A 72,089-nucleotide genomic window follows, 5' to 3' on the forward strand; every position below is an offset into this window, starting at 1 on the left:
TTTTGGGGACATGTATGGATTGCAGACAGGAAAGTCCAGTACCTGTACCCTCTCTATCTACAACAGGGGTGTCCAAACTGATTTTTCAGTTCAGAGTTCAGAGGGAAGTGTGCAATTCAGGTTTTTTTCAGGAATCAGTTGCCGTAATAACACTATGAAAAGAAACATCAATTTGAAAATTCTTAGTTTACACAACGCTGTCAAAGATAGATAAACATAGTAACTCAAGTAAAATGGTGTGTAAATGATAGTAATTTATTTGTTTTATTACAGAGTCTGTGGCCTGTGACACACTGTATATTTCTCCTTCTGGCCCCCAACCAGAAAAGTTTGGACGCCCCTGATCTAGTACAGCCATGCCTTTATAATGTGTGGAGCATGAGGCTTTACATTGTCCTTCTGAAAAATGCACAAATGTGCCTGGAAAAGAGGCTCTTCACTGACACAAACCCATACCATGACAGACCCAGGATTTCAGGTTTGTAGCTGATAACAATCTGGATGGTCCTATTTGTCTTTGGTCCAGAGCAAACTGCTCAAATTTGTAAAAATTGTAAAAAGGTCTGAAAAATTGCTTTGCCTTTTACGCCCAGAGAAGATGACACTGCTTCTGGACATGGTTAACATAAAGTTTTTGTTAGCAAAATAAAGATTTTAAAAGTTTGCCATCAATGTGGTTCTATCAGCTATTGTTGAATGATGATTCTTGATGCGGTACTGGCTAAAGGACCGGAGAACCAGGGTGTTCAACTTATTCTTGTTCCCTGGGCCTTCTTGCACTGAAATGAAATTTTTCATGCTGGCCTACTGTTTTCTGCAAAAAAAGTAATATCTTGTGTAGTTTTCTTTTTGTTTACAGAATCACACTGTAGCACACCTGCCACCCAGGGAGGAAGGAGGATGCTAGAGGCAGGGTTGGAGAAAGCAGCAGACACTTCTTTTATTATAGAACACACAAACACAGACCAAACACAACCTACTGAGTTTCCAGCCTTTCTGGCTTTGTCTTACAAGCTTTTAAGCTCCACACAGCCCCAGACTTTTCGGTGCTCTGTTCCTCTTCGGTCTGTTGTCATCTCTCTTTTTTCTCCTGTCTTTGCTCCACTTTTCGGGACCCCTTGCTGACTCTCACTGATCAGCACCAGCTGATCTTAATCAGTATGGGCCTCCTGGAGAGAGCTGGAAAGATAGATAGTGAAAGGAGGAGGGAAGGAAGGAAAGAGAGAGAGAGAGATATCATGCCGCCTCCAACTCACCTCTGCCATTTTGCAGCCCATCTGCTTGGAATACGAGGCAGCCTTGGTTGCACGCTCTGCGTAATCAGTGGTATGGCCCAGGAGGCAGAGCTCAGTGACATATTCAACCAGTTTGTGTTGTTGTGTTCATGGTTTCACATGTTTCTGCTCATCATAATGCTGTGTTATCTGTCTGCCAAGCATGGTGAAGGTAATATCATGGCCTAAGCTTGCACGGTGGCTTCTGGAATCGGCTTCTGGAACTACAGAAAAGAGAACGAAGCTACAAACACCTCATGCATCAGGTTTCATCATGGGGCAAGTCCAACAACACAGGATTTTACTGGGAAAAAACATGATCTAAACTCAATGTAATTTTGGGCATTTTAAGGGTGTACTCATACTAGGCAATCCGTGCCATGCCTGGGCATGGTTATCTCCCAAAGCACGACTTATTGAACTAGTTTGATCATTCCAAATCGTGCCTAGGCACTTGAAGAGTTGGGCTAGAGCACGGTTTACTTGGACTCAGGCATGACACAGATGCAGTGTAAGCGAGATCGGTCCCCAAGCAAATAAAAGATGATGTCAGTGATACGGTGTTGTGCCGAATTCAGTACCCCACCAGGAATCGCACCCCCTCTCGGGAGCCTGCGCTATGTTGTTATGTATGCAACCGTGACTAACATAACTGACTTTTCTATGGCTTTCATCAAGAAGACGCGCTCCTGAGAGAGGGTGCTCACTGAGCAGTGAGTGAGGTAGGTGTGCTCGGGCACGGATTGTTTAAACGCATTGTGAGTGCAGGCCAGCGCGGGAGTGGGAGGATTCAACTCCATGCTTAAAGTAAGTGCATCCTGATGTATCTAGATGTGAATCTCAGCAAATAAATTGTCACGTATTAAAGGAGGCATGCGTGTATCCTCACATTACTAGTCATAGGTTGAGTTCATACAAATGGGAATCATGTATTTTTCTTCTCAATTGCGGAGAAAATGGGCTAAAGTTAGAAATACATTGTTAAAATGAAAAAAAAGAGAGGTAAAAAAGTAAATTAAGCAATATGAAAATATATTGCTACAGCAATTATTAAAAGGACTAGACTGAGAATGATTACTGTGTTCAATTCGTCTCTAAGAAAGGTCAATAAAGGTCAATATAGCAAAACTGTGGGCAAATGAAGTTCTCACCACCGTTTAATTATCATCACACCGCAGTCCAAATGCATCATCTGGAGTCTTAACCCCAGCTGGGTGAGGTGAAGTCCATGGCACACTGTTGATTTCCGTAATCAAAGGCTGCTTATTTCCCTGAAGGGGCATTTATTAGCCGGCGCTCACTGTGGGCCTGTTCGTTCTCATACATACTGGCGGGAGATGAAAATGGCACGATAACTTTTACTGCTAAAAATAATTCAGTAAATCTCCAGGACACTGGCCCCGGATGATTTGAATCAGGGGAGACTGGCTCGGTTTTGCACTTTAAGGATCTATCAAGCTGTCCTTATAAAGCAGGCCCACAGCCCACACTGTCTCATTGGAGAGACAATTACAATTCATTTCTATGATTGACCACCATGATCGTTCAGATGCGGCCAGCTGTTAATCTATTCCATTCCCCGCAGGCTGCAGTGCTTTTCTGCAGGGAGGCCTGACGTCTTTGTCGTTCCTTGAATATCTTCAAGCCCTGCTCTATACATTTTCCTTTCATATAGTCATGACTTCGGTGCTGCAGTGAACTTTGGAGGTGCTAAGGAGGGGCTAAGTTTGCACGCTGGGAAACTTTACTTGTATATTGTATGTATTATTTATTTCAATAAAAAAGCCACTTTTATCACCCTTCTGATAAGTCTGATATTGATTTTTTTATTAATTTATTTTGTAACGTTTTTTTTTTTTTGTACATGAAATCCCCTTTTAATATTGTGTAGCTTTCTATACCAAAATGAGTCACATGTTTTCAAGGCTATAGACCTTTATCAATATTACTAAAGAGCCTGTTTTGCTTACTGTGCCCCTCTGCTCTGATCGTGATTGACTGTCCTCTACTGTTTATAAGATTATAGTCATTTTGGTAATGTTATTTTTTCGGCCCACTCATTACGAAATACTTATAAAATCTAAAAAAAAAAAAATGTTAATATAAACGCACTAATAGTTAATAATTAACAGAGTAAAGAAAAATAATCTGTGTATGTGTGATGTCAAGGGAAAACTTATCTAACCCATGAAGTCCTTATGTGATGTTTCCTAAAATAATAGCTACTTTTTTATAATTTGGCAGGAAACACAAAAAATATGACAGTTGTTATGGGTAATTAAAAATGAGCAATGGTTTATGGGGATAGTTTGTCTTACAATGAAGCAGTAGAACCAACCAGAAACAATCCTAATTTAACATTTTGAATATATTAATTAAGACAAAAAAAAAACAAAAATAGTTAACATTTTTACATTTTAAGGAACAATCAGTAATAAATGTGAGATGTATGTGAGATGTCTACAAGAGTCCAAACATTGGATTGAGTTTTCTGGCCCTCCTGCTCATCCCCAGATGCAAGGCTCAAGTGGGTTGCCAGTTTGACACACAGTGGCAAGCGACAGCGAGTCTTACTCTGTAGCTGATCAGTGAATATATATACGTTGCAATGTCCAAAATGCCCGTCTCTAGTACTCTAGCAGTGATAATGGCCCAGCTATGATTAGCAACCTTATAGAAGCTAAGTTACCTGTCCAGCTGAAAAATAGTCAGCTCACCCGTTTCCATGGCTGCAGTGAACTGAATGCCTGCTGTGGTGTTCTATACCTGGCAAACCAGAGTGTGGAAATGGGACTGGGGGAATGGGGAAGGTTGAGCACATTTGGAGGCCATAACCCAAACAGATTTATGTGATGTATGACATAGATCAAATAAGAAAATACTGGCTGAAGCTCTGCTAACAAGAGCTGGCAGTGCTTGAACTCGCATATTTCTTAAATATCGGATGATGCAGAAATGATAATCATTAATGTTCCTTTAAAAGCCACAAATTGTAGATAATTTTAGCTATCTTTATGGAGACAAAACAATGTAGACTAAAAAAACTCAATAAATCTCAACAACAAGACTAAACTATGCAATATTTATAGCCCATAGCCCTATATTAATAAGAAGTAAACTGTATATTGTAGTAAAATTTCATCATTTACAAATCAAGGAATCCTAGAAATTAGTTCAGTGAAGATAACTGGTCTCTTGGAAGGCTATTAAAATTCACATTTTATTTTGATATTGGTCTGATATATTAGCTTAGGTCACACTCTTGACATAGATCACTATCCTAAAGGGGTAGAATCAAATGATCTGATAAAAGTGAGTGTAGATCATTTTACCACCATGTTTTTTTTATTTATTTATTTTTTTGCCATAAAATGCACGTGACAGTAAAAAAAAAAAAAGTTATATTACAAAGACAAAACGTGCTGACTTGGTCAACGATTGCCCAATCACACATTTTGGTAAAGGAGATTTTAATAAATAATTTATGATAATAGCAGTGGAGTTAACAGGTTGACTTATTAATAAATACACATGCCAGCCTATATATATATATATATATATATATATATATATATATATATATATATATATATATATATATATATATATTCCTTTAAATCTTTTTCCTGCTGTAATAAAACTGTGGGGTATTACTCCAGTGGATAGAAGGAGACCAGAAAGCCCTTTAATTCATTGTTATTGGCTATTTTCATAAATTCCTACCATCCGCACTAATTGAATGGGGATCAGGGCGCTATGGTTTTCAAATCATTTTATATGCTTTTCATAACATGTTAGAGCAGAGCAGTAAATTTGAACAGACACAATTAAAATGTAATTTCTGCCGAGGCCATTGGGTAAAGTGGATAGCGTGCCCGGCTGTGATCGGGGTTAATAAGGTATGATAGGCATTGCAAACACCTTAGCTGGTGCTTTATTGCAGGCCTATTATGTAGAAGATATCTCATCTGTCTCTGACTCCTTTTCAGGGCTGCACTGCAAAAAAAAGAGCAATTGATGTGTCTTGCTGGTGCACAGCTAGCGCCCATAATTCATCTTTTCCCATATTTTATTTAATATGTGTATAATCGTGGACCACTTTATTAGAACATTTATTTTGTAGAGATAGTGGCACATTTAATCAATGGTCAATTTCTGACTATCATGGCTGGGTATGTTTTAGGGTAGCGGACTCTCAACTTAGCAGTGACACATGTTTAAAAATCATAAATAACGAGATAATAAAAGCTTAGCATGTAATGCTAATTTACTCAATTTTACTGTCAGCATTCTATTATAACATAGACTATGCTACAGTAAAACAATAAAGGAAATTTAAATCTGGCTAAAACGTAAAAAAAAAAAAAAAAAAAAAAAAAAAAACACCACACCAATTTTTGAACAAGGTGGTGGTAATGGAACAGTTTTTCTAAACTTTTGACCAGTGGGAGAGCTCATTTGAATGCTACATATATTTCATAGAGTGTATAACTTTCTGGGGTGTGAATCATGTGTCTTGAATCTAATATCAAGTTAATACAGAAGTCAGATATAAATTGGTTACTGCTGTGTGGGAATTGAACAAAGGCTTCAATTGGATCTAAAAATCTGCCTTTAGGATTGTAACTATTGGTTTTACCAAGAATGTACTATATCATGCTTGTGACAACAGCATTTCATATACATGAGTAATGAATATTGTCAGTAAAGAGTCTTTGAAAATATAGAGGAAGAAAGGAAGACTATATAGGAAACTATATAAAACAATAGATAGATAGATGCATGTGTATGCCAATACACATGGTGGTCTGGGAGCGTGGTGTGTTCAGACAAACGGAAAACACAGGTGCGCCACTGACTGATTAGAACCCTGACAACATTTAAACTTTCATTGCTATCTTGTCAACAGAGTTGTGCCACATGCTCTCAGCATGCATATTCCCCCACTCATTACACACACAAGGATGCACAGCCGTGAAAACACCCAGCTTTTACATCAACAATAAACACAATACAACAGAAAGTAACATTGCTGTTCCTGTAAATGATCTGCTCACACACTTCACAGCATGAACATGTAGGTCAGTTTGTCAGAAGCTTTACTGTCCTGCACCATTAAAATACCAATCCAGCGCACCTGGGTCTTAAATGGATTTGTAATGCTGATTGGTTTAATTCATGTTACACCCAAAACACACCCATGATTAATTAAAATAATTATTAGATAGAATTTTGAGCGTTTCAAGTTGCTCAAAAGCCGTTTTTTGCATTCTCACGATACCAAACACACACTGACCTGCCCTAAATCAAGCAGCACAGTGACCGGTTGACGGCTCACCTACAGATCGATAAAATAGGGCCCAGAGTCTTTTGTTACATAGAGGTGTAGGCAGGACAGTAAAGCTGGAATTGATAGACGTGACAATGCCCAGGAATGTTCGGCCCACCCTGTCATCTTGGGATAACCAAGAAAGTTTAGGAAAGTTACCTTTAAGAACAGTGACATCACAACCTTCACACTGTACAAATCAAAACAAATCTCTGAAACATAACTAGGTCATCATGAACAATTCAAAACACCTTCAACCATATTTGATCAAATGACAATTTTAGCTTAATCTGTCCACCCTGTCATTGTCCACCCTGTCATTGTCCACCCTGTCACTGTCCATCCTGTCACTGTCCACCCTGTCATTGTCCATCCTGTCACTGTCCATCTTGTCACTGTTCACCCTGTCATTGTCCAACCTGTCGTTGTCCACCCTGCCTTTGTTCACCCTCTCACTGTCCACCCTCTTATTGTCCACACTGTCACTGGCCACCTTGTCACTGTCCACCCTGTCACTTTCCATCCTGCCATTGTTCATCCTGTTGTAGTCCACCCTGTCAGTGTCCACCATCTCTTGTCCATCCTGTCACTGTCCACCCTGTCATTGTCCACCCTGCCGTTGTTCATCCTCTCACTGTCCACCATCTCATTGTCCACCCTGTCACTGGCCACCTTGTCACTGTCCACCCTATCATTGTCCACCCTGTCACTTTCCATCCTGTCATTGTTCATCCTGTTGTTGTCCACCCTGTCAGTATCCACCGTCTCATTGTCCACCCTGTCACTGTACACCTTGTCATTGTCCCCCCTGTCATTGTTGTGTAGCTTGCCAAGACAGGATGGACAAATGCATGACAAGAAAGTTATTTTGTGTAGATTGAAGCATTCGAAATATGAATAGTAAAAATAATTACAGTAATTATCTTAAGTAATTCCCTAAATATTTTAAACATTTTTAAACATTTAGCTACTGTTCTTGATGAGCCAGAGGAGCAGGAAAAAAAAAAAAAAAACATCAGAAAAAGGTTGAAGGTCATTACAGTGTTACAGCCAAACCGCCTCCCTTGTAACAGACGCATTATCACCGCAATATAAACGGAGGGTCAGAAAAAACATTATGCAAATCAGTTGTCAAATGACATCACTGCTGGAACATAAACATGTTCCTCCACAAGGTCATTTATCTCTCTCTGAGGAGCGAGTGGGGTTTTAACAGGTGCAGACTGCAGACAAGTTAACCTCACAGGCTCCTGTCTTAGTAGGCCTGCTATATCACTTGCAGTATTATCACATGCAATCTAATTTAGAGCGGCTCTGGAGGGGGCGGTGCACTTCTATCTAATATAGCTAAATGCAGCAGCTTACTCAAGTGGAAAGTGGGACCAGGACAGCGTACATGCATGTGCAAACACCCTGACACATACACATATCTGCATTACACCATGCATAAGCAGCAAGTAAGCAGCAGCTACATACCAATAAAAACTGGGACATCTGCAGTAATAGTGTGTATCCTGTCTATCTATCTATCTATCTATCTATCTATCTATCTATCTATCTATCTATCTATCTATCTATCTATCTATCTATCTATCTATCTATCTATCTATCTATCTATCTATCTATCTATCTATCTATCTATCTATCTATCTATCTATCTATCTATCACAACTGCTATTTTGATGCAGACCAAACTGAAACACCTGAAGGTCCACACAGTACAATGTAGATCTGAAAGCACTCAAAAATAATATTCTGTATATTCTGTAATCAGAGTTACACATTATAAAGGTTCTTACATATAAAAGCATGTGGGACATATGCATGATTCCCCATCATAACATTGTATATCTTGTATATTGTGTGTCTGTATGTGTGTGTTCGCTGGCGTGTATGATAGCGTACTGTTCCCTAATTGATATGCCGAGCACTAGCCTGGAAAACAAAGGCTGTCCTCTCCGCTGCCCTCCCCTCTCCCTGGGCATTTATTGCATTTAACATTGAATAAGCATTCAAATAACGTCGACAGAGGAGGCCGCACCCATAAACCACCATCTGTGCCGCCTTCCCCGTCTTTTCATTTGGCTCGAATAAATGACGGCAAGTGACACAATAAAGAAAAAGTGCGAGTGCGGCACAAATCAGGTCAGCTGTGATCTGTGACCAATTAGCGTACACACGAACGCTGCAGCTGCAAGCTGCCGTGATATTAAAGCTATTTCTTTCTTCACTCGTGCCGCGAGTCGAAGTCAGTCAAGGTTTGCGCTGTTGGAGGAAGAGTTGGAGTTTTGTTCACTTCTCCAACCGTTTTTTTTTTTTTTTTTTGGTAGTTTAGTCTGTGCGTTTATATTCACACACTGATCTTTGATCCCCTTGTGCTTGCTCAGTGACTCGTATTATTAACCTGGACTTAAATAAATACAATTCGTACATGTACCCTTCCTATTCACCTGCTTGGCCTGATCTTGCATCATTAGAGTCCAGAAGACAATGTGGCTGAATTGCAAAAAAGTGTTGAAAAGGTTCCTATTTCACAGTCTTTCTATGAAAAGTCAATAATTTTACTCTACAGTGAATAATGCAGCTTTAAAATACATTTGGAACAAGATGAATAAAATCTGGTTTCTGGCAAAAAGCAAACAAAAACATGCGAAAGTTGTTCTGGCCAGTACACTCACCATTTAATCTATTAAAAACTCCAGTAACACTTTATTTGGATGGTCTATTATCGATCCCTCATAGATGCTCAACTAACATTCAACTGAATCTCTAATAAATGGAACTCTGATTCAGCTGAAAGTAAATGATTTGGTATAAAATCTAAGCTTAACCCTTCTCCTACGGGTCAAAAATGATCCGCCCTACAAAAGCCCCAATATAAAGCAGCCTCATTGATTTTTTAATCCTCCAAAATTTGTTTCTCCAGGATGATTTTTTGAATGGCTGTGTGATGAACAGGAGAAAGGTGGATGGAATGAAGTGTGCTGGATATGGGCAGCTGAACACACTGTTGGCCCTGGAGTCATCCTTGACGCTGTGTGCATTATAGAGAGCTTGTGTTACACCTTTATACTTTTTTTCTGGTGTTTAAATGGTTTTATATTTCATGGGTCAAAAATGACCCATAAGACAATCGTTGTGTCCTAGTGGTGAACAGCCCACATGGAAACATAAACAAAAACAAAGTATCACTCTTTCTAATTATGGGGTGCCTTTAAGAAAAGTCATAAAATTTCAAGTTGGAATAAGATAGTTTAAGGTATTTTTTCTACAGCTAAACATGGTAGTGGCTCACTTTTGACCCGCAAAACAACACAAGGGTTAACCTTAACCATGAATCAACCTTAAACAACCTTAATCAACCTTAAACCGTAAACCTTAAACCATTAATAACCTTAACCATGAATCAACCTTAAACCGTAAACCTTAAACCATTAACAACCTTAACCATGAATCAACCTTAAACCGTAAACCTTAAACCATTAACAACCTTAACCATGAATCAACCTTAAACAACCTTAAACCGTAAACCTTAAACCATTAACATCCTTAACCATGAATCAACCTTAAACAACCTTAAACAACCTTAAACCGTAAACCTTAAACCATTAACAACCTTAACCATGACTTAACCTTAAACACCATTTTATGAGCTCCAACTACCTACCTCAACCAACAGTTTGTTTAATCTCAAATAAATAAATACATTATGTAAAACTGCATATTCCCTAATATTACTCACTCTGAGCTCTGAGTTGAGGTCAATATTTGTGGTCTATTTACACATTCAAATGGGATCTATAATTTGAAAAAATAATATTAGTCCATTGCCATTAGCAGCTTCTTTTCTGTTGGCTCCAAAAGTAAAGAATCATATACATATTTGTATTTGTATGTCCTCTGGTCTTTCCAGGCTTGCCAAGGAAAACGTATATGTAGATCATCAGGTTTGTAAAAAGTCATCACACCAACAGTTATCATAGTGTCACAAATGATGGCCTGGCAGGGCAGGCAGACAGGGCAAGGAGAAGTGGAGGCGAACGTAAACGCAGGTAATCTTACTTATATTATAACAATAGATATTAACAAATAACCAAAGAAACAAACCAATAACAAACAAGAGACGAGGAGATTAAACTAAGAACTAAAACAGTACTGAATAATACAAAAATAAGACAAGGAAATAAACAAGAATGAACAAAGGGGTATAACACGGACACAGGATTGACAAAACGACAGGGAAAGGTAACATACTTGATTGAGATTAATCCCCTGTGCGAAATTTGGAGTGTCTAAACTGTGTTTTGTAGTAACTGTGTGCACAGTGGAGCTGGGGGAAATGCTGCTCACACCTCAATTACAAAGAGTAAAAATGAAAAAAAAAAATAAAAATAATTACAGCTCAATAAACATAATTTAAAAATAGTGTATACAGGAGATTAGTATAATGTTTAACAGTTGCATTTTCTGACTGCAGAAATGGGTTTTCATCTATTTTTTTCATTATCGAGTTTTTTATTTGAGCATTTCGCAAACAGGATTTTAAGAAAAATTAAAACTGACCTTACACTGACCATAGAGTAACTTCGCAACATTTTGGAAATGCAGGCATTTTGCATATTAAAACTAAAATACATTTGTTTTCAGGTTCAATCGACTATATTTTTTAAACATTGCAAACAGTACATTTCAAATTATACCATCATAGCAATTTGGGGTAATGGGAAATTAGAAAAAAAGGTTGTTTATAGACTAGAATCCAGATCCCTTTATAATTAGAAAATCAAATGATTACCCAATGATACCACTGAAGTCTTAAAGAGTACTTAGAATAAAAGTATTCATTATGTAGGAGTGTATGAAAATTGCTTATTTGGATGGATATAGACCAGAGTTTGGTGTCCTATAAAATGTGAAAATCAAAGGGTTATTATATCAAACCACTAAATTCATAAAGATCTCATTGTCATGTATTTAATGTATATGTTTCAATTGAGCCACCAAGCATCTGTGCCTACAGCTCCCAAATGGCTAGCACTGGCACTGTGCATATATGGATGCAGCAGAAATATACTGTATATAGGGCAGGGGATATAGAGAGATATTTCTCCAAGATTTTTAAGACTTTTGAGGCATATCTCTATAGTATGATCTATAGGATCAAAGGCTGTACTGAGATCAAGGAGCATAAGAACTGCGATGCAGCGCCTGCTGAGTGACAGAAGTGGATCATCGACGACGAGTTTCAGTGCTAAGACTGGTTGCAAATCCTGAATAAAAACCCTCATAAACACGATTGTTTGATTTACAGATGCCGAGACATTACATTTTCTAGGATCTTGGTGATGAAGGGGACATTTCATTTGATCTTGACCTGTGTGGCGAGTGACGTGATCTCACAAAGATAAAGATCAAGCATTCTGATAATGGGTTGCTAGTCTCAGAGATTTGGGTGCGTGTCCAAGCCTGAGGGATAAGTTGACTATAGAACGCAGTGGTTCAATGACATTAGATAATGACATATAATGGCATTTAATCAGAGACATTTAAATAACTGTGCTGGCACTGGATCAAGTACACATGAAGATGAGTTTGATAAGCCAATTAACCCAAGTAGGTCACTTTCATTGATTGGGTTAAGGCACTCTTGCTGCACATGAGAGCTTGTGGGGCATGAATTTTGCAACAAAGTTTGGATTTTTAACCAAATACTTTATTATATTATTTAAAAAGGTAATAACATCATTATTGCTGAAGTAAGTAGAAATGTAGGTTTTAACCATGTTATTGATTTTGCAAACCCCTTGTTCTAATGACTCTCAGGTGTATTTAATCTTCCTAATAGAGACTTTTATGCCCACTTGAGTCCATGCTGTCTAGTGCATGCTGTCATTAAAGCAATAGTGGGACACCACTAAAATACTAAAAAATATTTACAGTCCCTTCCAAAAGTGAGGTCAATCCATTTATCTCTGTCATGATGACCAACTTAGTTTGGTTGCATTTCCCTTTAAATCGAGATAAATTTGAGACAAAAGCTCCACATTTCAGCTTTCATTTCAATGTATTTACATCTGTATCAGATACCACCCATTTTTAATGTGAGTAAAAGTATTGGAATATGTGGCTTTCGGGTGTGTTTTGTTTCCCAGGTGTGTCCTGATACATTGATTATTTAAACAATATATTCAAATTTGAGTTTTGCCTATGTTGATTGTGCTTTTGTAAATATTGGCCATAGCCAGAACAACTGTTTGGAATGTCCTGAAGAAGAAAGTCGTCACTGGTGTACTAAATAACAGGTGAAGAACAGGTAGACCAAGGAAAACCACAGCAGTTAATGACCTTAAAAACATTGTGAGTTCTGTAAAGAAAACTCTAAAACAACTGTTGGCTTCTTCTGGGATGGGTTAATTATTCTTCATTGATGCAAAGTAACCTAAGAAGTCTTTAGAAACATTTTGTCTGTCAATTGAAAGGAAAATTCAAACAAACTGAATTGGCCATCATGCAACAAGATACAAACCCAAAACACATTGCCAGGAAGAGCATCACAAAAGAGGAATGCAGAAGTTTATTTGGGTCAGTGGGTGACAGACTTGATGCAATTATTGCATCAAGGAACTAAATATTAAGTCTTATTCACGTTAACATTTTTTCTGTTTGTCTGTTTCAATACTTTTGCTCACAAGAAAAAATATGTGGGTTAAAATAATAGCTGCTATTTTCAAAACTGTATATCAGACCCAGATGTAAATACCTGAAAATAAAACCTGAAATATTGATATTTAGAAAAAAAAAATCTATATATTAGATATTTAGAAAAAAAAAATCTATATATTAGATATTTAGAAAAAGAAAAATTGTTGGTCTCATTGTTCCAAGACTTTGAAGGGAACATTCTTGTTCAAAAATGAAATATTCTACTTTTCAACCAAATTATTCAGCTGACAATTTACAATATACAAAGAGTGTGCATTGAATTAGAAACTAATGTAAATTAGAAGCTTTTTCACTTGTGTTCTCAGACTTTTGGGCCCCATTATGTGTGTTTCTGCCAATTACGCTTGATCAGCATGGCAGCATGTGTAGCTTGACGTTTTTCATCAAAAGAATCAAAAGAAGATGGTGGTGGTGAATGTTTCTGATTGAGATAAAGGACTCAGATGATTAGCTGCAAATGTAGCTTAAGGACTCCTCTTCCTTTCAAGTATCTGTTTGACTCCCCATGCCCTCCGTGCATCTCAGGGATGCGCTGCGTTACATTATAGAAATGTCAGCTGCAACATCAACAAAGATATAAACAATGAGATTTGAGTAAATGCCATCATTTACACCTCAGGCCATTTGAAAAAAAGTGATTTGACAGAAATTGCTGTTATGTCTTGAGAATAATAATAATGAAAAAGCATTTGTCCCCTGGTTAAATTATTAGTTTTGTTCTGTATTCTGTATACGTATTCTATTTTTTTCCCCTCTCTTTTTACCTCCTGGACATGCATGCATTTTTTTTTCTTTTTTTTTGAGAATAAGGGGGTTGCGTGAGGAGTGCTAAAAGATTAAAAATGTTCCACTTGTGACAGGTAGGACTATGAATCATGCAGCATATTTCCTTTGAAAGAATGGAATCATGTATTTATAGAAGCAATTCTCAGCACCTGCCGAACCGGAGAGGATCTTATTTGCAATTTAGCGGCAGGGTTGCATTTGTTTTGGATTGCCTCTATAAAGAGTGTGTTTACTTCGGAATTTTGATGCGACTTAAATAGGTGAACCCGCAGAGGTTGCCATGGGTAACGTCATGTAACAGGGCTGTCTGTCTGTGTGATGCTCTGAAAAAAAAAAAAGAAAAAGAAAAAAACAGGTCAGGAAATAATGCAAAGCCTAAACTCCTACGCTACCCCCTGCCTTCATGCTACACACTAACCCACCACCAAAACCTGGAATGACATTCAAAAAAATTATAAATAAATATTTCTAAATTGTCTTTGAATACTCTCTTAAAAGTACAGTCACATTTTTTTTCTTTGCAGTGATAGTCACAGTCATAGGAACAGTGACTCTTTAACTGGTCCATTGAGACACCCATAAGGTGTGGACTGTACTTCTATCTTTTCTAACTCATAACACAAAGGGAAAGGGAAAAATGTGGACTTCTTTTAAGCTTTTAAGGTCTTCTGCCATAGAGGGACCACTTGTGGTTCTTCAATTAACCTTTTAAAATTGAAAAAAGGCCTATGGTTAGAGTTTCATATCTGTAAAAGTCTTTCCCAAGAAGCATATTCAGCATAACCCAATAACCATGTACTGTATGAACCATGATGTTTAAGGGCATTTTCAAATCTAAAGTTGGTTTGCTTTGCTTCGATTACATTGAGGAGTTTCTAAATGTATCAATTTTCCTCTGGGTTTGGTTTGTTTTCACACAGGGAGAAATCCAAGCACACCAAAGGGTTTCACAACAAATCATGTGAGAAATGAGGTTGTCTTTGCTTATTGGTCAAAGTCCTCTGGGGCAGGGTAAGAAATAAACACAGGAAAACATCCTGTGTTCTGGGCTAGTAGAGATAGCGATGCACTTTAACATGGAGCAGCAGCAGATATGGCATTTGATTAAAGTTGTAGTAATTATCTGGGTATTATACAACAGTTAGTACTGACCTCACAATCTTATCTGGTTGAGAATTGTTCTAACCGTGCTGATATTTGTGATAACAGCACAGCATTCTTCCACTAATTCTGTATCACTCACAGATGCGTTGCCGAGTAACGGCATATATACACACAAGACATCTTTGAATCAATACCTCCCGCAGCAGCACCAGCAGCAGCATTAGCTTAGCACAGGCTAGTGCCCAGCCACGGCACACTCGCCCACTGTGCTGGCTCATCTTTTGGGAGAAAAAAGATAGAAAATCCATCAGTCACCTCGGCTGTAGACTGGTAACCAGCCAGGCTAGGCTAAGCTAAGCTAAAGCAAGCTACGCTAACCTAACCATAGTCCTGCAGGTGCAGCTAACCAACACCACCCAGCACACACTCAGAAATGCTCACAAACCCAGCTTTCACATGGAGACGACTTAAGCTAACTTTTGTGGTGTTAGCCTGTATAAACCATACGCCATTTTGTAGCTACAGTTCTGATACAGTTTGCTTGTTGTGGAACTACTTTTTGGTGGGAGGAACAGTCCATATTAGGGCATATCCTTCATCAATATTTTGAGGGTCTTTTATTTTTTTATTCATTTAGTAAAAAAAAATGTATTAAAACAAACAGAACACTTGGGGTTGTGTGTTATCACGAACAACATCGTGGCTGTGATGATCTATGGCACTTGCCTTCGGCTCATTTCTAGGACCAAATCGCAGCCGTGATGTTATTTAAGATTAAACACTCCCTCTCACGTTCTATTGCTTAAATATACCAGGTTACACCCAGCTATAGGAGTTTCCGTCAATATATCTTTTTTTTTCAGACTCCCATATGCTATCATCGTTTTAGTCAAAGCCAACATTCTCATGTGGGGCTCACATGGGTGAACGTGGTATGGGTGGGTCCCAGGTGAGTGGGTTTATATGTGTATTGTTTGGCTTCCCAAATGGGCCCCATCTTTACAGCCCACCTTAAATCTCACATAGGTTCCATATAGGTCCAGATCAAACCAATGTTTAACTCTTTATGGTCCCATCACTGACCCTGATGGTGTCCATCACTTATAGTACATCTACAGTGGCGTGAAAAAGTGTTTGCCCCTTTTTTTCGCTGATAATTTTCCAATTATCAAACAATCTTTCATATCAGACAAGATAAGATAACCTGAGCAAATATAAAAAGCAGTTTTTGTAAATGATAATTTATCAATCAAGCTTAACTGATATCTGACAATGAATCTTTCACATCTTTGTGGAGGTATTTTTAGTTCCATTGTCCTGCTGCAGAACTCAAGTATGCCTGAGCTTGTGGTCACAAAAAGAGGGCAGGACATTCTCCATCAGGATGTTCTGGTAAACAGCAGAATTACTGGTTTCATCTATTACAGTTTAAGTTGTCCAGGCCCTGAAGCAGCAAAGCAGCTCCAGACCATCACACTACCACCACCACGTTTTTATGTTCAGTATTATGTACCTTTTCTGAAATGATGTGTTATTTTTACGCCAGAAGTTACGGGACACACACCTTCCAAAAAGATCCTCTTTTGTCACGTCAGTCCAAAGAATATTTACCCAAAGTCCTGGAGATCAGCAAGATAGATGTTTTTTTTGGCAAATATGAGACAGGCTGTTTTTTTCTTTTTGGTTCAGCAGAGTTTTTCGCCTTGGAACTTTCCCATGGAGAACATTTTTAACCAGTCACTTTCTAATTTGTGAATCTTTAACTCTGACATTAACTGAGGCAAGTAAGACCTGCAGTTCTTTAGATGTTATTCTGGGTTCTTTTGGGACCTCCTGGATGAGTTGTCCATGCCCTTTTGTAGTAATTTTGGTCAACCGGCCCCTCCTGGGAAGTTTTACTAGTGTTTACTATATTTTCTCTTTATTTGTGAATAATCAGGCCTGGTTGTGGTTAGTGAATTAAACTCAGCTTTCCAAAAATGTGATTAATTAAACAATTTTTCACAAAGGGGTGGAATGGTATGGATATTTATTTCCCCATAGTAAATGAAATCATAATTTAAAAAGTGTTTTTAATCCATTTTATCTGTCTGATATATTTGTATTTGTCTGATATTAAAGTTTGCTTAATCATTTAAAAACAAAAAAAAAAAAACAAAAAAAAGTGGCAAATACTTTTTACACCACTATATACAATATGAGGAACCAACATGGAACCCATGGCAGAAACATTCTGGTTCTCACGTGGACATTTTACCTGGGGTTTAGACCTAAACTGTATTTTTGTTAATTGCATTTAATACCATTAATAATCCTAGAAAATACATGCAATCACACACAATCTCCCACCTTGTTGGTGAGCAGTTACAGACTGTATTCCATCTGTTGTCATTCACAATTTGCATGGCAGCAGATGGGCTGTAGTCACGAACTGTACAACAGAGAATGGGAAGCATATATATCACAACATATGTGCATCAACAAATAGGCATTTTATTGTGTCCATCCTGGGTTTCCATTGTTTAAACGAGTCTGTTACTAACACATTTGTTGTTAGCTAAAATTGAACACATGTCTTGACACCTCTGTAGAAAAAAATGTCAGTGACAAATTATGCTAGACAACTATCCTGGAAATCAAACAATATGTACATATGTAACATGTTTCCTGATGTTTAACAGCCATTTGTAAATGTGCCTGATGGAATCTATTCCTTCATTATTTTGGTGAAGAACCAATAAAAATGATTTAATACACTAACAAAACACGGCAGATGCCATACCATCCATTATGTGATGGTGTAGGGTGTGGGTGTGATGAACAACATCCCATGAGCAGCTTATAAAAAGAGAGAGAGAAAAAAACAGTCACTAGATTTTGGTACTTAATGAAGAATACAGAACACAGTGTAGTCACAGCTTCATTCCTGCTGCCTTTGTTTAGCTTTTAGCAAAAAGTCAATTCATTTAGGTGAAGTAATTTGAATTTAGGTAAACTTTGTGGCGTACATTGACTTTAGGTTTGGTTAAGTAAAGTTTAGTTTAGGTTAAGGTTGATGGATAGTAGGTTCAATATAGGTTGAGTAGGATGTACTAGAATAGGTTTAGCTTTAGGTTGAAGGCTAGTAGATGGAATTTTGGTTTAGGTTGAAGAGTAGAATAATACGTTTTGGTTTAGGTTAGGTTAGGTTTGAGGTGAAGTTTAAGTTTAAGCTTAGTTTGAAGGGTAGTAGGTTGAGTTTTGATTTAAGTTAAGGGGTACTATGTTAGGATTATGCTGAGGTGTACCTTAAGAATAGGTTTAGAGTAGATATAGTTTGAAGGGAAGTTAATTGAATTTAGGTTTATTTGGAAGGGTAGTAGGTTAGGTTTTTGTTTGGGTTAAGAGGTATTAGGTTAGGTTTAGTTTGAGGAGTAGGTTAAGGATAGGTTTACATTAAGTTTTAGGTTACGTTTAGGTTTAGGTGAGGTGTGGGTAAAGTTTAGGTTTACACTGAGATTTAGGTCACGTTTAGGGTTAGGTTGGGGTGTGGGTTATGTTCAGGTTTACATTGAGGTTTAGCTTAAGGTTAGGTTATGTTTAGGGTTAGATTAGTTGTGTCGTTTAAGTTTCCATTTACATTGAGGTTTAGGTGGCATTTAGGGTTAGTTGAGGTGTGGGTTAAGTTTAGATATAGGTGAGGTTTATGTTAAGTTTAGGTAAGATTAGGGTTTAGGTTTAGGTGAGGAGTGGGTTAAGTTTAGGTTTACTTTGAGGTACAGGTAAAGTTTAGGTTTACATTGAGGTACATGTTAAGTTTAGGTTTACATTAAGGTACAGGTTAAGTTTAGGTTTACATTGAGATTTAGGTTAAGTTTGGGGTTAGATGATGTGCAGGCTAATTTAGATTTACACTGAGGTGCAGATTAAGTTTAGGTTTACATTAAGGTACAGGTTATGTTGACATTAAGGTGAAGGTTAAGTTTAGGGTTAGGTGAGGAATGGGTTAAGTTGAGGTTTACATTGAGGTACAGGTTAAATTTAGGTTTAAATTGAGGTTTAGGGTTAGGTGAGGTGTGGGTTAAGTTTAGGTTTAGATTGAGGTTTAAGTTACGTTTAGGGTTAGGTTGGGGTGTGGGTTATGTTTAGGTTTACATTGAGGTACAGGTTAAGTTTAAATTTACTTTGAGATTTAGGTTAAGTTTAGGGTTAGGTGACGTGTGGGTTAAATTTAGGTTTACATTGAGTTTCAGGTTAATTTTACTGTAAGGTGAGGTGTGGGTTATGTTTAGGTTTACACTGAAGTTTAGATTAAGTTTAGGTTAGGCGTTGGTTACATTTAGGTTTAAGTGAGGTTAGGGTTATTTTTAGCTTTAGGTGAGGTGTAGGTTCAGGTAATAAACTGATTGGTTTTAATTATCCTCTTCTCATATTATTTCATGTCTGCTTGTCTGGGTTGCATCAGTAAGTTTTGAATATATGCACAGGAGTTTAACTATATTTAGGACAGACTCTATGAATCCTGACATGTTGCATATGTATAGACTTCTCTTGAGACCAGGCTGGAAATGGTGTGGGGTAACGTGTGTGAGGAGATGAACAATCAAACTGCCTGAGAATAATGTGTGGGAAGCAGTTCATGCACACTAGGTTCAAAAAGCTGGATGAATATATGACACCTACTTAACACAATGACAACTGACGTGAATATTACATAAACATTTATTGATGCTAATTTCAAAATGCATTCAATGTCATATTTTTTTTTGTTATAATGGAAGTGGCATCAAATTTGATGGGAAATCACAATTCAGTGAATACGTTTTGCTCTAGGAAACTTCTAGGAAAGAAACTCAGAGTTTTCTGTTGTTCAAAACAAAAAGTTTGTTTCTGAAAAAGCCCACGTCTAGTTGAAGTTGAGGACATCTTTAGAGTCGTCTCCACTGAGTGTAGCTCAGCTGCATGAGCTGAACGGAACTCGAACCCGGCCGTGAACCCGGCCCCCGTGGGCCCCGCCGTCTCTCTCTTTGTTCAAACATGCATTTCAAGACGACATTGCAGGCAGGTATGGCATTGATCTCTTCATCAGCTTTGAAGGACGAGCCACTGATCTCAGATTCTGACGGCACAGAGGAAAAAACCTGACAACACGCCGTCCGTCAAACCCAGCTCTGCAGGATGTATACAGACATATGTTTTAAAGCAGTTTCCCTACCTATAGAGCTGGCCTTGAGCGTATATACAGACCAAAATACACACACAGTGTGGGCAGTGTCTGAATTCTTATGGAAATAACTTTGAAAATTGTGGTGTAAATGTTAAAATACTTAGGAAATAGAAATTGCCCTCTTTGGTGTTGAGGCTAAATTTTTCTTATATGTACCGGTAATAAGCTTTAAAGTATTTTCATTATTGTCAAACTCACTGTTCAAATGATTAGGGATTCAAGAATTCAAGGAGATTTTATTGTCATCTCACATCACATGTGGTACATGAGGTAAAACTAAATTGTATTCTCACAGTCCAGTTTACACCCAAAGAGCAATTTTAAAATAGATAAATATAAAGACAAAATAAAATAGAATAAAAACATGATAGATTGATAGTGGTTGGGTGGGAGGGTGGATGGATGGATGGATGGATGGATGAATAGATGGATGAATGGATGGGTGGGTGGATGGATGAATTGATGGGTGGGTGGGTGGATGGGTGGATGGATGGATGGGTGGATGGATGGATGGATGGATGGGTGGTTGGATGGATGAGTGGGTGAGTGGATGGATGGATGGATGGGTGGTTGGGCGGGTGGATAGATGGGTGGGTGGATAGACGGGTGGGTGGATGGGTGGATGGATGGATGGATGGATGGATGAATGGATGGATGAATGGATGGATGGGTGGGTGGATGGATGGAAGGGTGGGTGGGTGGATGGATGGATGGATGAATGGATGGATAAATGGATGGGTGGGTGGGTGGATGAATAGATGGATGGATGGATGGATGGATCGGTGGGTGGGTGGATGGGGTGGATAGATGGGTGGGTGGATAGACAGGTGGGTGGATGGATGGATGGATGGATGAATGGATGGATGAATGGGTGGATGGGTGGGTGGATGGATGGAAGGGTGGGTGGGTGGATGGATGGATGGATGGATGGGTGGGTGGGTGGGTGGATGGGGTGGATGGATGGATGGATGTATAGATAATACAAATTATGAATGTTGCATACATTTACTAGGCAGTTTATTAGAAATACACTTATCATTAAATACAGTATAGTCAGTTATAGTTGCTCCAAGAAGATTTCAATGATTGCAATGATATTTTGGAGGAAGATGTCCCTGTAAGTTACCAGGGATAATAAATAATTGCAGATTTTACACTGAGATGGGCAGTATCTATCAGATCACACAAATAAAAGTAGTGGGAAATGTGTGTAATGTGTAATACAACATGCCAGACATCTTTGCATGGAGTTGTAGAGGATCCTAGTGGTGTCCTTTGATAATCAGGGAGTCAGGGACAGTCAGGCATAGATCTGGTGATGTGCCTGGCCATGGCACAGCATCGGTTTATTCAAATTAGAAGCTTGAGATGTGGACAAGCGTTGTCCTGTTGGAATAGCGCACCAGAATTTGTGTTCAGAAAAGGTATCGTCACTGTTTGCAGGACTTATTCACAGAACATTTGGAATGCTGGGATTGTACTGTATCACATGGTAGCATGGTGCTTGGTGCCAGATCACTCAAACAAAAAGAAAACTTCTGCACTATAAAAAAAACGAGAACAAAAAAAATTCCAGGTAACTCACTGCACTATATTTTGAAGTTTTGAGACCAATTTTTTCTGTAGTTCAGATAATTCCATTCTCATATGTATAAAAATGTCAAATATTAAATCTGTCATCAACATAAAATTCACTTTATTTTATTACATAACCTAATTTACATTCTATGAAATGTGTATTGTAGTTCTGCTGACTATCCTTTAGAATCAACTAAAAAAATAAGTTGTGTCAATGACACATTTTACGTTAATCTATTTCATGTAGAGGCCATAACATTATATTTTTTGTTATTTAAAACAACAACTGGGAAGCAGGAATTATATCTTATTGTCTTATTGTCACTCATATAAGCTTGCAGAAATGCAAATGTGACCAGCTGGACCCATTTATAGTGAAACTCAACAACACAAAACATGGCAACTTGCTCTAATAGTCTACTGCACTACAAGGCCAGTCAGTTAACTATTATATATAGACAGATTATATAAATCAAAGAGAAGGCAGCCTGTGGAGAATGATTGTACACTGATGGTGAGTAAGAGGTGTGACCAACATCAGGTGAGCATGACCAACATCAACATGTAGACAACCCCTGCAGAATTGCTCAGTAGCCCCCATGGAACTAAAGACTCAAACTGAACATGAGCAAAGGCCTTGTACAAAGGATTTGGCCTCAACTAGTGTTTAACTACAATTTGTACATTTTGCCAACACAGATTATTTAGTTAGATGAACATTTAACAAGAAACTTAATACTGTTAGTTAAGGCAAATAGTTTACTATAGTTTACAAACTTTTCCATTCCCAGCATGCACTCGGACACCAGACTTCCCTGACTCTGCTGACCATGTGACACTGCGGCATTTCCGCTCTCCCAGTTACTGATTGTTTGCACCTGGTCTGTCTTGTATACATACCCCTCTGTTTTCTCTGTCCCTTGTTGAGTATTAAGTCTAGTTATCTAGCTCTTCTACGATGCACTTCCTTTGTATATTGCCTTTGTTTTCCACCTGTTTTTGTTTCCATCTACCGATTTTTGCCTTGCCCTCTTTATTGTTTGTTTCTGTTACCGACCTATTTTCTGTATTTTTGAATACTCTATTTCCCATTACTATTAATAAACTGTGTGTTTGGTATCCGCAAAAACAATTTTAATTTGATTTTTTTTGTGTACATATTGCCCACTTTTTAGAAACACCTATCGTGTACATCCATTCTGTGGACTGTAGAGTGTGAGAGTGGGTCGATTACCCTTAAAGCGTCTGTACAAGGTAGATTTTTAAAATGAATTATTTACAGTGTTTGTATTGGATTGTAAAACAGGTTATGCTACATATTTTGTTTTTTCAGACCACAAAGAACCTTAAAGTTAGAGGAGACTGAGGAAAGAGAGTGATTCATTCTACACTGATTTTATCCCATTCTCATTAAGAACGCTTCAAGAACTCTTATTGCTAAACGCATTTAAAACTTCAGGGCGAAGTTTTGGGCTCTTCTGAACAAAGCAGCTCTTTGTCTGTGTGAGTGTGAGTGGTGTGTGAGAGCTGATGGGAGACAGAAGGGATCCAGACCATCACTCCACCCTGTAGACGGCAGAGGATAGGAGAGGAGCGCACAGCAGTGCAGGGACTCTAAATCACGCTGGCTTCCTTCTCTCTCCCACTCTTCATTTGCAGACAGGGACTAATTCAGTGGGTCTCTGTGGGACGTCCCCTATTTCTCTTTTCATTTCTTCCTGTCCGCATAAAAAAGACAAAGGCCTGAAGGTTTTCAAATGTTTATCTGGAGAGGTGCTCATAAATTGCAGCACGCTGGTTTGAGCACATCAACAAAGCGCTTCTGTAGTATAGAGCCGGGGTACTGACATTAACCTGGCCTTACACAGGAGGGGTGTGTGGGTGTACTGTTTGTGGGCATGCTCAAAAAGTGACATTGTAACATTTAAAATTTGAACCTGATTCCAAAAAGTCTGGTCGCTGTTTAAAATATGAATTAATATAACTAAAAATAGAAATGCAATGATTTGGAAATTTCATAGAACCATATTTGATTCATAATTGAATACATTTAAAGCAACACATTTAAATACTTAGTAAAAAAACATATTACACCCAGCCAACAATTATTTGAATCTATTTTCATGCCTTGTGCTGTGCTTGTGCTGTTTTATAGCAATGCAGTTAAAAAATATATCAGTGTCAATGGCTGTAGTGGCCTGGAAGTGAGGTATGTTCAGGTAAATTCATGATTTCATGATTCACAAATTGCTACCTTGGCAGAGGAAAGCACAGGTGCGCCACTCACTGATTTAAACCCTGATTTAAACAATCTTTTTTTTTTGTTGGTGATGCACCATGCTCTGTGCACATTCTCCACCACTTGTTACACACACTGCAGACACACTGCAGTGCACAAACCCAACTTTTACATCCACTATAGAGAGAAAACACAATAAAATAACACTGCTGTTGCCGTAAATAAGCTGCTCGCACACCATCACACCATGAACGAACAGGTCCTTGTCCTCAGAAACTGAAGGAGAAGCACTGCGCCGTTGAACTACCAATCTACCAAAGTCAAAGCAAACTTGGATTATAAGGGGGAATGGAAAGTGACTCACTGATTGGTTAATTTCATGTTAAGCCCAAAGATAACTAGTACATGCATTTTGTGCAATTTGAGCCATGCAAGGTGTACTTTTCGCATCCTCACAATACCAAAGACACAACGACACGTCTTAAACCAAGTTGCACGGTACTCAATTTGATGGCTCGCCTATAGATTGCTTGAATATGTGCCATTATCTATTTTTTTTTTCTAAATCTAAAATAATGGGTAACCCATTCTTTTTACAGTCCCCTAAGTTCAAGGGCAAAACAAGGATGGAAACGTAAGCAGTATAACAACTGAAATAGAAGAAAACTCACAAGACTGGATATAAAAAGATCATTTTAAAGAGGTAGAGTCTCTCAGAACCCAAAATAGACAGAAGTCCACCAAATTGTAAAAACAAATGCTGATTTTGTAATGGAAATGACTGCATGGGCTTATCAGCACATCAACAAATATCCAATATGCTTTGCTGACATCAAGTTATAAATGAGTTAATGTTTCACATCATAAGGTAAAATGTCTCACATATCACACAAATGATGTGTTTTCTATGTTCTACTGTGAATTAAATATGGGTCTATGAAATTTACAAATCAATGCAATCTGTTTTTAATCACAGCATTAATCACAGTTAACCATCTACACCAGCAGTCATCAATCCCGCTCCTGTGGGGATATCCTCCTGTAAACTTCAGCTCCGACCTCAATCCACCCCACCTGATCCATCTTGAATGTTGCCTTAAAAAGTAGCCAATTAGCTGAGGTGCTGAAGGTTGGAGATAAAACCTGCATGAAGACAGATCTCTAGGAGGACAGTTATGTACTTAAGCACTGACCCTGTATTTTTATATGCCACTGAGGTGGCAGTTGGTCTTCCACAACTTTGAACTCCAAACATGAAAAAAATACATAAAATTTCATGGCTGTGCATTCTTTATTTTTTCAATTAAGCAACAATATATATATAAAAAAAAAAATCAAATGTATATGTGTATATGTATATGTAATGTATTCATGTTCAATAATTAGCATAACAATGTGGTGTTTATAATAGTGTTTTATTAGTATTGTATTATATAATGATTATTAGCAAGGTTTTTTTTATGTTTTGGTCACATAACAGACCTTCAGTTTTGTACTAATGAAGATTATATTAAATAAAGCTTGATGAATTGTAAATAAACTGTTTATAAAGATCTAATCAATGCTTTATTGTAAAGAGAGAACTCAAAGAGTTGCTCTACAGGTTTGGTTGTTGTTTGGTATCAGGAACAAAATGAACTCAATGGGCCCTTTCTTTTGCGATCTATAGGTGAGCCGTCAAGTGCGCACCACCATTGTGTTGCGAATACCACAGCAATCACTTAGCAACCACCTAGAAACCACTTAGGGATGCTATAGCATTTACCTTAGATAACATAGCAACCACTAAGCAACATCCTAGCAAACTCCTGGGATACCATTGCAACCACCTGGCATCCATTGTTAGCAACCAGTGTGCAAACACTTAGGCTAAACTCATTAAACTCAATGTGGCTCAGATCTGATTTTTTCATGGCTGTGTGAACGTGCCAAATTCGATTTTTCAGATCAGATTTGAGTCACTTTGGCTATGTTCACATTATAAGCCAAATCCGTTTTTTTGCTTAAAAACCCTCACATGTGCACATTGATTCATTTTGCAGCCATAGCTGCGCAACTGCACCAAGACATGTGTTAAAGCAAATGTTTTAAAAACAATATAACCTTAAATTTGTGGACCTAAAATAAAGGTTTAACTTTGTTTGTAACTGAATAAACAAAAGCCAACACTTAATCGTCAGATAAATTCTCTTACTATAGAATGTAAATACATTTTTCATACAGTTTATTATTTAATTGTGAAAGCACATTTAAGCCTTATTGCAAAACAAGAAGAATAATCTGTCATTTTAGAAGAAGACTCTATAATTTTACAGATTATTTATTTATTTATTTTTATTGGACAGAAGACCTGATATCTACACCTGCCGTGTGTGTGTGTGTGTGTGTGTGCTCACACTCTGCTACAAGTGCAAGAAGCACCATACGGAGCTCGGGAAATGAGGATGACAGTATTTATGAGATCCTAATTCAGCAGCACAACCCTGGGGGCTCTGAGTCACGTTCACCTGTAGGCTGTCCTGCACTTAGTAACTGGAATGCCTGAGGGCGCTTAAGGGTTTAGCAGCAAATCAGCACACTGCGCTGGCAATCCGGCCTCTCTAGCCTTGACGCCATGCCTATTAGAGATGATGAGGATGTCATAAGGCTGATGACTCAATTGCACATTTCAGGGTGAAGAGTCGGTGGTGACTTTTCCCCCATGCTGACGCTAAGCTGGTGCACGTTGACCTGCTTTCACTGTCGCAAAACGCTGACGGTGATCGATGAGGACAACCGCCGGACTCCCGGAGATCTGCTCGCACCTCCAGTTGCTTATCCCCCACTTCTGTAGGGCCTATCGCTCTGGAAAGCTCCCTTATCGATGGCACGTGTGTAAAAATGGCTGCATGCGGGAGCTTTTTAGTTCCAGAAGATACGGCAAACCGCAAACAGAGGCCCCCCTCTTGAAAGGCCACAGAGTTGGAGATAAGACACTCCATTACCAGACTATTATCGGGCACTCAGAGGCTGCCGTGTAGAGAGTGTACCTGAAAAGGACTTAGCTCTGACGCTAAAACAACAAAGAAATATTTTCTGCCCTTCTACTGTTGAGGAGCTTATTCGCTATAGAACCAATGCTTTTTTATTAAAGACCAGGAAACAAGATCTCAGCACCCTATGACTTCTGTGAACATGGCTGTTTCTGTTGTTGCTCTGGAAGCGACATCGCTAGAAAGATGTAATCATTTAATGGCTTTCCTTTTGTTCCTCAGACCTCCTCACATGGCTACTCTGTCTTCTTGGCTGTCAATCCCAGAAAACTAGGCTGTTTCTCAGGCTTTCTCTCAGCCCAGCTCATGAAATGCACATGCCGTTCCAGTTCTCAACCGGCACACATTTGCAGTCCGGCTTCCAAGACGAAAATGGCTGTGTAAGAGGAGCTAATACAGATTTAACTGATTATCCGGAAAAAAAGATATAAAACTGGAGGTCTGGAGCATCTGAAATATGCCGTAAAAGGCAGAGGGCTATCACAAAGAAAAATATTGCTTGTGTTGCACAAAAAAGGAGCCTAATGACAATGCAATTTGTATCAATATCCAAAAAAAAAAAGAAAATTGAGGCAGAACCTCCATTGAATTTGATCAAGCTTCTCCTTCCTTTACAAATGTCTGGGAACCATTTAATAATGATTTGGAAAATTGGCCTAATTACGGCCAATTTTTAGCCCAGGAAGATACATCTAAGTTCAGCAAAAATCACTCAATGCCGTGGCAGTACATCCACTGTGGATAGAGAATGCTGCTCTAGGGAGCATTCACTGTGACTAGAAGGAAAAGTATGATATTTCATTTATTTTGTTTATGATTATGGAGGCGGACATGATTATGTGCAGTCTGAGCTACATGTTAATAATCTGAAACTGAAACTGACACTGAACATCTAAGGTTACTTTTCGGACTCTGTCAGACATGTTCTTTGTTGCCCATAATGTACATTTTGGTCAGTCAGTGTGTGTTTGGCCAAAGCCACACGAGAATGCTTATTTCAGATGACATGTGAACATGGGTGTACTATGGACAGTATGGACAATTTCCAAGAAAGCCATTTGTGCTGCAATAATAAATCTGTTGAGAAAGCAAGCTACAACTGCTTTGTTGACTTGTGTTAGACTGTATAATAAAACTAAACCAGGAAAATTAGACGATGCACATGAGTAGGCAAAGTCAAGCTCTGTTTTTATTTTTACCTTTTATAACTCTTTTTTTGTTAAAAAGAACAAATTGTACATTTACAGACTTAATTAGCTTGGGATTTTGTTCATTCTGCTCACCTATGTATGGGCATGAATTATGTTTAAATGCATGTTTTGCCTGTGACTTCAAGAAATCTGTTCGCAAAGCACAAAGCTACAAAACTGCCAGCCTTACAAAACAAATTTTCAATAGATTTTACCATCGCAAACAAATTTCAGGCCTGTCTTTTTCTAGTCTTAATGTTCCAAAAAAATAAGCCTTATTTTTTTGTATTATTATTATTATTTTAGTCCTGGTTCATGCAGTTTGTGATGCTCTTTTAAGCACGAAACAGGAAGCAGCTGTCCCCATTCATTTAACCAGGGTCGTTTCCGCACTGTGCTGAATATTTTTTTTTTTTTTTGCACATGCAAGGACAGCTGTGGACTAAAGCTGCTTCCATTTCTGCTCCGTTGTTCAACAGTTTCTTGTAAATTTTGTGACGGGGCAGGAGGGGAAATATTGATCAAAGACAAATAGGCTGTGTTGGAAATGAAAGAATTGCTTACCTGATGCCCTGCTGTCCAAACTATATCACTTACTAGACAAGTTTAGTGATGAAAGTCTCTGAATCTGAATTAAAAGCAATTGTTCAATGCTAATTATGGGTGTTTAACTATGTTGTCATTAGCAGTGATGTCAGTCATGAAATACTGTAATCTTACAATTTTTTTCAGTAATGAGAATTCTAATGCATTACAATTTCCAATCAAGTAATCAGATTAAAGTTACTTATCCACGTCACTGTGTGTTACTTTTTTTGTAATTTTCTTTAGTAAAAAGATATTGTAGCATCCAGCTGGATATATTGAAAAGATGGACGAGAAAGACATTTACAGTTGAGGCTTTATTCATGTAACTGTCGGCCGCTGCCACACCAAATTACCAACAGGCTGGTGAGCTAAAAAGCTAATAGGCTAAAGCTAGCATTTGGCTTTTAGCAAACAGAATCACACATACACAAACACAAACACACACACACACAGACCACGCACTCTTTCCACCTCACACACACACACAGAGCAAGCCTCTGTGAGTTTGTATCAGTTAAAGATGACAATAGCAGAATTCGTTGTTACGTCTGTGCTGGCAACAAAGTGATACAAAAAATACGTAAAATTTAAAGAAAACGTTGGAGTCACAATGGCACACTTTCAGAAAAAGTCCAAAGGTGGAGCAAAGCTTCCAGTAAAGTGAATTTTTAAAACTATTTTGTTGAGACAGCAATAACTTAAAAGTAACTCCAAAATAACTTAGTTACTTTTAAAATCAAGTAAGTTACTTTTAAAGGGGTAATCAGTAAGCAGCAATCAGAAAAAAAAGAATGCTAAATACCTAACCTACCCAAAAGCACTCTGCCCAAGCAGATCATTCACTGAGCTTAGAGCACTCCAAGTGCCTGGGATTATAGTTGTATTAACCATAATCAAGAATCCTGAAAATACTTTCTATCAAATGGCTAGCACTAAACCTGGAATACTTGGTGACTTCCTGCCCCAGAATTATGTTTGAGTAGGCAGCATTTCCTTTGCTTTAGACACAGCCATAGATTAAGTCATGTAATTATCTTTGCAGAGGCCTAACAAATTACATTTAGATACAAAGAGAGAGTGAGGTTTTTATTAAATTAAAATGTATTTAATTAAAATTAATTTCAGAGTCTTTTCAAAGTCTTCTATTGTACGTTTGGCATAAGTTGATAAAACTGTTGGTTCCTATGAGATTGCTGAGTTTTTTAACCATGCTTTGTTTGTTGATTCAACCTCTATCCAAAAGATCATCCATAATCCATAAAAAGGTCGACACTGCTAAAGCTAAAGCTTGAAAAATCAAATGTTACTGGACCTGACAGTCACGTCACACATTTTTGTACCAAACAATCTCTCATTATACGGTTTTATTATTTCTGTTTCAGCCTTATACAGGTAGTAACAGTATCACTTCTCTTCCAAATAGTCAGGGATGCATTCCTACAACCTTTCTTTTTTACATTGCACCCCCTGCCTTTGGATAACGTGCCCCCAATTCTCTCCCATGTGTTGTAAAAAGCCCTGGCTGTAAAACCCACATTTAACACGTGTCAGCCAGGTGCAGCTCGAGTCGGCATATGCCGGATTTCTCCGTTTACTGCAGTTTTGCGGTGTCTGACTGATCCCCGCCCTCTCACCGGCCATCATTTCCTGCCATTTGACACAGATCCACTGGCGCCCAAGGAGTATTAACATGTAGAGATGGGAGATGGGGCCGGTGTCGAGGATCTTATTATTCTGGGCCGTGGCCCTGCGAGGCTCGTTGGCGGGGCGATGGAGTTGAGATCAGGGCAGGCAGCAGCAGCAGCAGCGGCAGCGTGCTGAGCAGATGGGAATGGGGGGGAGGAATAAGCCATCAACTTTCACTACAGCTCTCAGCACCTCCATCTACAGTGCACCCCCCCCCCTCCACTTCCCACCTCACTCCTTACCTCCCACCCACTGCAGTTCACACAGTAAATATATATTTAGCCCCCCTCTGAAGCAGAGCGGGGGACGACTCGGATATCTCCGCTCTTCAGTCTCGGCAGGATTCAAGCGAGAGAGCTCACTTTCTCAAGACCTCTCGGAAAGACATTTTTGAGGCCCGAGGAAGTTTTAATTGGTGATGTGCCACATTATTTCCTCAACCTCTAATTGAATGTGAAGTCAGTGAAAGTTCAGATGGTCCAGGAAAAGTTTACATTACATAATTTAGCCTGCATTATTAACGACCCGGATATATATATATATATATATATACAGCTCTGGAAAAAAATGAAGAGACCACTTCAGATTTTTAAATCTGTTTCTCTGATTTTGCTATTTATAGATATATGTTTGAGTAAATTGAACATTGCTCTTTTATTCCATAAACTACGGACAACATTTCTCCAAAATTCCAAATAAAAATATTGTCATTTAGAGCACTTATTTGCAGAAAATGAGAAATGGCTGAAATAACAAAAAAAAAAAAAATATGCAGAGCTTTCAGACCTCAAATAATGCAAAGAAAACAAGTTCATATTCAAGAAGTTTTAAAAGCTCAGAAATCAATATTTTGTGTAATAACTCTGGTTTTTAATCACAGTTTTTTATGCATCTTGACATGTTCTCCTCCACCAGTCTTACACACTGCTTTTGGATAACTTTATGCCACTCCTGAAACAAAAATCCAAGCAGTTCAGCTTGGTTTGATGGCTTGTGATCATCCATCTTCCTCTTGGTTACATATATTCCAGAAGTTTTCAATTTGGTAAAATCAAGGAAGCTCATAATTTTTAAGTGTGTCTTTTTTTTTCTACAGCTCCAATTATGATTGAAACTAATGTATACATTTTTCAACTGAAAGAGTGTCCCATACCGTTGTATCTTTGTGTTAAAAAGGACTGACGTGAGCTAATGGCACATGGACTCTTCCGCCATGTTCCATTGTTCTACCATATAGATTGGTGCTTCTTTTTTTTTGTTTGGAAGTAATGGGCTCTTAAAACCATTCAATCAAGCGTGAAAACGAACTTCGAAATTGTGTCCATACTGCCACAGCCTTAATGCGCCCACTGCGGGAAGGAATAATGGTGGAAGAGCTTAAGCCGTCCTTTACTGCTGCCCAGAAAACTAGCGGTGGGAGGATTCACTTCCAGACGAATGGGGTTACGTGGGTCTGCGGGTCAGTGTGGTTATGCTCCCCAAGGCGGCCATTGCGCTTTCCTGCAGAGCGTTTCTAGCTGTAATTACATACGAGAACAGAGGGACTTACTAAAAAGCAGCCTGTAGCTTCAGTTACCGTTACCGTTTGTCTAAAAGCACACATGTTGGGTGGGAGTGACTCTGTGATTAAAGAAGATGTTTTTATAGTATAGTTTTCCTCTGTAATGAAAAAGCACAGTTGAGAATTGACAGAATGTAGGATTTTGTCTAAACCATGGTTTAAAACTTCCAAAACCTTCCTTTACACAGTGGACCTTTCGGACAACTTATGTTTCCCTTTGTTTTAGCATGTTCCCTTGCTAAATAAGTTATAGCCAAAATGGGTTGCACTTTTTTTACGGAAGCAATGAAAAACACATGCTTTAACAACAAAAACAACAAAAACAATTACTTAGTCTTTACATTACGTGAAGGTACTTTAAACTTTTAAAAGTTTATTGTGTTTCTTTGGAACAAAAAGTGAATCATTAAAACCATTTTTAGTGTATGCATTATGAAACAACCAATCTCCCATCTTTCCATCGAATTACCTTTTTTACAGATAAAGAAAATAAATAAGAAGATTCTTTAATGTCTTTAGATTAATGCTTAACATTAATGTAAAAATGCCTGGAAATAACTTAAAAGGACCATATATTATTGTTGTTCCAACTTACAGTTGTGGTCAAAAGTTTACATACACTTGTAAAAAAACATAATGTTATGGCTGTCTTGAGTTTTCAATAAGTTCTACAACTCTTATTTTTCTGTGATAGAGTGATCGGAACACATACATGTTTGTCACAAAAAACAGTCATAAAATTTGGTTCTTTCATAAATTTATTATGGGTCTGCTGAAAATGTCACCAAATCTGCTGGGTCAAAAATATACATACAGCAACAAAATTTGTCAATTTTGGTGATGTAGCGAGTTGTGTCAATCAAATTAGCTTCATGTCATGGCCTCTTCACTTCTTGTAAGTGATTCTGATTGACTACAGCTGTTGACTTCTCATGAGCCCATTTAAATAGGGCTCATTTGACCCAGTGATTAGACTCAGCTACAAAAGCTACAATGGGAAAGTCAAAGGAACTCAGTGTGGATGTGAAAAAGCGAATTATTGACTTGAACAAGTCAGGGAAGTCACTTGGAGCCATTTCAAAGCAGCTACAGGTCCCAAGAGCAACTGTGCAGACAATTATACGCAAGTATAAAGTGCATGGAACAGTTGTGTCACTGCCACGATCAGGAAGAAAACGCAAGCTATCACATGCTGCCGAGAGGAGATTGGTCAGGATGGTCAAGAGTCAACCAAGAATCACCAAGAAGCAGGTCTGCAAGGATTTGGAAGCTGATGGAACACAGGTGTCAGTCTCCACAGTCAAGCGTGTTTTACATCGCCATGGACTGAGAGGCTGCCGTGCAAGAAAGAAGCCCTTGCTCCAGAAAAGGCACCTTAAGACTCGGCTGAAGTTTGCTGCTGATCACATGGACAAAGATAAAACCTTCTGGAGGAAAGTTCTCTGGTCAGACGAAACAAAAATTGAGCTGTTTGGCCACAACACCCAGCAATATGTTTGGAGGAGAAAAGGTGAGGCCTTTAATCCCAGGAACACCATGCCTACTGTCAAGCATGGTGGTGGTAGTATTATGCTCTGGGGATGTTTTGCTGCCAGTGGAACTGGTTTTTTGCAGAAAGTAAATGGGATAATGAAGAAGGAGGATTACCTCCAAATTCTGCAGGAAAACTTAAAACCATCAGCCCGAAGGTTGGGTCTTGGGCGCAGTTGGGTGTTCCAACAAGACAATGACCCAAAACACACATCAAAAGTGGTAAAGGAATGGCTAAACCAGGCTAGAATTAAGGTTTTAGAATGGCCTTCCCAAAGTCCTGACTTAAACCCCATTGAGAACATGTGGACAGTGCTAAAGAAACGGGTTCATGCAAGAAAACCATCACATTTAGCTGAACTGCACCAATTCTGTCAAGAAGAGTGGTCAAACATTCGACCTGAAGCTTGCCAGGAGCTTGTGGATGGCTACCAAAAGCGCCTAGTTGCCGTGAAAATGGCCAAGGGACATGTAACCAAATACTAATGTTGCTGTATGTATATTTTTGACCCAGCAGATTTGGTGACATTTTCAGCAGACCCATAATAAATTTATGAAAGAACCAAATTTTATGACTGTTTTTTGTGACAAACATGTATGTGTTCCGATCACTCTATCACAGAAAAATAAGAGTTGTAGAACTTATTGAAAACTCAAGACAGCCATAACATTATGTTTTTTTACAAGTGTATGTAAACTTTTGACCACAACTGTATAAAAGGATCAGGATGTGGCTTCAGATATTATGGCAATAGTAGACATTATTATGTAAAATAAAATTGTGTACTACTCTAGTGCTCTACCATGTGCAATAGTTAATTTTACCATGTGTAGCATACAATATGTGCAATATAATTTATTTGCTATTTATTTTCTTTTATGTCACTGCTTACCATAGTATATACACACTGGGAAACCATTATTTATCTTTTGCTAGATTTTCAAGTTTAAATGTTTTAGTATGGTTGAGATTTTTTATATATTTTATTTTGTAAATTTTATTTTAGATTAATGTATGTTTCCTGACTCTTCTGTTCTGTCCTCGGCACTGATGTAACATTGCAAATTGTCCTGCTGGGGATTAATAAATGCTTATTTTATCTTAACATGCTAAGTATAAGCACTGGAACCTCCTGACAGCATAGCTTTAAACTGTATGTTCTTATTTGAATTTTCCCTAACAGAGCAGACATCTGTTTGTGATCCTACTCACTGCCTCTTCCCTAGTCCTATTTCCATGCAGTCCTTCCATGGGGCAAGGCAGAAAACTCTCTACAGTATTTTAAAATGACAATAATATAGCTATTTTACATGCTTGCTGTCATTTAGTACCTTTAAATTGTCAATTTATGTTATTTGACACTGAACATTATATTGTATAATTATTGATATAAGATATAACGTTTTGTAGCATTTCAAAGTGTGCAATTTATTATCTTTTAGTATCATGAACTGCATAGCTACACTGGTGAAATAATAAAAAAAATACTTAATTGTACCTAAAACATTTTGAGAAATGTCTATGAATTCTGTAAATATACTAACATATTTATATACTTACTTAAATGTATAATAAAAGTACATTAATATTATGCTTTCATCAAATGTTTGAAAGTAAACTTATATACAATATAGTGTATTTAAAAAAAATAGACTTCTATGAAGTACACTTTAAGTTTAATGTAATTCAATATAGTCCTAAAATACTTATTTTCAAATATACTTTTGTACATTTTTAGCAGAGTGTGTCAAAGTGTAGGAGCATCACTAACAGGTTTTTTAATGAAAAACATACCTGACTTCAACTTCATGTCATATTTCGGTCTCACATGAATCATTAAATCAATGAACCCTTCATTTTTTTTGGAGAGTAAACTGTTCCCATGTGACCTTGATCAGTTAATGTCGTCAGTAATATAGAGCTTTGATATACTCTGCAAATGAAAGAACTCCAGAGATTATATTCATCTTTACAACAACGCTCGGGCCATTTAAACTTGAGTGCTGGGGTATGACTAAATTTATTGTTAAGAATCAAATGAGATTGAATTGGATTACACTGAATATTTTCATTACAGTGCTGCATAAATCACATTAAGTAGTACTGAGAGGCATTTCGAACACTGCACTGGCATTAGACTCTGAAAAGTTCTGCATGTGTAGACTTCCCCAGAGTAGTTTCAAATAATATACTAGCCCTTATTGGATCTTATTTTTTTTTTTTTGTTACACAGGAAGTCTTGATGGGTCTGGTGAACTCATTGCATTTTGGGTATTTTAATTCAAAATAATCAAACTTTTATTTTTAACATTCTTAGCAGATCTTTACTACATCACAACTGTAAGTAAAATAATCATCATATTTGTATGTGTTTATTTTTTAAACAAAATGGTCAATAAAAAACATACCGGGTAGAGTAGTAAAGCAAGCCAGGGTCATTCACAGGAAATCAAATACAGAAAAAGGTCAGCAACAAAACAAACAATAAACTGTGCAAGGCAAACACAAAAGTCGGTAGAACAAAAAAAAAAAGGGTCAGTAACAAAAAGGCATAAATACAAAAAAAATGCATTATAGAACATTCAATCTTCAGCAACCAAGAGAGCAGACAGAGGTGTATATATAAACAAGAGGTCAGGTGAGAACAATCAGAAACTCGGAGAGTGGGAACGCCCTAGCGTGATCACATGATCAGTGGAGTCAGGGAAGTCCGGTGTGAGTGCATGCTGGGAAGTAGAGTTTTGAGTGGCAAGTTCAGAGTCCAGAGCAGGCAGACTGACAGCAACAGGACTGATACATATGCAAGGCGTGTTGCGATGCCCTTTGCTACCTGAGTCTCCTTCAACAGTCTATTTTTATGCCTTGTGCCTGCACTGTTAAAATAGTGTGGGAGTTTAGGATGATATCTACACTGATGGGTGTGGTGGTCTGAAAGTGAGGTGTGTTCAGGTAAATTTCTGGCGTGTTGCTATTTTGGAGGCGGAAAACACAGGTGCGCCACTGACTGAAATGAATCGAGACAACAGTTAATCATCAGAATTTATTCCTACACAAGCCCCAATTCATTAAACACACACACACAGACATGATGCAGGGACAAAGCCAATTTTTAACTCAACAACAACCAGAATAAAGAAAAAAAAATAGCATTATTGTTCCCTTAAATAAGCTGCTGTTCTACCTTCACAGTGTGAAATCGAAGGTCAGGATCCTCTGTTGAGATGCACAAAGAAGCTTGCTGTTAAAATACCAATGCGCCAAAGTCAAAGAGCACCTGCCTCTTAAAGGGAATGACAACTGGCACACGTATTTGTTTCTTTCATGTTACACCCAAAACACACCCATGATTAATTAAGAGAATTAGTACATGCCTTTTTGCGCATTTTGAGCATCGACATGCCCTAAATCCAGCTGCCCGATACGCAAGTGACCAGTTCGCTATAGATCAGTCAGTTTAGACAAATTTCATACCAGACTATACCACACATCATGAGGTTCACTATGCAGAAACCGAGGGTGCACAGAACGTATGGTTTCCACGCTATTACTAGCCTGGGTGCAGTTGACCCGAAGCACTTGTATGTAATATACTGTACATGTGAAGGAGGGGTATACAGGGTGGGGGGGTGGGTTCATTGAAAATGTTTTCTGATTTATGTTCCCTACAGAAAATTAGCCAAAGCCAATGAATATTAGAGTGAAAAACGAACCATTTGTATCAGTTTTATTAAGCTAAAACTGAAAACCCACAGACCCGAAAGTCCCACAGACCCGAAGATCGGATGAGGGTTGATATAAAAAATACTGTTAAATATTGTTCTTAACTACTACTATTTAAGAGTCTGTATTCCCATTGTTCTTGTAACAATGTGTTTCTTGTCCAAGCCTAATCCAGATTACTGCACTATGAGTGGCCATCAAAAACACCACATCTGAAACCAGTTCCAATTCTTTCTCTAGATCAGCAGGTGGGAACCTGAAAACAGGTACATGTATATGAACTCTAGCTGGCATGTGCATGTTTACGTAAGATTAGTAAGTAAAAGGGACGCTCAAAGAGACTAATGTGATGGGATTATGTTTTAGCCTAAACGTTTACAGTGTGTTTGAGATTATCAACCAGTTAAATACTAAAGATGGGATTATATTCTTATGTATGATTTTGCTTAACTAACTGTAACTTTTTAAGATTAAACCAAATTCACTATTTCTAGTGACCATTTACCACCAATGGAACTGGACATGCCTAAAGCTTCAGTAGCTGAAATGTAATTTCATCTTTAATGTGTAAAAAGTGTAACTGGTCAAAAGTTGACTGGCTTACCTCACTTCAGTCAGTGGCATGATTATCATAAGGAAATTACAAACCAGGGTGTCTCTCCCCAAACGTGTGGAGAAAAACCCATTTGGCATAATTAACATACAAATAAGGCAAACCAGGAAGGGCTTCAAAAGTTCTCTCTGTGAAGAAGTTCAGTATTCAACAACCATGACAGGCAGAGGGACCTGGCCTAGACATGGAGGTTTCAGAATTAAATTAAGAGTCAGCTGCTCTCCTCTGAGTAATACACATTTGGTACTACATCCTTAACAGGAGGAGCTTAGATAGAAGGGGGTATTTTTTGAACGTATATATATGGTGTGTTCGTGAGCTGCTGGTTGTTTAGTCTAGCTCCCCTGGATCCGAGTTACTTTATGTATCTTCTTACTGCTGCTTGTAATAAACACTGACCATTTTTCATCAAGTTCGAAGAGAGGTCCTTTTTCCTTATAATGTAGATATTTTTTTAAGAGCTAATATACATTTATTGTCACAACAATGTATAAAAAAAATCCTTCATAGTCACCGTAGCATAGTCATGCCCCATTCCTGGCTGAACTTTATGCCCCCGACACTCCTTTACTGTTTTATTGCCCCTCCCTTTACACTTTCTACTGCTATGCTATTTGCTATTTGACTCCATAGACCTCTAGTTAACCCACAGGTCACTCACCGCGTCCCCTTGTCTTGCTGGGCAGTGCTGGTGGTGAGGTTCAGGTGGGGTTCAAAGCCGGGTCGCAGCTGTGTGGGTGATTCCACAGGTAGGGTCATATTCCCCCAGGACAAGCCCCCAGTGACTGACTGACACTAACGGCACAGAGTGACTAACCCAGAACCCCTCTCTCTGACAGGGTGGGTCTCCAGGCCAGCCGTCGCCAAAAAAATAGGCCTTCAAAGAAGCTGCTAACAGCCTGGGCTTTGATGTCATTATTCGCAGCACTCTGCGCCTTTGGGCCGTGACTCGAATGGAGAGAGAGACAGAGTGAAAGAGAGAGAGAGAGAGGAAAGTGGGATGAGAAGTGTGTGAGTGTGTGAGTGTGTGTGTGTAGGGGAGGGGGAGGGGGGTTCTACATCAAAATAGGACAGGAGACAGAAGGAAGAAGATGATGTGCCAGGTTGACGACTTTCTTTGTCAAAGCCGTAGGGGCGAGCGATTTGGAATTAATAGAATTTTATACAAATGAAGTCCAAGGGCAGAGGCAAATAGCTCGGAGGATTAAACCGTGTTTAATTTGTAAAAACAGGAACTGGGGGAGACGGCGCACTTCGCCCTCTCCGTTCTCAGACTCTTTAACTTGGGCTTTGTAATTGAAAACAAGTTCGGTGGAGGCCCTTTGAGGGCTTCATTCAGTCTGTGATTTACTGGGTCACAAAAAAGAGAAAGAAAAAATAAAAAGAATGTGATGCTGCAAAGACGGGTCTCGATACGATTAGCTAATGGCGTGTTTTGCAGTGATAGCGGGGGCAGGGATGAATATTTACAATAAACACATTTTAAATGAGGCCACGAGCTGAGGAAGATGAGGAAGAGGGTGGAGAGATAGAGAGACAAAGAAAGAGAGAGAGAGAGAGGGTGGAAGAGAGCCAGGGAAAGATATGTAGGCTTTCAATGTCACCCTGTCTTTTTCCCCCTCCTCTCTTAACTCATTCCATCGGTGATGAAAAGATGTCTCTGATAATAATAATAACGTGTTATCAGGGGGGAACAAAGTGACTGAGATCTAATCAGTGCAAGCATAATCCTTCCTGTCTCTGACATCGGCATCAGGTAGCAGGAGTTTGATGGGGATCAAATAATTTGGGTGCTGTTCCAGTATTCAGTCCCGGCCCCTCCCTTTTTTCATCCATCTGTTGGTCTCTCTTTCTCTCTATGGCTCTCTTTCTTTCTCTCTCTTCCTCTCTTGCTCTTTCTGTACTTCAATCTCTCCCACTTTCTCCCGATAAAAGCAGCACCCGTGCTGAATTCACACTGAGAAATGCGAGATTAATGAGCCTCTTGCCGTAAATGACAAATCGCTCCGGCGACGCCCCCACCCCCGGCTGCATCCCCACACCCGGAGCTTTATAATTTGCGTGACTTGTATCATATCTTCCTCGGGCAGCGCACGCACAAGCTGAGGTAATGTCGTTGGAACAATACCCGTGGAATATCCAGAATTCTCTGATGCAATTTGTGGCCTCCGAAGCAATCAGGAGAGTGGCATCCTTATACGGAGCAGAAGTGTCTCTCCCTTCATACTTTAATCCCCATCAGTCTCGTTTTTTTCAGCCTGTTCTAAGTCCTATTCCCCTCCCTCTCCTTCCCCTCCTCTCCCCTTCTCTCTCTCTGCAACCTCTTGATTTCCAAGACTCACAATCAATTACAGTGCATCAAGTAATCAATTAAGAGGCGGCTCTGCGCCCTGGCAGAAGAAGCAGGCAACGTGGCAGGCATTCAGCTCCATCGCTTTGCCTGCGCTCCCTCCGAAAGCCCCTAAGTCTCTCTGAGCTCCCAGCAACTCCATTACTTTCGCTCTTTTGCCTAATCTCATTTATCCTTATGTGTGAGGCCTGTCTGAAGCCCGGACGTCTGTGTTAACGGCGAAACAAAAGTTTGCTCCCAGACTAAAGGCAGTGAGCAGAGACCCTTTCCTCATTCCTCGTGATCCTCATGATCTGCCGTTTTGCTCCCTCTTCTCGGAGGTGCGCTCCAGTCTAAGGCGCTCACTCTTTTATTAAAGCAGCAGACTTAATAAAGCAAGATCTATGAGGCGATAGCTTGAGAACTGTGTCATGCTCGAGAGGCCGGTAGCATATTGCATCAATAAAAAAGGGCTGAACACAGTTATCTGGGTAAAAGCCTCAGATGTTGTGACTTTCAGTGCTCCTTAAATGTGCTCAGCAAAGAAGGCTGAACCTGTTGTGTCACCACTCGTGTCCACATTGACCCGTATTGGACGGATGGTACTATATTAAATGGCTCAATTCCAGAAGGCATGGCAGTACCAATGAAAAACACTTCTCCGAAACAGCAGCACAATTTTCCAAAACAGCAACTTTACAGGAGAGAGAAAAAACCTTGTAAACTTTCAATGGGAGTCAATGTAAAAATAGTTTATTTCAGGTCATTTTAAAGAGCTTCTATTGGTCCGTTCGTCAAGAGATTTTGGCACAGTGTAAGGCACAGTTTGTCTGTTCAAATTATGTAGTAAATAAAAAATCGACAAAAATGGAGATAAGTGTTTTTCATTGGACAGCGACGGTATACAGTGTATAGCTCTATTTGAGTACTGTTCTAATTCATATGATGGTTACTTTAAGAAATTAAGGTCAGTCAATCTGAAACATTTCAAGAACTTTGAAAGTATCCTCAAGTGCAGTCGCAAACACCATTAGGAAAGTTATGACAAAACTGGCTCTCATCAGAATCATCTCAAAAAAGGAAGACAAAAGCCCTCTCTCAGGGGGACGTCTGTGAAAAATATTTTACACGTCTACTCACTGATAAAACTCTTGCATCAGGACTGAAATTGAAAAAACAGGAAAACCAGTGAGTTTTAAGGCTTTTTCTGTCACATGACATCACGTTCAGTAGCTCCTCCATTTCCACTCGCTGTTGTGTTTACGTGGATCTCCATGGAAATGCATACCCAAAGTCTAATTATGTTGGATAGCTATTTTATTAAATGTAACAAAACTCAAAATGTGTATTTGGACGGGACTAAAATTACCTTATGACCACGTAATTCAGTGAAAAACAGTAGGTTATTCAGCCTGTAATTTTCTCAGAGTACGTCTAAGAAAAAACACATACATAGTAGTTCTGGACAGGAATAAAATCACAGAGGACCCTCATAAAAGAGAAAATTAACCCAGGACCCCCTGAGAAACTAATCCTGCCTGGATAGGACTAAAGAATAATCTTTTTTCAAAGGATAAGATTATCAGAGTTATCAGCATACCACAGTATTTTGGTTTGTTTAACTTTTTTTTTTTTTTTTTACATTTACTACATAATTCTTTTACAGCATGTGAAAATGCAAACCTTTGACTGCTACTATATATTATAACTAGACACACTGAAGATCATGTGTACCAAAAATTTGCCATACCTTTATGTTGACATTCTCTACTTGTCTTTGCTTTAACCATTAGTATTACTGATTACTTCTCATGGTGCACCCAGGAGGGCCAAAACCAGCTTTGGTCATGTGACAATTTACACCAAACATAAGACACGACACAGACACTACATAGACCCTTTATTATTTCAGTTCATTTTGGTGGAATTGCATTGATGGATCATTATGTAACATTTTTAGATCTTTAGAAATGAAAACACTTGTTAACATCTTGTTAATATTTTGAGAAGGTATGTATTACATAAATTAGAACACTGTGAAAAGTGAAGTAAAAAACTGAATTCACCAGATTATAAACATATTTCTGTTTAGTCCATGCAAACAAAGGACCACTCAAAGTATTTTGCCAACAATATACATTCATTAAATATTTTTGTGTAAGTGTTTAAGGGGAAAACTTTGTAAACATGATTTGAAGCCAACATACTGCTTTAATCTGACACAGTTCAATGGCATCATCCAGACAGGAAGTGACAGTGATGTGGGCGCTTCTGAAGAAAGTGGCCCAGTTAATAATAGGATTTCGTTTAGTAGAGGGTATCTTATTGCATGTCTTCAACGCTTTCAGCACTTTTCAGCACTTCAGCCAAGAATGAAGACGCTTCTTTTAAAAGGGTATGTTTTACTTGGACGTGCAGGCACACCCAGTCATGATAGGACAAAGATTGGGGGCAATTTAAGAAGGCGTTTCAGATTACAGGTGCCTTTTTTGGTCTTTTGGCGGAAAAGAATGAAACAGGAATCTGCTGCCCTTTCACACCTGACTACATCTCTTGAGTATTTGGACTTTCCCCCTGTCTTCTTCTAAATTACAGTATGCAACAAACCTTGTCTGCTTCTATTCCTTTACTGTTTGCTTGGTCTGGATGGGGTTTTATCATTTAACAATTGTCCCTAAAAGAAAAACTGGAAAGAGGTTGCATGTTTCTCATTTTATTTTGTACGCTCTCATTAACCTCTTAACACGCCCTGGACCTGGTGTTTGAAATAATGTGAGGAAAAAAATAATATCAATTTTAACGCTTTATTAAAAGCGGATTATTGGCCGCTCCACGAATCCACGCATATCTAATGAATCAGCAGACCCTCACAGACAAGACGGTATGCAATTGAGCTCTGTCAGCTAATCAGGTACCGAGTTCTGCGAGCTGAAAGAGAGGGTGGGGGCTGCTCGGCCCCAGAGCTCTCAGAGAGTTCCCACTCGGCAGAAAGAGCTGTGTTAAAGAGACAGTGCGGATTTCTGTTTGTATATGAGTAGACCACACACAAACAGCCTTATTACTGCAAAATGAGTTATAAAAGTGGTAGTTTTTATTCTTATAAAGTTTTCAGTCCTTTGGAGAAAGAAAAGACCATTACTGGTTCAAATCACAATAATATATAACCAGTGAAAGGGAGCAGTTCATAAATTTATATGATGATTGTAAACACTTTGTAGCAAAATGTGGAGCTGCTAAAAAACTTTATCCATATAAATATTTCATTTTATATGTCTGAAAATAAAAAAAATAAAATAGAAAATCTGAAAAGCGCCTAAAAATTTTCCTGTTTTTTACCATATTCTGGCCATTACATGTTCAATTGAATAATTAAAGTGTCTTAAATGAATTGTGTAAAGGCTTCTAAGTAATATTTATTCATAGAATTGACTCTGAATTATTAATATTAGAGTGATAAGCCTTCAAATTTGAGTATGTAATTTCAGGCGGAAAATGGTAAAAATAGGCTTGGAGCTTAAGAGGTTAAACAATTTGAGGAATCAGAAGGGCACAAGCCTAAGCTCCAATGAATACTCATGACCTCCGATCCCTTGATATTGTATTGCTTTAGGAACCATCATTCAAAAATAGCTGATAGAACCACATGGGCAAGGAATTACTTGGCAAAACTTTGTAAAGCACTACAATACAAAGATACTTAAACCGAGATGCTCTAAACTTTACTGTGTAAACAGAAGCCTTATGTTAACCATGTCAATTTGTGGCATCAATGACCATCACACAGTAAAAAAAATGTGTGTTGTGCTCAGTCTAATCAGTTTCTTTTAGATCTTTATTTTTTGGGGGGGAAGAAATATATGCTGTGTGCTCTGGACCAAAAATGAAAAGGACCATCCAGACTGTTATCAGCAGCCAGACCAACAGCCAGGGTACACTTCTGTGATTCAGCATTCATGCAAAAAATAATTGTACATTAAGATCTTATGGCAACGATTGCTGCCTTTGGGACCACATCTTTCACAGGGGCGTCCATGCAGATAATTTGAGTTTGTAGTAGAAACTGTCTCCTGGACAATAAATAAAGACAATTACGTCAAAAAAGCAGCATCAACTCCTTTTTTAATACACAAACAAGCAAATGTCATAATATTTTCTGTCCATATTTTTGTAGTGTTTAAGACTGTAGTGCATTTTGGTTTGAAGCATGAAATTGTGTTGTTAATAAGATGCTGTTGCTAGCATATTGTGTTTGTTTGTAGTTATGAGAGATTTTTCTACTCCCACTACTCTCTCCTCTCTCCTTCTTGATGTAACTACTCAGGCCATGCATGTTTTTGTGTTTTGGAGGAGTGGCTTTAAAAAAAGATGCTGAAAGTGTGTCATTTTTTGGTCTCATAATATATAATATGTGTGTCTATAGTAACTGTACAGTTATACAGTAACAATTGATGTAATCACAGTGTAACTTTTGATAAAGTATGCATTGTTACACATTAATTACAGTTGTACAGGTTATGCAGTACACGTGTATCCTTGTCAGTGTCAGTATCATTGTCAAACATAGAATATTTTATCCCAATAATGATATTTAGTGTTGAAAAAACAATACTAAACAATACAGCCCTATTTACATACCAGATAAGAGCTGTTGGAGAAATACAAATGCTTAAACAACTAATATCAAACACACTGTAACCTGTGAACATTTACGTACACCATGACATCCAGTTGCACTTGCCTGTTTTAAAGTTTTAAGCTGTAGGACAAATGGTTAAAAGTATTTTTTTTTCTTATGCTTGCCTTAATTAGTGTAAAACATATAATATGAAAATGGTTCATCTCACATATTTGCAACCACCCCCTGCAAAACAAAAAACAAAACAAAATTGCAGTGTTATGTTTCAATGTTTTGTAAAACCATTGTGTTTTATACTGTATGTTGATCCTTTAAAAGTAATAAAGTAGTCAAAACATAAAAAAAGTTTGAAGTGAACTTAAAGTATTTTATTACGAATTACCCGAATTAAACAACCATTGCACTAAATATTGATAGAATAATTAACAATAATTAATGAAATGGTAATGAAATATGCACACTGCTACTAGTATTTTTTGTTTGTTTGTTTTAGAATTTTTTTGGATAAGAAAACATTAGTTAAACATAATTAAACTGACCTGGGAACACCATTGCTGTTCCTGACAAATGAACATACTTAACCCAGATTTACACTGTTATTACATGCATTATTACTGTGTAACTACACAGTTATTACATATGCTTGTTATAATGTGGAACAGATTATTTTATTTTTGAGCTTAAAAAAATATTTTAACAACTGTCTCACACTAACTGTTTAATACAAAACCATATATTATATTTATATTTATACCTGACCACTATCAGATATAACTACAGAGTGGTTGTCCCAAATTGGGCAGATTTTTGTTATTTCTCTAGTTACAAGAGATTAGCAGCTTTTGTGTGCCACAGCTGCACTGTAAGAACTTTTGGCTCTGACTTGACCATAGTATACATATTTTCTCAGCCAAGGCATATTCTGAGCTTTCCTGGAGAGGAAACCCGGGGAAGAACTTGGGAGATGTCATATTCCTACATGTATTTTGACGTTATTCCTTATTTCAGTCAGCTCATAAAATATAGGCAGTGATGGGCAGATCTCCTAATCTGCTGAACTGACTCTCTCTCCCTCTTTCTCTCACTCTCTCTCTCTCTTTCTGACAGGGTCTTAAAGAATGCTGACAGCTCCAGTCTAAAATCCCTTGACATCTTATTTTCAGCAGCTCTGCTGGAGCCTGAGGGCCGGCAGGGGCCGAATACTCAGCTGCCCCGGGGCGGAGCGGCCAAGCCTGGGCCAAGGAGGCAGCTGAGGTGGCTGCTTGTCCAGAAGGCTGGAGTTGGGCTCGAACGGGCCTTTATCTGTTTTCCCGGACGCAGGGAGCATCCGCTCAGGACGAGTGGGCAAAGGATTAGCCTAAATGGGCGTGGGGCCTGGGGGCAGAACAGACAGAGAGACCCCGGCGCGAGAGAGCGCAGCGCGGCATGCTGGGTTTAATTAGGAGATTCGCCAGTCGTTCCGCATGCTTAAAGCACACCCCTGAGTATCTGCATGCATCCAGGTTCCAGCATGCGCACACACACAGATACACAGCGATGCGCAAACACAATGCGGACGGCGTGATCCCCGTTAATTGTCATTAATTTGATGTTTGTCTGGAAGGTTAGCTAGCGTGAGATGGCATTCGGAGAGCGCGACAAAGCTCTGACTGGAGTAATTAAAATTGCATCACACGGCGAAGTCTCGGAGGCCTGCGGCTCCCCCTCCCCAACTTCAAACGACAGTGAATTCCAGCCCTGTGTCCACTGCTGGCCAGTCCCCGCTGCGACACGGCATCCTCAATCAGCTCTCATCTGCTGCGTTTCCAAATCATCCGGAGACTAAAGGCTCCAGGGATCTTAAAAACACAGAAACTGTCAGTTAAAATATGATGAGTTTCATCTTTTTGGTTGCACAGCAAGTGTACCAAGACATCATTTGTCAACTCAGCCTTCAATTCAAAAACAAGACACAGCAGTAGCGATGCATCTAATAAAACGCACATCTCGGTCGCATACCAGCAAACTCCAGGTTCAAGCTGGACCCCCACAAAGTGTCATACTGTTCCCTGCATATTTTATTTTATCACATATTAAAGAATTTCAAAGCAGTTCCAGCCCCGTGCCCATAGCCAGATGATCCCTGCCGTCCTTGGTCACAATCAGCTCCCATCTCCCTCGTTTCCCCCAATTTTGAGGTACTAAAGGCTGTAGCCCTCACGGTGTTCCTGACTCAAGCCATTAGGCATCTCATGGAGCTTCTGATTAAATGGCAAGGAAGAGTGAATGTGGAAATACGGCTCGCTTGATAATTTAACAAAGGGACAATCTCAAGCTCTCTTTAATTCTCATTTACGGAAGGCTTGCCCAATTTAACTCAAAGTTAAAATGTGTGCAATGTGTGCAAAGGATATATAGTGATGATTTTTTTGCGTGGTCATGCCAGAAGGCACTTTAATACAGTGACAGAGTTGGTCACACCATGTGCTTCAATTTGTATTTTTTTTTTTTAGATTCTTACTTTGGGGACAGATTACCTTGGTCAGCACACCAATGCACTGCCTTCAAGCCTAAATTTATGTAAATCCAAAGCTGTTTAATCTCATAACACACTCATAACTCTTAATCATGTTGAAGCTATCTCCAGATTTGAGCACACCATGTCACATCCTGTCCAGAAGTACCTTTACCCACCAGAGTTCTAGTCCAAAAACTTTTGCTGGTACAGTAGGTCCCTGCTGTGAAACCAGGGCCTTAATCAACTCTCAACAGCCTCACTTCCACTGCTTCCTCTGCTTCCAGAGACTGAAAGTAATGTTTTAACCCTTGTGTGGTGTCCGGGTCTGTGGGACTCGTTTTCATTTTTCATCAAATGATACAATTTTTTTTTTTTTCTAACTCAAACTCATTGGCATTGGCTCATTTTTACATATATCAAAACACACACTGTACACCCCCCCCCCCCCCTACACATTTATTTTACATACAGTATGTTTGGCCAAGAGCTAATAAACATTGCTTCATTTGTACATTTGAAACTAAACAAATTTTCTACTCATATCTTGAGTTTAATTCATTTTCTTATACATTTTCTTAAAAAACTAATAAAAAAAGAGTAGCACTTTTTAAAAGAAATGTAACATAAGAAAGGTAAAGGGCAAATATTAACCATGTAAGCTGTTTATATTGCTTGCAATTTAGGTGAAGCAAGCATGTGTAAAGCATTTTAATGTAAAATTGCTTAATTTTGCTGAATTAAATACAAGTAACAAAGTAAACGAGTAACAAAACTATGAACACCACACAAGGGTTAAAGTACTTTATAATGTCCCAACAGAGTAAATATTAGCTGTATATTGTAATTGTTGCTGGTAGAAATGATCTTCTGTACTATTTGTTGCTAAAAAAAGTGATGACATACTGTTATTTGCAAGTGATCAGATTGAACCTGCATGTCTGGACATCAGAAACATATCTGCATGGTTTGCTGTGGTCTTGAGTTCGGTGTCAATACCTAAACTTTGGCGCACTTGTTGGACCCCACCCATTTCCATCACTCTGGATTTGATGAGGTCGCTTTTGTGTCACGTTGAGCGTGATGCAAAAGACACACTGAAATCAGGTTTGAGCATTCAGACTGAAATGCATCTGTACAAATGAGGTTTGGTTCCAAATTTCTGGCTGCCCAGACTATACAAAAATCTGGATCTGGTCTATTTATACCAAACATTAATTTTGAGCTGGCAGTCTTAACATTAGATTATTACATTAGACTACTAAGAGATGGTAGATGGTCTTTTTGTGATGAAATGGAGGAATCACCTCAAGCTCTTTTCACCTATCATGTCTCAGATCCAGCTGTCCATCAGAGTAGGGTGATGGACTTGGGTTAATGAATTCAGAGCTCATTCACACCAGAGGACTCATGGGCACATGATGTGTGTCAGTCTCATTATGACTAGCCTTTTATACCCACTCTTGCCAAAGATAAAATTTGTGTGGATGAAGGAATCTCTTGCCATTCCAGCCTTAAACTCGACAAGTACATCTCTGTGAGTCGCAGCAGAACTAATTCACTCTAAGTGCACTCATGGTGTTGCACACAGTTTTTTAGGCAGAGCGCAGCTGACTGAGGGGAACGCATTGTGGTAGTTAATGGGAACTAAAAGCTGTGGTTGGGTAACTTACAGTCGTCTGTCACAGCAGAGGATCCATCACAACTGATTCATTGTTCCAAGCTTGAAAACACAGCCAGCAAAGAATTTCTGTGCAAGCCAAGCGCCTCACCACAGCCTCTCCCTTGCCCCCCCTCCTTCATGCTACTGGAAATGCAGGGCAGGAATGCTGTTCACTCCCACCTCCTCCCACTTGTTCCCCCTAAGAGTTCTACTCCCAATTCCATCCCCTGTTTTGAAGGGGGGAAAGGAGGACCCTGCAAATTAATTTACCCCACTTAACCATCAGATGTCAGTGTGTAGCTAGTGGCGAGCTCAGTGAGTGAAGCGCTGTGTAGAAGCACTTGTGAGTAATTATATGATGGAGTGAGAGAAAAAAAGAGAGAGAGAGAGAGAGTTAGAGAGAGAGAGAGAGAGAGACGGCTGATTCCTATCCTATCCTATTTGCTTCTGTCTGCTTTGTCGGTTCTGTCTACTTCGTTGATTGTTACGCTAAACTTAACCCCAAATCTTTTAAGAGTTCTGGTCTATCATCCCCCCAATCTCTTCCTCCGCCTTTCTTAATATGTTCTCTCTATTTGACTCGCCCCTTTTATCAGCTCCTCGACTCTTAACTTCCTTCTGCCCTCAATCAGTCCGCTCTGCCCTCCGCAAGCGATCCATCAGTCCACCTTTGCGGCAAAGCCCGCGTTTGTAATTAATCCGGAGGAGCCACACTTGGCGAAATTAGATTTTCAGCTAGTCTTCCCAGCACTCCAGTTCCTCCAGTCCTAATCGCAGGGTGTCCGCTGGGAAAAGGGGGTAATGGATTACCCCACCGACGGTCGATCATATCTGCTTATGACCATATGCATCAAAACTCTGCCTGGCCCTTTACCCCCAACCCCCTTTTCCGCTCCCCTCTCCACGGCCTTGATAAGTGTGGTCTGTTTTATCCCGGCCAGCAGCTCACAGAAGGACCGGGCTTATCTCCCACGCCCCGAGAGCCCCAACATTAATCACCTTCCAGCAAAGAGAGAAATTAGTCACACTCCTATCTCCCCAGCAATCTCCCAATGATTAACTCCTGCCTGCACTCCTGCTTGACATTGCACAGCACTTCTATGATCTGGCTCTGAAATTGAAAGTACCCCTGCCACGAGCCAGAGGACAATGAGCAAACTCTAGACGTTGATGTTCCAGAGGTCAATGAAATGCCAAAACGTGTTCGTAGAAGAAGAAAATGCCAACTTGTTTTTTTTTTGTTTTACTGGCTGTAGGCAGCATGAAGTTACTTATGCTTTATACAAACTGATATAGCACACCAGCTGGTGGATAAAACATAAAAATAAAAATAATACTAGACTTCCATGAGGAGAGCTTTTAATATTGTTTTTTTTTTATTATTGAGCAAATGAATGCAATGTTTTTTACTGTTTAGTTCTTCCTGCCACCAGAAAACAGGTAAGTGCTATCCTTCTTAAATGAACTTTTTTGTAATGTCATTATATTTTAGCTAAAAGTCATGTTGAAGGTTATATAAATGTTATTTTAACCCATAATCATAATAGTTCAGATCCAGTTGATCCAGTTATTATATATGGTTCTAGATTATGGAGAGTTAATCTTAGAATTAGTGCCAAATTGAAAAGCAAACACTACCTCACCACTAATCAAAACCCACTTCCCAGTCAGTCCAAAGCAGTCAGAAGCAAGCATTCATAGCTGTACTTTAAACCAAAGAACATGTCTGTATACAAGAGGAAATAAACACGCTAATTCTAAAAATTAAGGCTGGCACAATTACAGACTGTTGAGTAGATTTTTAACACAGATTCAGTTCTCACATATGGAGCATTTTCACACTAGGTGTGTGCTTACTCCAGGGCTATTGTACATTTGGTCCAGCATGAACGCAGCTTTTAAAACCCGGGAGCGTTTAGTCTAGAGTAATGATCTCTAGTTGGTTGTCTGGGTTCACTGGTGCGGACCACACTGGTTGTGGAAATTATCCAGGTCCAAGTGGGGTGGTGTGGGTGTGGGTGTTTTTTTGTACTTGACACTTCCCAATTTTGAGTTTTACTCTGACTGGATTCTCAACCCGGCCCAATTTCAGTAGTGGGTTCTGTTTGGAAAGTAAATACTTTTCATTTTGGCATGAATACAGTGCTCCTAGACGAAATGCAATCCTGTGAATTATGCTTTGCTTTCGTATTGTGATTTACATTCGCAGCACCACACAGTGGAATACAGTGCCATTGAGCTGATTGCAGTTCTCACACAAATTCAGCGTTTGATTTTGAAAATGAAAATTCTTGTGTTCTGTTTTTCGATAAAGAGATCAAGTGCAGTGAAATGTAATGTAACAGTGGTTTTGCATTTCATTTTGCCACTTGTTCTGCATGTTAGTTAAAAAGGCAATACATTTTGATGATTGCATTTATATTTTTCCACAGTAATGTTTGTTTTTCAATTTGGCAATAATTCCTCTCCACTTTCTTGAATATTATCTCAGCTTAATTTCCACCAACTTCTAAAAATGTTTAAAAAACGTTTTCTTCTTCTTAATGGGTCCAAGACCCTTTGAAAATTGTACTGTACAATTTAAACAACAGCAAATTGCAAAACAATTGGAAAACAAAATATTTATGAAAAAAAATAACATCTTTAAAATCTGCATAATTGGTTTGTCTACAAAGCTACACAGTACATTTGCTGCTGTCAAATAATCATTATTGGTGTTAAAGCAACAATACAAGTGTTACATTTCAACACTCTTGGTGTTGATTTATTATTAATAGTATTGATTTAACACTAGCAAAATTACTGTGTACATTACTGTGCAGGAAAGCTAAGCTTTGAAAAAAATGTGCAACTGCTAAAGTCAATTGTAATATTTTATAATATTTCACAGTATTCTGCTTCCTTCTAAAATAATACCTAAATATCTAGATATCTAAATAGCCTGAACAGGGTTCCAGTAAGTGTTTAACTGGAGCGCTGACCCACGCCTCCACTGTACTCATTTACCTCAGCCCTCCGTCTTCCTGCTATTCCCTCTCTCCTGCTCTCTCCCATTGTCTGGCCAGGGCCCGCTGTGATGGATGTGGGAGTAGCGTCCTTCTCACCCCTCAGCCACTGTAAACAACCGTGTGGTTAAACTTCTCTGCCAAGCGGCATATTGATTTCATGTCTTGGTGCGCTCTCAAACACAGCACCCCCCACCTTTTTAAATGTATTTATTAAGTATCATGCTACACTTTCCATTGTTGCTAAGGAGACAACTTGCATCACCTAACGGCCCCATGTTGACGAGGTCAAGGCAAATGACTGAAGGATAAAAGTCTCACACACACACACACACACACACACACACACACACACACACAAATAGTATACTGTGAGAACATGGTAAGGTGATGTCAAAGGAAAACTGGTCAAATATCACTGACCCTCATATTTTTCATAGCTTTCCACATATTCTTTTCCTCCAGGCGCTGGACCCTGCAGCATGTGTAAGCTCTTTTTGCGCATCGATTCAGATTATGTTATCGATCCGCTTCTCTCACAGAGTTGTATGTTTTAAAATCCAAGAGCCTAAATTGTGTTATGCTGAAATTGAGACATTTGCAATGGTAGCTCCTCTTTAGTCAAGGCTAGATCTTTAATCAAGACCTGAAACTTTAGTCTGAGCTAAATGTACAGTTGCTCTAACAACTTTTCTCAACATCTGACCTGTCTCAGGCCACCCTCAGGGCCCTATCTTAGATCTACAATGCCTATGTCGTTTAAATAGCAAAGACATTTGTGTTCAGGTAAATTTCTTGCATATTGATATCTTGGCAATGATAAACACAGGTGCGCCGCTGGCTGATTAGAACCCTGACAACAGTCAGCCATCAGACATTCATTGCTATCTTGGCAATGCAGGTGTTTGGCATGTGTCCAACGTGCGTACACTGCCACTCGTTACACACATACAAGGATGCATACCAGAGCACAATTCCAACTTTTACATCAACAAAAAACAGAATAAAGAATAAAATAACATTGCTGTTCCTGTATAAATGAGCTGCTTGAATGCTTTCACAGAGTTAATGCACAGGTCAGTTTCCTCTGCTGAGAAATGCAGAAGCACTGCACCGCTAAAATATCAAGTCCTCCAAAGTCAGAGCACAACTGACTGAGGGAATGGCAAGAGACACAGGTATTGGTTTATTTCACATTATGGCCAAAACACACCCATGATTAATTCAGAGAATTAGTACCTGCCTTTTGTACATTTCGAAGCCACTCAGGCTGTATTTTTCTCGAGGTTATGATAGCAAAGACAACACTAACACATCCTAAATTAAGCTAATTAATCAATATTTTAAGCTCTTGTCAAGATGTCAACATATTTTAGAATAGCACAAAATATGTAGCACGTCCAACACATACAACCAGCTAGAAGAAAAGCTGGGTCACAAGATAATTGTCTTTTTTGTTTTTCTCACTTTCTCATTAATTGTGTTTAAAAAAAAACTGTATTGCACTGCGTATATATTTACATTGGAGTCAACAAAAATATAATCATAAAAAACATATATTGCAAGAAAATTACAGAAGAATTGTGCAGAAATAAAATAATGCAAAAAACAACTATCCATTAAGGTGTTTGACGAGGTGAAACATATATTGGCCAGTTAGCTCATGCCGTGTCATTTTGAATGGCTTTTGCCTTTTGATATGGAAAGCAGGTCATTGTGTTTTATGCAGAGAACCATATTCAGAGCAATTAAAAAGTGCTGTTTTGAACTGCAAAATGTGTGTAAAGCAGATTTTTTTTATGTTTAGAGTGTTGGAGACTTGAGAAGAGTTTATACCCTCTGTGCGTCAGTTTAAGTAATTGTGCTACACATGTCATTTTAGTGTGTTGACAGTTGGAAAAAAAAAAAAAAAACTGTAATGGCTTATAATTTGTTCTTCCTGAAAAGTATAAGGCTGTGTATGCAGAGCCTCTAGATTATTAAATGTACAAGTTTTAGCATGCAAACAATAAGCATTAGTTTGATTCCACACCACTGTTTCATTCCCTGGCACTGTTACAGGCATAAACATAGTTAGTTAATGTAAGCTCTGCTCTTAATTCAGTGTACTAAACTGAGATCTACCGTTGAATGAAGCACAGAAAGCAGCTACATTTAAAAGCATTATGAACAGGTGAACATACTTTAACCGCTGACTACTATCATGTGTTTATAGAGACGTTGATTAGGACTGCGGTCCGAGGCTCTCAGTTTCCTCAGGGAACTGTGGACACACTTAAACACACACACACACACACACACACACAAACACAGCCACGCAGTCACAGTCACAGTAAGTATGTTGTGTTTGCTGAAGAGAGATTAAGGGAGCCCTCTTGGTATTTCCTTCGTCGTCTGTCCAAACATTTGGACAGTGGCTCATATTTTCCTCCTCTGGCTGGATGGTGGAAGTCTGTGTGTGTGTGTCTGTAAGACTCGTGTGTGAAACATCATGATAATAATGATGGAAAGCAGGCAGGAGCTGTGTGAAAGAATGCCCGACCACACTCACTCACTCACTCACTGCATTCACATTTATCAGGCTGTGGCATTTTTTTTAATTCCCACAGTTGAAACTTTAAGGTGCCCTCAAATGCCCGAGCATAATCACAGAAGTTTTTAATTCATGAAATATATATTTTTTAGCTTTAATATTATTTATGACAAAGCAAAGACTGTTGTGAATACTTTGAGCTAAATAAATAAAGAGTATTTTAGTTCTCTTATGTGTAGTTATAGCATTTACAGTAAACCTTGTGGCACATCTTCTGTTCCTTCTGCAACACAAGCCTTTTTGGGCTTCCACCCCCAAGCTTAACAGTTTTAGAGGCAAGGCAAGACAAGTTTATTCATATAGCACCTTTCATACATAACAGAAATTCAAAGTGCTTTACAAATTAGAAAATACAAAGAGAAAAAGATGTAAGAGAATAACAATAAAAATAGAAATAAAAAAGAACTAAGAATAAAGCATGAATAAAACATGATTAAAACAATATATTTAAAAATAGGAAAATCAACAAAAGTAATTAGAATAAAAGTTGCGTTACACAATAAAAGTGTGCATCAAACATGAAGGTTTTCAGCCTGGATTTAAGTGTGTCTGGTGTTTGGGTTCTTCTAACTCTTCTAACGCTCTCCATCAACTGATTCCATTTAAGAGCAGCGTAGTAGCTAAACGCTCCCTCTCCATGTTTAGTTTTTACTTAAGGCGGCACTAACTGACCAGTTCCTGATGATCTGAGAGTTCTGCTAGGCTCATACTGCTGGAGCAGATCAGATAAATACGCTGGTCCTGCACCATTAAGACATTTATAGACCAGTAATAATACCTTAAAGTCTATTCTGTAACATATTGGTATCCAGTGTAGGGATTTAAGGGTCCCTTCTTTTACTTCTAGTGAGAACTCCAAGTTGTTTAATTGTCTTTTTTGGGAGTTCAGTTAGGAGTCCATTACAACAATCAATCCTACTAGAAAAAATAAAGGTGTGGATGAATTTCTCCAGATCTGCTTTAGAAAGAAAATCTCTGATCTTGTTGATGATGTTCTTGAGGTGATAGAACTCTGATTTGATGACGGTTTAGATGTGTCCATTTGTACACCAAGGTTACTTACTAGTTATTTAGATGTAGATGTGTTCTACAATTTCTTTCTAGAAATATATTTGCTTCCTTATTGCAAAATCTATGCTCATAGTCTTTAAAGTTTTTTGCAATCCAACAGGATTTTTACTGTTTTTCTTTTTTTTTTTTTTTGCCTTCTAGACCTCAGTTTCATTTCAATTAACCTCAAAACACCTAAACTCCCAGAAACAACTGGTTGTGTCTAATTTCTTCCAGATGTTGTCACCTAGGAACAACTTCACATCCGGGTTGTGTTGCATGTACAGCATTTACCAATTAGTAAAGTAAAGTAGTGGATTATAGTGACTAGTCGTGACAGTCGCTATCGTGTGTATGCGTGTGGAGAGTTCAGGAAGGAGGGTCTGCAGATCCCGGTGTCTTGCAATCCCATCATCATCCACTGTTTGCTTTCTCTTCATGCCAAACAAACAGCTGCATGCCATGCAGATATTTATAACAATTAATGTACTTGAGTGAGTAGAAATGTTTAAATGTGGAATATTGTGCCACAATGTCCTGCAATGTCTTGTTTTGGGTTGTTGTGTGAAATTGTTTGGTCAACCATCAACAATGAAGCAAGTTTCTAAGCTTTAATGCTCAAATGCATTTGAAAAACTGGGTCCAGCTCATTAAGATACAGTTTGGTAGGTGTGTTAAAGCATTAACTTAAATTAGCCACTAAAATATGCAGGACTGGGTAAGTGTTTGATGGTATTACTTTTACTATGAGATATTTTAAGGTAGTGCTAATGCAATTTAGTTTACTTAAGAACGTACAAAGCAATATATAATGCAAAATACTGTTTATTAACATCAATCAGAGACTCTGATGTAGCTCCCCACCAGACTGAACCCTAACCATTAACAGAATAGCTAAAACCAAGAGTGTCTATCCTGTACATATTTGGCCGATGTAGATGCATTTTTTTTTTCCGCTAGGCATAAGCACGTGATCTGTTGTTTGAAGACTGATTGACTGACTCAGAATGAAGTCCACATATAGCTGGTTTGTCTGTGGGATAAGTTTTTGATACCAGTGAGATAAAAAAAAAAAAAATCTCTATATTCACCACCTCTCTGCATCAGCAGGGGGCCCTACCACTAACACCAGACGAAACATTCTAATCACCTCCTTCCACCCTGTTTATCCCATCCATCCCTTATTCAAGCATGACCCTGACCCAGCCGTGACATGACAGTTGCCCTCCGCAGCAGTCGATGCATTACTGCCCCTCATTTGACTCCTTATCGCTGGGGGAAATCCCACCCTGTCACACACATAGACCTCTCTGTGAGACTCGGTGTGAATTATGTGCATGGGATTAGCAGGCACAGTCCTCCTCCAGTGCATTTATGACCATTGTCTCTTTCAATGCTGTAGACCGCACGGCGTCGGCCCTCTCGAACGGCATCACTGCAGCTAGCGAGTTAATAGGCTATGCGGTATGAATTTGTGCGATAAGCTGTGAAGGGGGCTTAAAGTTGTTTGGCGGCAGAATCCATTCCAGCTGTTTAGGCCGTTTATCTCCACCACTCATAATGGTTTGTCTGTCAACCTTATCGACGGGTGCATGAAGTTAAAATATTATGCCTCAGGTAAAGCGCTCATGCTAGTGTATATTGATCCGGGATGGAATTACTTCATGTGAAAAAACATGGGAGGCCATATCGTGACATTTCCTATTTTGCCAGCAATAGGCATCTGAACCGCAGGGATTAAAACATGGCAGACTGCTGTGGATTAGCTTGCCTATTCATTTCAACGGCTCCTGTCTCACAGCAACAGCCACACAATGGTCACAGTCATAATAACACCTTGTCCTCGCAGCGAGCATGTGTACAAGTGTAGCAGTAAATATCCTTCACTGCACTGGAAACATCAAGTCTAGGCATCAAGTCCACCGATTAGCTGGCATCCTGAGAATTCAATAGCAAATAAAGAGAGTATGACAGTTGTAGTACCTATATCCAGTTGAAATCCATTTGTATTATTTGAAGGTAATACACACTAAATTCAAATCTAAATGTTTGAGAACACCCTGTGTAGTGCATGTATTCATGGCACATATGTATAAATGCGAAAACACACAGATTCCTTAGTCCCTGTAGAGAAAAGTTATACAGGAGTATACTGGATGCGCCTTCCTTTATAATTTACCATTTGTGTGTTTTCATTCTCACAGTCTACCATCTCCTCCTATGTGTACATGTACATTGCCCGTCCAAAAAAGAAAGATTACACATTCTAATATTTGGTTGGACCACCATTGTGGCACACATTCACTGTGGCATTGTTGCGATAAGCTTTTGCAATGTCACATAATTTATTTCAATCCAGTGTTGCATTCATTTTTCACCAAGATCTTGCAGCATTGGTGATGGAAGAGTCTGACCACTGCACAAAGTCTTCTCCAGCACATCCCAAAGATTCTCAATGAGGTTAAGATCTGGACTCTATGGTGAACTCTCTCAATCCATGTGTGAAAATGATGATCTCATGCTCCCTGAATCACTCTTTCACAATTCCAGCACCATGAATCCTGACATCGTCATCTTGGAATATTCCCGTGCCATTAAAGAAGAAAAAAACCATTGATGGAATAACCTGGTCTATATTCAGCATATTCAGGTAGTCAGCTGACCTCATTCTTTCAGCACATACTGTTACTGAACCTAAACCTGCAGACCAACTGCAGCATCAACCCCACATCATTTACTTACTGAAACTGAATTGTTTTGTTGTCCAGGCAGTGTATTATTGTTTTCTAGTGTCTGGCCTCAGTGTTGATGGCTATAGGATAAAGTCAACACTTTGTCTGCTGCTAAGAATGACTTAATGTGGACTAAAGGCCAAAGTTACCACTCCCCCAAATCGCCACCAACCTATTGGCACCATATCTAATACCAGACATAGGTTAGAAGTATATTATGGCCACAAAATTGAGCTGTGAATCAGTGGAATGACCTCTTTAATAATGGTGCTCCATCAAATACTTGTGAGTTGTGTATCTGAGGATGAGATGCAAATTCTCTTTTCTAGATCTATATTTTTACCATAATTCTCTTTATGTAGCTCATATTTCATATGCTTTTCTGTATAGATTGATTTTAAGTTTTATCTTTTATTGTTGTATATTTCCTGACATTTCAGTTCTGTCCTCTTCACTGCTGTAATATAATGTCTTATTTTATCAATAGTACAACATATTAGCCTGATATTTCAGACCAGGTCCTGTCATTTAGCTTTAACAAAAATAAACAAAAGAAAAGAAAAACATCAGTTTCATAAACAATAAATGTCTTCCACTTACTGCATATTGGTTAGCTATCTGTTGTTACTATATCATCCGTTGTCAATATGTAAGGAAATGTGAGTCTGACTACCGCTATCAAATTTGCTCATGCTTTATCATTAGATTTAAGGAAAACATCATATAAAAGTATAATTTACAATATCTTATTTGTTAAACTAATAACATTTGTAACATTTGATCTTTGTACAATTGTAACACTGTAACAATTCTTTTTCCAACTTCTGAAACATCAGCTTAATGTGTCGAAAACCGAAATCTATCAATAAAAGGTTGCATAGCGCTCTGATAAAAGTGAGTGGTGTATACAATTGATTATAATGGAGCATTCTGGTTTGTCAGTGGTGCTTGACGGTTGAGTCTGCTCTCTCAGCAGGTCAGGTTGAGAATCTAATAACCAGCTGCCATTCATTTGTTAACTAAAATAAACCGATGCTCTGAGCCATACATGATCTATTGACTGAGGTTTCTTGTCCTGAAACGTTTCCATGGCGTGGCAGAAAGCTATTACAGCAATATTTGCTGTGACACAAAAGTAAATCTCCACACCAGAGAGAGCAATGCTTATTTCTACTTCAATGAGGCTCCAAAAATGAACCGTCCCCAGGCAAAAAGAACACTGCAATACCACGAAAACAAAGGAGGTACATTTGCTCTTTGAGATCATGCAGTTTAGCCAGAATCATTGCTGCTATTCAGTGAACGTCAGTGAGAATTCTCGCTCTTGGGCACCATTTTCCTGGTGAACTGCATCCTCTTTAAAGGAGGTGCCAGTGGGCTTCAACCGGGGTGTGAACCTTTGCCTCCTCTGCCCCTTGCTTTCACACATTCCTCAAACCTCTCCTCATGCTTAAAAAGGCCTTGTTGTATTTTCATCTTTCTCCTGAACAGGGGCGTGTCTAGACTGCACAAACCTGCACAGACCTGGGGCTCAAATATTTGTGAAATCAAACCATGAACGAATCCAGGTCTTACTGTGAGGATCTTTACTATATTCATATAATACAATTAATACAGTTGTACTGAAGCTACTGTATTTAAATAAAAATACTGCATTACCTACAAGATAATCTAATATGAGATTACTTCAATATGTGAGTACTTAACCAATACATGTAAATAGATAAAATAGTCAAATTCAAACAGAAACATACAAATATATGCAGCAATTAGTAAAAAAAAAAAAGAAAGACAGTAAATTGGTATTGAATACACAAAGCAAAATTCATTGCATGTTACAATTGGGATTACAAGTGTTATATTTTCGGATGCAATAGAGGGAAGGCACAATGCATGTAATCCCCACACAATTGTCACAAGAGGATACTAGATACTTTATAGCATCACAAACATACATTAGCATAATAACAACCATGCATTAATACTCTAATGCAGCTAAAAAAATACCACAAACTTCAAAGCTAATCTTACTTTGGAGTGACACAAAGGGTTGCATTTTTAGCACTATTTAGACAGAATTCAATTTTTTAATGGGGACTTGAGGTACTTCATTATCAATGGCTCTTCTGTAATTTTATTGCAGTGCTGATCAATCATGTCTGTATGTGAATCTGAAGATATGAGTGTAATTATTGAGAAGAAGACCTTGTACTTCTACATTGGCATTTTCTTAACTTTTTACCTATGTTAATATGCACTTCTTTTTTATAATTAATATGTTTTTAATTTTAATGTGAAGTCAGAGACTCCCTTTAATCAAACTGTTGCTGATGGAGCATCACTGGGTAGCCAGCAGAGGTATAAAGTATCAAAGTACAAATACATCGATACTTTACTTAAGTAGAAAATGTGGTTATCTATAATTTACTAGAGTGATTATTTTCCAGACAACATCTTGTATTCTTTACATTTTTTTTTGAAATTCCATTCTGACACCCTATTGGTTTGTGGGCAAAATCTCCCTCATAAGCTTCTTTAATATGAATGTATTTTACTAAAATGCATTTATTTTCAACAGGCATATATGCGACTAAAACAGGGAGTCTAGAGCATCCCAAATTTATCAACATTAACATTAATTTTAATATAACATTATAGTTATGGTTTTTAGAAAAATGTGTTTTGGGGAGGGGGGGAAGTAGTACACTGTAGGACCCTGTGGTGCAGCCTAAGCTGTTAACTTTAATAGCATTTGTCCTTACATTAATTTTACTTTTATACTTTAGATACTTTTAAAACCAGAACTTTCACCTTTTTAACTGAGTGAAAAACTTAAGTTGATACTCAAGGGTCCAGCCCTGATACATCAGCTATAACACACACTTATGCGAACCAATATCACACTAGAGTGATGAGGAGAGAAAGTGACATCTACATCTAACCACCCCTGAAGGTTAACTGAGCTCTCTCAGACTCTGGCTGCTGATGGCGAGCTGCACAATCCACTATTTGAATGAACTATACTGACAGTGTTAGCAAAGATTTTTCCAAAATTGCTATTTTTTGAGATATACGTTTTTGCATGGTTATGACCATAAAAACAGTATTAGGTAATAAGGGGTATTTTATGCTCACAGGCTCCCTCTACAGGTGGAGGAATCATGCAAAGACTCAGGTAGTGAAGTAATTTTACAGGATTTTACAAAGAAAACAAAAAAACATCTGAAACGCCAAGCCCAGAGTAGCTATGATAGAGATGCTCTTCTCACTATTACAGGTCTTTTTTGGAGCATCAACCTGATTCTCCGAAACAGAAGTGTTACATAAGGTTGCTTTAAAGTTTTGTTTTAAGGATTTTTAGTATTTTTTATTATTATAATAATATAAAACTATATATAATGACTGTATGCCTGTGCTGGAAGCCAGCTGTGCCAGTGTATGACACAAAATCTTTAAAAGAGTTTCCTTGTTTGATTTACATTTATTGATTCCTTCAGTATAGCTCATCAATCAAATGGAAAACTGTTCTTTTTCCACTCCTCTGCAGCACCAAAGTCAGCAGTAAATTTGCATGGTCAAATATGTCTACAGATGGTCTGTTTGCCTCTCAACCTTGGTCTCTCCCTCATTTGTGGAGCTAATAGTCTTTATATTTATAACTGGTTTGACAGTGTCTCTTATCACAAATTCAGATTCACAAGAATGCCACAAATAATAATTTATATTAGTGCAGGTTTAAGCACAGCATTCAGTGTATATTTCATATCTGATGTTTGTTTCTATAAACCCTTTTGTGTTCTTTTAACATGCATAATACGTTCATAATATTCAGCATATTATTTATATTCGTTACTAATAAGCTCTAGTGTGCAGCATAAGAGGGATTTTGTTTTCTAGAATTTTGTTAAAAAATATATTGTTTGAATAATTCAACAGTTCAGATTGTCTTAGTGTGAAAAGGTTCATTACAAAGAAATGTACTACTAGTGAACCAATGGGATGCAAGCCACTTTTTACCAGTACAACACAGTTTAGACCAAAACAATATTGTAAAATGTGTTTATGTGCACTTCATAATCTGATTACTGTAGAACATCAGGGTTTGTCAATAATCTGATTAATGCATTTACATGAGCTTGGGTAATCAGAATTAATCAAGTTTACACCAGTCAGTCTGTAATGAGATTTTTATTACCATTTTTCATAATTAATGTGATTAATATGAAATATGTTTGTGTGCATGTAAACACAATAAATGTTTTAAATATAATATGGATGTGAACTGTGTACCCTATTATGTCAAACATCTCTGAATAATAGATAAAAGGTATTTAAAAACAAATGTGTCTCCAATAAAGTTTTAAAAAGGTGTGGTTGCAATGTTTAATAAGTTTCTCTTATAACTATGTAGTTACAAATTAACAATCCATGTAATAACAGTGTAACTACTGGTAAAGTATGCATTGATACAGCTTTATAACAGTTGTACAGTGTATGTAATTGCATGTGTGTCAATGTTGACTTGTGTGTAACAGAGTTAGCATACTTAAATGTGTCACTATGTGTGTGTGTGTGTTTGTGTGAGTGTGTGTGAATGTTCACTGAATGTAATGTGTGCTTGGAATAAGTTGTGTTGTGTACAATTACATTCCTCCACCAGCTCTTGTCTGGTAAGTAATTAGGGCTGTGATCATCTTTGAATACTAAATATCATTATTCTGATTTCATCATGGGAAGATGGACAACATATGTGTAGCAATGTGTAACTGACACTGATGCACATGTATAATTACCTGTGAAACTCTAATTAATTTGCAATAATGCCTAGTTCATAGTCATTACACTGTTATTACATGATTGTTAATGTGTAACTACACAGTTATTATCTACACATATTATAATAAAGGACCCCTTCAACATCAATGCAAAAAGGATACATATTTCTGTGGCTAAATTTGCTCTACTCTTTTGACAGCTAATGCTGTAATGTATGGATGGATTGTAAGACTGCATATGGACGTGACCTGCTGCTGTTTTTTTTATCTTCTTTTTTTTTTACCCTGCTTACCTTCATTCTTTACCTTCACCCTTTTCACCATTGGCTGTTTGCAAAGCCAGCTTTTTAAAAATAAATCACAGAGAAATTTATACTTTTGTGGACTGTATTAAGCAGGGTAAGGTGGTCTTAGATCACTATAGTCAGGGAGTTCTACCTACAGAGAGCCGAGGGGTGCCCTAACCAGGCTTTCTCGGGCGAGTTCCACATCAATCTTCAGCCCCCTGCTTCTGCACAGGCTTCGGCTTATTAGTATAATTATATAATGTCCATGAAAAAGAGAGAAAAATAGTTCAGACCTGCACCATGCCCTCAGCACATTTTTAATATTACCACAATTTATGCATTTGGGCTTTTGTTTTTGTTGTGGCGCTGAGGGTGTGAGTGCTGAAAATAAGCTAGAGGGGGTAAAGAGAGAGAGAGAGAGAGAGAGAGAGAGAGAGAGAGAGAGAGAGAGAGATTAAGAGAGAGAACAGCAGTACCTTCCTTCTCTACTACCTCCCCTAGACTGAGTAATGGCACCATATGTTTTGTGACCCCACAGAGCTGCAATGTCATCCCACTTCTTCTTTTTTTCCCCCTACTCTTTTTCTCCCTCCATCTGATTTATTTCCAACATTGTTTTAATAAGTGAGTTCTGCTTTTTCTACTTCATTACTCTTCCCTTCCACATCCCGCTTTGAGGAACAGTAGGCCTCTCACGGGAAAATGGATTCATCAATTCTTAAAACATGGAACCGAATAAAAGATTTATGATGGCAACTTTCAACCTTATTTATCAAGTTTTCGTTCGGTGAGACCCGTGCAACAGCCCGAGCCAACACTTGGGGACGGAGCTTGGTGGGGGTGATGGAAGTTTACTACTTGTTGTTGTTCAGGCTGGCTCTCTCACATCAGTGTTAGCAAGCAAAACACAAGAGTTAGCTAAATAATTAAAAGAACAGGTTACAGTTTAATCAACTGACTGAGGCTTCAGGGTTAGCAAACACAGCAAAATAGCAGGAGCACCAGAAAATGTTTACTGGGGGCCCCTTTTGTATTTTTCACAAAATCTTACTACAGTTGTCATGTTAGGGCAGAATTCAGACAAGCACAGATGTAAAATCAAGACTTCAATAAGAAAAGGGATAATACAGAGAGTAGTCAGAACAAACAGTGTCGATCCCAGAGAACACGAGCCAGCAAGCGAAAACATACCAGGGTCGCAATACACAGTCCAGAGTCTGGTACGTAGGCAGAGAAGCAAAACTGGGAAGGCAAATATTTCAATCAGGGTACACGGAAAAGCGATAATACATGAGGAATCAAACAAAGGCAAAGAGAATTGTAGAGGCATTGTAATGCAGGACGAACCGAAACAAGACTCAGCACTGATGCTGAGTTCTTAGTAGTCTTATACACCTGGGTCACCAGGTGTTAGCACTCAGGCGAATTACTTCCTGAAGGTGTCACATGATCGTAAGTCACTGAATGGTGCGTTCTGGGTAGTGTAGTCCTGTAACAGGAAATTGTGGGGGAGACAGGCAGGTCTTCAACGCCAAGAGTGACAACAGTATATTAATGTGTAAATAAACAAGAACTAAGCTTCAGGAAAACTTTAACAAACTAAAAATTGTTATATTTGCTAGCTAGCAGAGTGACAATAATCTTGAAACTGGAGATCACAGGCAGAGCTGAGTGAGGGAGTGTGAGACGCCTTATGGCGCCAGGCGTGACAGTTTTTTTTTATAGTGAACTATAGTGAGTTGTGTGTCTGGACACTGATATAACCTCTTATGTACACTTTATATACTGCAATCTTTCTCTAACAGGCAGCAATTATGAACGTAATCCATGCTGACTGCTTAGCTGACTGTTTCAGGAAAGGCCTGTTTCATCAAAGCTTTGCTTTGCTTATTCCCCAAAAAATGCAGCGTACGACATGTGAAGGGTGCACTTTCGGCTGGACTTCTGATGAATTAGAAGTAATAAATTCACCTTTGTGTGCAGCCCTGTTCCTCACCCTGAAATGTGGTGACAAAAAGCCTGCAGCCGCCTCCGTACGATTGAGTGAGAGTGAATTAGCCGGTCGCGCTGAAGCTCGCCAGAAACTGGATCTGTCACGGCACACACGGCTCATGTAGTAATTGAATAATTGCATGAATATCACCTGCACTAGTTCATTACTTCAGTGAAGTAAAGTCGTGCAGCTGATGGGAATTCCCTGTGTTTTTTTTTGCTACGAGCGCTAACTGTAGCAGCTGTGTGGCTCTGTGAAGTAACTGGGCTTGATCACGCTTGACAAGTCTGCTAGAACAGAGCCTAAAGCCTGTCCGGCCACATGTGGGGTTGTAATTCATTTCCTGTACAGGACAAGAAACAGGAAAAGGCCTTGTAGGTCAACTCCAGAGCAGCTCGGAGACTAGTGACTAGAGTGGGGCTAGCAGACTTAGCTTGAAAAATTGCAAATCATAAATGGTAAACATTTGTATGAGTTCATTTTTTTTGAGTGTTTGAGTGTTATTGATTATATCTTAATATGAGATTCATTACAAACATGTGCTATTTAATATCAAAAACATTATGTATATCAGAACTCTTTTTAGTAGCAGAACCCTTTGTAATAATTGACTTGGATGGTCCATTAATTATTGATGCCTCATAGGTGCTTAACTAACACTCAACTAAATGTCTATATCTAAGTGATTCTCTATAGAACCTATAACCTCAACCATTAATCAAGTCTAAAACCTCACCCAAACTTAAAACCTAACCTAACAACTCTATTTCCCACCCTTATGACTCCTGAGCATGATCACATGACACTCACTCAGTCTCAATCACCCGACTATTGATTGTTTTCACCTGTTTCCCTGCCTATAAAAACCCTCACCTTTGTTTCAGTATTTGTTGCCAAAGCTTGACAACCCCAATAGCATTGCTAAGCATTTCTTTTTGTTTTTGTTTGGTGCTTACTGCATGATCTTCCCTTCTCTTTTTTTTCTTGCCCTTATTTTGCTTTCCTGTTTTTCTAGTTCACTATATCTTTCCTTATTAATCTGCATGCGTCTGACTTCTGTCCAGTGTGCTGACACCTACTCCTGACAATATTCCCAAAATTAAATAATAAAACATCACATAAACCTCTGAAGAACCCCTCCTTTCGAGAGGGTTCTTTATAAAGCCTAAAATATAAAGATTATCTGTCAAGGAGAAGCCTTTCAGTGACAAATACTTTTCATGTAAGTGGTTATGTGTTGGAAGTGTGGTGCTTTTGGTTCCTGACCTAACTACTAACAAGTGACAAATAATGGCACTTATCATTGCAGAAAAAGTTATCAAGTATGCATGGTACCACTTTAAAATAAGACTACCTTTATAAAGGGTTTATAAATGGTTTACAATTAGTTTATTGATGGTTACTAATTAGGTTGTAAATGCTTTAAAAATCATTAATAATCAGTTATAACACATACGTAGAAAGGGCAACGATGATGTGTTGTTTGCCAAACAGTGAACCCACAGCCATCTATATTGTTGCCCTTTCTACGTATGTGTTATAACTGATTATTAATTATTGTTAAGGCATTTACAACCTAATTAGTAACCATTAATAAACCATTTATAAACCCTTTATAAAGGTAGTCTTAGTTTAAAGTTCATGTACATCTACATTTTAAGTGCTCTTCAACAACTTTATAAAAGACTTCCAGGATGGGTTTAGGGCTTAAAGTGAGGACATATCAGAGACAGGTGGGAAATCACCTGTCTTATATTTTCTATTATTCCGTAACATTAATCATTTGATACACATACAGACAGTTTGACCAACATTAGCTACACAGCTACCACAGCTAGCCTCTTTCACTATAGTTTAACCAGTTTAAACGGTGGCTGATTATCAGTTTTGCAATACTAGCTTACTACATTAAAAAGCATCAAACAATAATAGCATAAAGAGTGTTGTTTGATTGATTGCTTAACATAAACATGCTTCTGTTTAAAAACTTTCTTCTTTCACATTTAGGCATGCTGGGACTGATTTTAAGGGTACTTGTGCTCAACTAAAGAAGTAGTGCTAGCAACTCCCCTGTTTATTGTCCTCTTAATGTTTAAGTTATTAAACTTATTATTGTATGACACTGAATTTCAACACCTTTCCTGCCAGCTCTTGTAAAAGTAGAATAAAAAAGTACAGAATAGCTGTGGGTATTAGGAGAACCTTTCCTCTACTGCTGGATGTTCTGCTCTCCTCCTGCCCTGAGCCCAGTCTTCAGCTGGCCTTCACACAGTCTTTACTGTCTTTTCAAAGGTTCCCTGAAGACCTTCAAAACTTTTCCCTGTCCATATTTCTTTCTGACATTCTTCATATCTATCCATCTATATGTTCCTCCTTATTTCTCATTCTTTCTCCTTTTCCAGAGCCTCCTTGCCTCCTTGCATGCGTCCATCTTGTTTCCCATACAAAGCCCTCTTTTATCCCACTTCTGTCTGGTGCCCACCTGTTGCTTCTGCTTTCCATCATGGACTCTCTCTCTCTTCCTCCCTCCCTCACTCTCTCGCTCTCCCTCTCCCTCCCTCATCTTTTTCCCCATCAGTGTACCGGTGGCTCAAGTCGCCTGCTGAGACTTTGATCTGTCATGTGACCTGACTGAGCAGACCAGTGTGTGTGTGTGTGTGTGTAGGTGCATGTGTGTGTGGACAAACAGTAGGGAAGCAATCTGTCTTCCTGTGTCTGACCACTGAGGATTGTTTTAGAATGTCACTCACTTTCCATCTCCCGCTCGCAAACACACACTGTCCTAAATTGCATCTTCAGCCCACCAGCTCCTGGACTCCTGGACAAACGAGTTTACATGGATTGTCTGCTAAACGTCAAAACTCGACAATTCACGGCTATCATTCAAAGTCACTTTTGAAGAAAAAAAATATGAATAAGCAATATTTTAAATGGAGTGAAAAGAAAGAAACATTATCTTCTCTGCTTAATGAGGAATGTGTGAGTGTTTTAGACTGCACACTGACTGATAGCCTCAGCAACACAAACAAACACACGGTAATTTTTTTTTTCTCTCTCTCTCCCAAGTTTTAAAAGTTTTTATTTTATTTTATTTTCCTCTGCAGTGGTTGAATTCTGAAGCTGTATGATATTATGGAAATAAGGTTACCCTCAGTCAGTTACCTTCAGTCAATCATGTAAACACTGTTAGCACTGTGTATAGATGGCTGTGTATGGTAGATTTTTATCCATCTTTTTCCCAACAAAAGACTAAATACAGAAATTGAAAAAATAAAAATGTGATTTAAAAAATCTGTAAATTTCACACAAAAAAAGTTTTACACTTAGAGAAGGTGCAGTTATTTTCTTTTTAAAAATGATTCTGTTTTGGTTCTATCGTTTATCAAAACTCTGCTGTAGTGATGTAATCAATCATGAGTTCACTGGAAAAAAGTACAATGCACAGTAAAAAAAAAAAGGCTCAGGATACCACTTTAAAATAAGGGTCCTTTATAAAGGGTTTATAGATGATTTATAAATTAGTTATTCATATGTATGGTTTTAAATTAGGTTGTAATTACTTAAAAAAATACATTATGAGAAGCAGTTCCAACACATAAATGTAGAAAATACACTAATAAAAGGAGCAAGTTTTATTTCTAGCTCTAACTTAGCACTCCTACATTCTGTAAATGAAGTCAGATCATCACACATTTACACACTGTCCTGTAGTGAAGCTCTCAGGATGTTCAGTATACTGTATGTCACTTATAAGTATATAACTTAATGAGTTTAAGTGAAGGACAGAGTGCTGTGAGGGATGTATTTCCACATCTTTTAAAGGGTCTGTCACACAAACATCACCATGGGGTTTTGGGTTAAATGTATTGTTGCTCAGACATTTCTTCAGGCTTTTTTGTGTTTTAATCAACTTTATAAGAGTGTATGAGAGTGATTAAATTGGTCACTAATAGCTTTAAGAGCTGGCATCTCTGAACTGCCACTATAGCTACCACACAGCCATGTCCAAGAGATCAGCTGGACACTATTAAATCCTTCCAAATGCTCACAGCACTGTGAAGGACACCGTAGTTTTGCAGCATGTGGTGCTAGCTTGTCACACCATCTTCATAAATTAAAAAAGCTGATTAAGACAGTGTTTAATTCACATTTTCTTGTAACATTGTAATTTTGACAAAGTGATAACTTTTCAATAACAAAAAATCGACCTAAATGTTTGACAAGAATTCAGGCTTATGATAAGTGGTAAACCTTTAAAGCATTGTTTATGTATTTTGTAAATTTAAACAAGCTATCAAACTATGAAATAACAGTTTTATTCCTTATTACACCACTGCAATGATGTTATCATATGTACAGCAAAGCTAGTAATAGTGTAACTTATTTATTCATCAAAAACTGAGGTTAATGTAATAATGCCTGCAGAGTGCAGTACCTTGATGTGGAAAGCATACTCTGAGATGTGGCTACAGAGGAGAGCAGGGTTCTCCAAGAATCTACATCCAGACAGAGACAGAAGAAACAAAAATAAAAAAAGGATAACACACTGTATGCATACCGCTGTTTTTCTCATGAAATTAGTTAGGATAAATTAATTTTTTTTTTTATAGCCAGAAGATGATCTGGATGATTTTGATGATCATAGTCATGAAATTATCCAAAAGCAGTGTGTAAGACTGGTGGAGGAGAACATGCCAAGATGAATAAAAAATGTGATTAAAAAACAGGGTTATTACACCAAATATTGATTTCTGAACTCTTAAAACTTGTTTTTTTTGCATTATTTAAGGTCTGAAAGCTCTGCATCTTTTTTGTTATTTCAGCCATTTCTCATTTTTTGCAAATAAATGCTTTTTTTGTTTATAGAATAAAACAACAGTGTTCATTTTACTCAAACATATACCTATAAATAGCAAAATCAGAGAAACTGATTCAGAAACTGAAGTGATCTCTTATTTTTTTTTTCAGAGCTGTAAATACAGTATGATGAAAAGCTTCTTCAGATTAAAACAGATGTAACACAACTCATTGTTTGTTCACAAACTTTACTTTATAGTTTGAAGTTGGTTGTCTGTTTGTAGTATTTATGTATGTATACGATAAAAAGAAAATGCTAATAAAATTATAACAATGATTATATCTATTATATATGATAAGTTAAAGACTTCATTTCAATTTAGTTGTTATGGTAATTTCAATGTATTTATATATATATATATATATATATATATATATATATATATATATATATATATATATATATATATATATATATATATATATATATATATATATATATATATATATATTTACACATTTTTTAAAATTAATTAATTAATAAATAAATGTTCCAAGTCAAGTCAACCCCAAAACAGTTCTCAGTATCTTCCAAGATATCAGATAACAGAAAGGGGAAAATATTTCTGTGTTAGACACATTTACAACAGATCCAAAAACAGAACTAAATGTTTTTTTCCCACTCGAGAGGCTCTTTAAGATGATAAAGCTGCAGCTTCACAGTTTATGGTGGCAAAAAAAAAAAAAAGATTAAAATGCCCAAGACTATTACAAACAGAGAATCAGTAGATACAAATTGAGAAACCGGCTTAAATTCAGCTCTGGTGGAGAGATGGGCCCAGACAGATCCGCTCCAATAACAGTAATCCCATCTCTTCTCATCTACAAAGTGAGTGTAGTGGCTCTGTGCAGAAGGGGACTCCTCTGAGCTCCAAAACATGCAGTCCCAAAGTAAAGTGACACATGCCAAAAAGAAGCAATCCGTCTCTCTCTCTTTCTCTCTCTCTTTCTCTCTCTCTCTCTCTCTCTCTCTCTCTATTTCTCCGCACTGCTGCCTTTAACAGGCCCCGCTACGCCAAATGTCAAACAGAGAGGAGGATCACAGCTTGCATTATTCCACACTTTACAGGCGTGATCATTGCTAAATTATGAAAGCAGAACTGTAAAACCCGCCGACGAGCGTCTCAAAGGCTTTCGGAACCACCAGATGCCTCACCGGCGAAAACATTCCGTAAAGCATCAAACAGAAAGGAAAAATGAAGAAAAGTTGGTTCTGTCTTATTTCAGTAAAATTAAGGCACCACCAGTGTAAGCACCAGCCACATCTTGTTAAAACAGGATTTTAAAAGCATTCGTATCTTTCTTTGATAAAGAGCACACTCAACATTCCTCCACCCTGTTTATTCTCTAAACACCATGACCCCACTGGTCCTGAACGCTTGACTCCTGAACGTATTTGTCTTCCCGTATCTGTAACCAAACCCTCCCTCCTTCACTGATAGTGAGCGGCGTAAGATAAAGCAGTCGTTTAAAGGCTTTAAACACATGCTACGCTTGTAAAAACGTCTGAGGCTA

This window comes from Astyanax mexicanus, chromosome 1 (assembly GCF_023375975.1).
Source record: "Astyanax mexicanus isolate ESR-SI-001 chromosome 1, AstMex3_surface, whole genome shotgun sequence".
In the NCBI taxonomy this organism is placed as follows: Eukaryota; Metazoa; Chordata; class Actinopteri; order Characiformes; family Acestrorhamphidae; genus Astyanax; species Astyanax mexicanus.